This window comes from Hyla sarda, chromosome 8, assembly GCF_029499605.1.
Source record: "Hyla sarda isolate aHylSar1 chromosome 8, aHylSar1.hap1, whole genome shotgun sequence".
In the NCBI taxonomy this organism is placed as follows: domain Eukaryota; kingdom Metazoa; phylum Chordata; class Amphibia; order Anura; family Hylidae; genus Hyla; species Hyla sarda.
Genome location: NC_079196.1, coordinates 169,136,285 through 169,197,232, shown reverse-complemented (window position 1 = coordinate 169,197,232; position 60,948 = coordinate 169,136,285). Strand labels below are relative to the sequence as shown.

The 60,948-nt window shown below is 43.8% G+C and overlaps 1 protein-coding gene across 1 annotated transcript; it reads right to left on the bottom strand.

Annotated features, from left to right (window-relative positions):
• Nucleotides 1-225: 225 nt before the first annotated feature.
• LOC130285308 (ectonucleotide pyrophosphatase/phosphodiesterase family member 7-like) lies at nt 226-45,101 on the bottom strand. The gene is made up of 7 exons (XM_056536664.1): nt 44,979-45,101; nt 44,407-44,599; nt 41,012-41,157; nt 30,751-31,377; nt 18,937-19,198; nt 12,672-12,777; nt 226-349 (listed from the first exon to the last, which is right to left on the bottom strand). The coding sequence occupies exons 1-7, from the start codon at nt 45,099-45,101 to the stop codon at nt 274-276; spliced, it is 1,533 nt and encodes a 510-aa protein (XP_056392639.1). The 3' UTR covers nt 226-273.
• Nucleotides 45,102-60,948: the final 15,847 nt, after the last annotated feature.

Below are 60,948 nucleotides of genomic sequence, written 5' to 3'. Positions count from 1 at the left end.
AGCACTGTGGTCAGACTGAAAAGAACTTCACAACTTCCTCTGTAGTATACAGCAGCTGAAATAGAAATAATTTACAATTCTGTTTAACTTTTTGGCACCAGTTGATTTAAAAAAAAAAAATGTCCACTGGAGTACCCCTTTAAGTATGCTGTAGACTAGGTAAAAGGATGTAGAGTATATGGAAATGGGGGTATACAGAATACATGTGTTAAATATAGGTATCTCATGCAACTGATCTTGCATTTCATAAAAGAATTAAGAATTCCCAATAATCTACAGTGAAGTCTGTGGTTCTTTGTCTTCTTTAATGTCATCTTCATGTCTTTTCTCTTTTCTTTCTTTCTTTTCTCTGCAACAAGAAAAAAAGGGGAACAAAATGAACTAACTGTTCTTACAAATCATGGTTCTGTCTTATCTTTCCTCGTCAGAGTAGCACAGATCCTAAGGACATGTTCACATGGCTAAGATCTGTGCTGATTTGTATATGGAATCCGTACATTCATCCAAACTAGTGTATTTCCTCAAAACAATTAATCTGCCATTAAAGGGGTACTCCAGTGGAAATGAATTTGTTTTAATCAACTGGTGCCAGAATATTATACAGATCTGTAAATTACTTCTATCAAAAAAAAAATCTTAATCCTTCCAGTACTTATCAGCTGCTGTATACTACAGAGGATGTTCTATTATTTTTTTTAATTTATTTTCTGTCTGACCACAGTGCTCTCTGCTGACACCTCTCTCCATTGCAGGAACTGTCCAGAGTAGGAGAAAATCCCCATAGCAAACCTATCTTGCTCTGGACAGTTCCTGACATGGACAGAGGTGTCAGCAAAGAGCACTGTGGTCAGACAGAAACGAAATTCAAAAAGAAAAGAACGTCCTAAGGAGCATACAGCAACTGATAAGTACTGGAAGGATTAAGATTTTTAAATTGAAGTAATTTACAAATCTGGTAAACTTTCTGTCAAATTTTCAAAAGAGTACCCCTTTAACCCCATAGGGACCATTTTCACCTTAAGGCCCTTTTTTGCAATTCTGACCACTGTCACTTTATGCATTAATAACTCTGAGATGCTTTTACCTTTTATTCTGATTCCGATATAGTTTTTTCGGGACACATTCTACTTTAACATAGTGGTACATTTTCGTTGTTACTTGCATCCTTTCTTGGTGAAAAATCCCCAAATTTTATGAAAAATTAGCATTTTTCTAACTTTAAAACTTTCTGCTTGTAAGGGAAATGAACATTCCAAATTATATATATATATATATATATATATATATATATATATATATATATATTCACAAATACAATATGTCTACTTTATGTTGGCATCATAAAGTTGACATGTTTTTACTATTTGAAGACATTAGAGGGCTTCAAATTATAGCAGCAATTTTCAAAATTTTCTGGGAAAATTCAAAATCTGAAATTTTCAGGGACAAGTTAAATTTGAAGTGGATTTGAGGGGCCTTTCTGTGAGAAATACCCCATAAATGACCCCATTATAGAAACTGCACCCCTCAAAGTATTCAAAATGACATTCAGAAAGTTTCTTAACCCTTAAGGTGTTTCACAGGAATAGCAGCAAAGTGAAGTAGAATATTCTAAATCTTAATTTTTTTACACTTGCATGTTCTTGTTGAGCCATTTTTTTTTTATTTTTACAAGGGGTAAAAGGAGATAAATCCCCCCAAAATTTGTAACCCAATTTTTCTTGAGTAAGGAAATACCTCATATGTGGATGTAAAGTGCTCTGTTAGTGCACTAGAGGGCTCAGAAGGAAAGGAGCGACAATGGGATTTTGGAGAGTGAATTTTGCTGAAATGGTTTTTTGGGGACATGTTGAATTTAGGAAGCCCCCATGGTGCCAGAACAGCAAAACAAAAACAACAAAAAAAACATGGCATGCTATTTTGGAAACTACATCCCTCAAGGAATATAACAAGGGCTACAGTGAGCCTTAACACCCCACAGGTGTTTGATGACTTTTCGTTAAAGTCAGATGTGTAAATTATTTTTTTTTTCACAAAAATGCAGTTTTTTTCTCAAATGTAAAATTTTTACAACTACCCGTTGTAAATTTGAGAAAAAAATAGGAGAAAATGCACCCCAAAATGTGTAACCCCATCTCTTCTGAGTATGGAAATACCCCATATGTGGATGTAAAGTGCTCTGCGGGCAAACTACAATGCTCAGAAGAGAAGGAGCACCACTGAGCTTTTGGAGAGAGAATTTGTTTGGAATGAAAGTCGGGGGCCATGTATGTTTACAAAGCCCCTCATGGTGCCACAACAGTGGACCCCCCAACATGTGACCCCATTTTGGAAACGATACCCCTCACAGAATTTAATAAGGGGTGCAGTGAGCATTTACACCCCACTGGCATTTGACAGATCTTTGGAACAGTAGGCTCTGCAAATGAAAAATTTAATTTTTCATTTTCATGGACCACTGTTCCAAAAATCTGTCAGACACCTGTGGGGCGTAAATGCTCACAAAATTTGTAACCTCTTATTTTATTATGTGAGGTGTGTAGTTTCCAAAATGGGGTCACATGTAGGGGGGTCCGTTGTTCTGGCACCAGGGGGCTTTGTAAACACACGTGGCTTTCAATTCCAGACATATTTTCTCTCCAAAAGCCCAATGGCGCTCCTTCTCTTCTGAGCATTGCAGTGCGCCTGCAGAGCACTTTACATCCACATATGGGGTATGTTCTTACTCTTACTTACGAGAAATGGGGGAACATATTTTGGTGGCTTTTTTCCTATTTTCCCTAGTGAAAATGAAAAATTTAGGGTAACACCAGCATTTTAGTAATTTTTTTTAATTTTTATTTTCCCATCCAAATTTAATGAAAATTTGTCAAACACCTGTGGGGTGTTAAGGCTCACTATACCCCTTGTTACGTTCCGTGAGGGGTGTAGTTTCCAAAATGGGATGATATGTGGGTATTTATTTTTTTTGCATTTATTTCAGAACTGCTGTAAGATCAGCCACCAATTTAGGCCTCAAGTGTTCATAGTGCACTCTCACTCATGAGCCCTGTTGTGCGCCTGCAGAGCATTTTACGCCCACATATGGGTATTTTTGTACTCAGAAGAAATTGTGTTACAACTTTTTGGGGTCTTTTTTCCTTTCAATTTTTTTTTTTTTTTTTACAATAACATGCTGGTGTAGACCACAACTTTACCAAAATTTGTTAGGCAATTTCTCCCGAGTACGGAAATACCCCATATGTGGCACTAAATGGTTGCCTTGAAATATGACAGGGGCTCCAAAATGAGAGAGCTCCATGCACAGTTGAAGCCTAAATTAGGGGATTTGCATGGGGACAGACCCAGATGCAAGAATTACACTTGCTCCTATACCAAAATTACCCTACGGCAATGTTTCCAAGACAGGATGCCTCAAGCAGTTGCAAAACTCCCAGCATGCCTGGACAGTCAATGGCTGTCCGGTAATACTGGGAGTTGTTGTTTTGCAACAGCTGGAGGCTCCGTTTTGGAAACGGGGCTGTACCATATGTTTTTCATTTTTATTGGGGGGGGGGGGGTAGGGGAAACTTTGTAGGGGTATGTGTATATGTAGTGTTTTATTTTGTGTAGTGTAGTGTTTTTTAGGGTACATTCACACAGAAAGTATGGAAAATATGCTGCATCTCAAACTAGCACCAAGAAACTCACTGTAAACCCCCGCCCGTGTGAATGTACTCTGTACATTCACATGGGGGGGGGGGGGGGGCAAACCTCCAGCTGTTGCAAAGCTACAACTCCCAGCATGCTCTTTGGCTGTCAGTGCATGCTGGGGGTTGTAGTTATGCAACCAGTGTGCCTTCAGCTGTTGCAAAAGCTGCAACTCTCAGCATGCACTGATAGCCAAAGGGCATGCTGGGACTTGTAGTTATGCAACAGCTGGAGGCATACTACTAAAACTCCCAGCATGCTCTTTGGCTGCCTGTGCATGCTGTGGTGTTGTAGTTATGCAACAGCTGGAGGCACACTGGTTTTCAAACACTGGGAGTTTGTTACTTAACTCAGTGTTTCGCAACCAGTGTGCCTCCAGCTGTTGCAAAACTACAACTCCCAGCATGTACAGTCTATCAGTGCATGCTGGAAGTTGTAGTTTGCAATAGCTGGAGGCACACTGGTTGCGAAACACTGAGTTAGGTAAGACACTCTGTGTTTCGGAACCAGTGTGCCTTCAGCATTCACTTACAGCCGAAGGGCATGCTGGGACTTGTAGTTATGCAACAGCTGGGAGGCACACTACTGCAACTCCCAGCATGCCCTTTAGTTGTCCATGCATGCTGGGGGTTGTAGTTATGCAACAGCTGGAGGCACACTGGTTTTCAAACACTGGGAGTTTGTTACTTAACTCAGTGTTTCACAACCAGTGGGCCCCCAGCTGTTGCATAACTACAACCCACAGCATGAACAAAATACCAAAGGGCATGCTGGGAGTTGTAGTTTTGCCTTCTGCTGTTGCATAATAACAACTCCCAGCATGCCCTTTTGTGCATGCTGGGAGTTGTTGCTAAGCAACAGCAGGAGGCCATCCTTACCTCCTGCTGCGGCGCTCTGAGGATCTGCCTGCCGCTGCTGACTCCGCTCCATGGGCCCCGATCCCACCACCAATGCCGGGGATCGGGGGTCCCAGCCTCAGCTGAGGACTACTGGCACCCCACTATTGCCCTCCAGAACAGGGGCGGAGAGGGTGTGTTAGGGACACCGCACAGCAGGAGTCCTGATTCGTCGGCCGTTAACTGGCGACGAATCAGGATGATCGTGAGGTGGCACCAGTGCCATTTCATTCCTGCTGCTAAAGGATGATAGTTGCCGCAAATCGCCGATCTGAATTGATGACATGGGGAGGGGGGGGGGGGGGATGGTTGGTCTCGGGAGCCCCCAGGCATTGTCACAGGATGTCTGCTGAATGATTTCACAGAATAATTTAAGCAGTTCCCTGTTCAGACTCATGTTGCCTGTCCTGCTTGTCTGTCTGAAGAATCTGTGCAGAGCCCTGTTCACACTTAAGCTGCCTGTATGTCTGAAGAATTAATGCAGAGCCCTGTTCAGACTCCTGCTGTGATTCTGCCTGTTGTGAGACCAGAGCAAAATAACCAAGCCCCTGCCCTCTCGTGTCATTCTCTCGTGTTGGTCCCAAGAAGAGGGGCCTAAGAAGAATAGGGGAATATTGTAACGCTGCTGGTTTGCAACAAACATGCTACGTGTCCTGGTTTTTACCAGCATCAGGCAACATTCTCTGTGCCACGTGTCTGTTGTATTTCCTGGTCTTCCTGCTATGGTGTGTTTCTTGTTGCAGCTTCTGCTATGGCCACTAGGGGCCGTGAACTAGCACTGACTTAGGCTGGGTTCACACCACGTTTTTGCAATACAGTTCCTGTATCAGGTTTTTGATAAAAACAACGGATTCCTCAAAACCAGACTAAACTGTATCAAAACGTGTGTATAAATTTTTATCCGTATACGGTTGAAAACCTTATACGGTTTGAAAAATGATGTTCAGTTGCATCCGTTTTTAAGAAAAAAAAAAAACGTATACATTTTTTACTTTTCACTCCATTATGAAAATTTTAAAATGTATAAGTTTTTTTTTTTTTTGTACGGTTCTGTACGGTTCCCATTGTTAAAAAGAAACGTGGTAGGCTACGGTTTTGGGTACGGAAAAAAAACTGACAAAACCGTACAGGATTCAAAACGGACACAACCTGATGCATCTTTTGGCATAGGGTTTTCAATGGAGAGTCAATTGCATACAGTTTTCAATACGGTTCCATACGGTTTTCAAATTGAAAATGTATTCAGGAACTGTATTGCCAAAATGTGGTGTGAACCCAGCATAAGCTTTATAGAGCTAACATGCACACTTTATTGGATTCTCCTCCAATCCCAGTCATGCACTGCATATATAAGTCTGCCACATCTGCTGTTCCAGGCCTCAGTAAGGTTGCAGTTTAGTTGTGTTTCCTGTATTGCTAAGGTCCCTAAACCCTGTCTGCTGTACCTGAGTTCCTGATCCTGGCTGTCTATTGTACCTGTGTTCCAGTATGCTGTGTCAAGTGTTACGGTCTGCTGTGTCCAGTGTTACGGTCTGCTGTGTCTAGTGTTACGGTCTGCTGTTCCTTTATGAGCGATTCAGCTTCTGCTATATACACTCGTTCAGCTCTGCCTCATCTGACGCAGTCTATGGTGTCAGTGTGCCCCATTCTGCCTGCCTGGCCAGCTGCCACTTGTGGCATAGTGGCTACACACTCGCGGGACGTCTCACTAAATAATTTGTCCCTAATTCTCTGTAGTTTTGTGTTACAGCCTTAATTATAAAGGTCCATTAAGTACAAGTGCAATTAGGTGCAAAAGGCTTTTGGGGGCTAATTCTGTTACAAAAAAATTATGTTTTTGAAACACATGTTTAAGGCCCAGAAAATTGATGGTTTACAAATTGCACATGAGCATTTGGTTTAGCAAGTGGATGGAAAGACTGGATAAAACTGTTTAAAAAATTTTCTTTTGAATGTTAACTTTTGAATCCATTTTTGGCTTTAACTAAAAAAAAATTGCAGTGGCTGTCACGATGCCGGCTGGCAGGTAGTGGATCCTCTGTGCCAGAGAGGGATTGGCGTGGACCGTGCTAGTGGACCGGTTCTAAGCCACTACTGGTTTTCACCAGAGCCCGCCGCAAAGCGGGATGGTCTTGCTGCGGCGGTAGTGACCAGGTCGTATCCACTAGCAACGGCTCACCTCTCTGGCTGCTGAAGATAGGCGCGGTACAAGGGAGTAGGCAAAAGCAAGGTCGGACGTAGCAGAAGGTCGGGGCAGGCAGCAAGGATCGTAGTCAGGGGCAACGGCAGAAGGTCTGGAAACACAGGCAAGGAACACACAAGGAACGCTTTCACTGGCACTAAGGCAACAAGATCCGGCCAGGGAGTGCAGGGGAAGTGAGGTGATATAGGGAAGTGCACAGGTGAACACACTAATTGGAACCACTGCGCCAATCAGCGGCGCAGTGGCCCTTTAAATCGCAGAGACCCGGCGCGCGCGCGCCCTAGGGAGCGGGGCCGCGCGCGCCGGGACAGAACAGACGGAGAGCGAGTCAGGTAGGGGAGCCGGGGTGCGCATCGCGAGCGGGCGCTACCCGCATCGCGAATCGCATCCCGGCTGGCAGCGGAATCGCAGCGCCCCGGGTCAGAGGACGAGACCGGAGCGCTGCCGCGGGGAGAGTGAAGCGAGCGCTCCGGGGAGGAGCGGGGACCCGGAGCGCTCGGCGTAACAGTACCCCCCCCCTTGGGTCTCCCCCTCTTCTTAGAGCCTGAGAACCTGAGGAGCAGACTTTTGTCTAGGATGTTGTCCTCAGGTTCCCAGGATCTCTCCTCAGGACCACAACCCTCCCAGTCCACTAAAAAAAAAATTCCCTCTGACCTTTTTGGCAGCTAAAATTTCTTTGACCGAGAAGATGTCCGAGGAGCCGGAAACAGGAGTGGGAGGAACAGATTTGGGAGAAAAACGGTTGAGGATGAGTGGTTTGAGAAGAGAGACGTGAAAGGCATTAGGGATACGAAGAGAGGGAGGAAGAAGAAGTTTATAAGAGACAGGATTAATTTGACACAAAATTTTGAAAGGACCAAGATAGCGTGGTCCCAACTTGTAGCTAGGGACACGGAAGCGGACATATTTAGCGGAGAGCCATACCTTGTCTCCAGGGGAAAAAACGGGGGGAGCTCTTCTTTTCTTATCCGCGAACTTCTTCATGCGTGATGAAGCCTGTAAGAGAGAATTTTGGGTCTCTCTCCATATGATGGAAAGGTCACGAGAAATTTCATCCACAGCGGGCAGACCAGAGGGCAAGGGAGTAGGGAGGGGGGGAAGAGGGTGACGGCCGTACACCACGAAAAATGGGGATTTGGAGGAAGACTCAGAGACCCTGAAGTTATACGAGAATTCGGCCCATGGGAGGAGATCTGCCCAGTCATCCTGGCGGGAGGAAACAAAATGTCGCAAATAATCACCCAAGATCTGGTTAATCCTTTCTACTTGTCCATTGGACTGGGGATGATATGCAGAAGAAAAATTTAATTTAATCTTGAGTTGTTTACAGAGAGCCCTCCAGAATTTAGACACGAATTGGACGCCTCTATCCGAGACAATCTGCGTAGGCAACCCGTGAAGACGAAAAATGTGTACAAAAAATTGTTTAGCCAACTGAGGCGCAGAAGGAAGACCAGGAAGAGGGATGAAATGTGCCATTTTGGAGAATCGATCAACGACCACCCAAATAACAGTGTTGCCACGGGAAGGGGGTAAATCAGTAATAAAATCCATACCAATCAGAGACCAAGGCTGTTCGGGGACAGGCAGAGGATGAAGAAAACCAGCGGGCTTCTGGCGAGGAGTCTTATCCCGGGCACAGATAGTGCAGGCTCGCACAAAGTCCACAACATCCGTCTCCAGAGTCGGCCACCAATAGAAGCGGGAGATGAGTTGCACAGATTTCTTGATACCCGCATGACCTGCGAGATGGGAGGAGTGACCCCATTTGAGGATTCCGAGGCGTTGGCGAGGAGAAACAAAGGTCTTTCCTGGAGGAGTCTGCCTGATGGAGGCAGGAGAAGTGGAGATCAGGCAGTCAGGTGGAATGATGTGTTGCGGAGAGAGTTCAACTTCTGAGGCATCCGAGGAACGAGAGAGAGCATCGGCCCTAATGTTCTTATCGGCAGGACGAAAGTGAATCTCAAAATTAAATCGGGCAAAGAACAGAGACCACCGGGCCTGGCGAGGATTCAGCCGTTGGGCAGACTGGAGGTAGGAGAGGTTCTTGTGGTCGGTGTAGATAATAACAGGAGAACTTGATCCCTCCAGCAGATGCCTCCATTCCTCAAGTGCTAATTTAATGGCTAGAAGCTCTCGATCCCCGATGGAGTAGTTCCTCTCCGCTGGAGAGAAGGTCCTAGAGAAAAAACCACAAGTGACAGCATGCCCGGAAGAATTTTTTTGTAGAAGAACAGCTCCAGCTCCCACTGAGGAGGCATCAACCTCCAATAGGAAGGGTTTGGAAGGGTCAGGTCTGGAGAGGACGGGAGCCGAAGAAAAGGCAGACTTGAGTCGTTTAAAGGCGTCTTCTGCTTGAGGAGGCCAGGACTTGGGATCAGCATTTTTTTTGGTTAAAGCCACGATAGGAGCCACAATGGTAGAAAAATGTGGAATAAATTGCCTGTAATAATTGGCGAACCCCAAAAAGCGTTGGATAGCACGGAGTCCGGAGGGGCGTGGCCAATCTAAGACGGCAGAGAGTTTGTCTGGATCCATCTGTAGTCCCTGGCCAGAGACCAAATATCCTAGAAAAGGAAGAGATTGGCATTCAAACAGACATTTCTCAATTTTGGCATAGAGTTGGTTGTCACGAAGTCTCTGAAGAACCATACGGACATGCTGGCGGTGTTCTTCTAGATTGGCAGAAAAAATTAGGATATCGTCCAGATATACAACAACACAGGAGTATAACAGATCACGAAAAATTTCATTGACAAAGTCTTGGAAAACGGCAGGGGCGTTGCACAGTCCAAAGGGCATGACCAGATACTCAAAGTGTCCATCTCTGGTGTTAAATGCCGTTTTCCACTCGTCCCCCTCTCTGATGCGGATGAGGTTATAGGCGCCTCTTAAGTCCAATTTAGTGAAGATGTGGGCACCTTGGAGGCGATCAAAGAGTTCAGAGATGAGGGGTAAGGGGTAGCGGTTCTTAACCGTGATTTTATTAAGACCGCGGTAGTCAATGCAAGGACGTAGGGAGCCATCTTTTTTGGACACAAAGAAAAATCCGGCTCCGGCAGGAGAGGAGGATTTACGGATAAAGCCCTTTTTTAGATTCTCCTGGACGTATTCGGACATGGCAAGAGTCTCTGGGGCAGAGAGAGGATAAATTCTGCCCCGGGGTGGAGTAGTGCCCGGGAGGAGGTCGATAGGGCAATCATAAGGCCTGTGAGGAGGTAGAGTCTCAGCTTGTTTTTTGCAGAAAACATCCGCGAAGTCCATATAGGCCTTAGGGAGACCGGTTACTGGAGGAACCACAGAGTTACGGCAAGGGTTACTGGGAACCGGTTTTAGACAGTTCTTGGAACAAGAGGACCCCCAACTCTTGATCTCCCCAGTGGACCAATCCAGGGTAGGGGAATGAAGTTGAAGCCAGGGAAGTCCAAGGAGAATTTCCGAGGTGCAATTGGGGAGGACCAAAAGTTCAATCCTCTCATGATGAGATCCGATGCTCATAAGAAGGGGCTCCGTGCGGAAACGTATGGTACAGTCCAATCTTTCATTATTTACACAATTGATGTAGAGGGGTCTGGCGAGACTGGTCACCGGGATGTTGAACTTGTTGACGAGAGAGGCCAAAATAAAATTTCCTGCAGATCCAGAGTCCAAGAAGGCCACTGTAGAGAAGGAGAAGGCAGAGGCAGACATCCGCACAGGCACAGTAAGACGTGGAGAAGCAGAGTAGACATCAAGGACTGTCTCACCTTTGTGCGGAGTCAGCGTACGTCTTTCCAGGCGGGGAGGACGGATAGGACAATCTCTCAGGAAGTGTTCGGTACTAGCACAGTACAGGCAGAGGTTCTCCATACGGCGTCGTGTCCTCTCTTGAGGTGTCAGGCGAGACCGGTCGACCTGCATAGCCTCCACGGCGGGAGGCACAGGAACAGATTGCAGGGGACCAGAGGAGAGAGGAGCCGAGGAGAAGAAACGCCTCGTGCGAACAGAGTCCATATCTTGGCGGAGTTCCTGACGCCTTTCGGAAAAACGCATGTCAATGCGAGTGGCTAGGTGAATAAGTTCATGTAGATTAGCAGGAATTTCTCGTGCGGCCAGAACATCTTTAATGTTGCTGGATAGGCCTTTTTTGAAGGTCGCGCAGAGGGCCTCATTATTCCAGGACAATTCTGAAGCAAGAGTACGGAATTGTACGGCATACTCGCCAACGGAAGAATTACCCTGGACCAGGTTCAACAGGGCAGTCTCAACAGAAGAGGCTCGGGCAGGTTCCTCAAAGACACTTCGGATTTCCGAGAAGAAGGAGTGTACAGAGGCAGTGACGGGGTCATTGCGGTCCCAGAGCGGTGTGGCCCATGACAGGGCTTTTCCGGACAGAAGGCTGACTACGAAAGCCACCTTAGACCTTTCAGTGGGAAACAGGTCCGACATCATCTCCAGATGCAGGGAACATTGGGAAAGAAAGCCACGGCAAAACTTAGAGTCCCCATCAAATTTATCCGGCAAGGATAAGCGTATCCCAGGAGCGGCCACTCGCTGCGGAGGAGGTGCAGGAGCTGGCGGAGGAGATGACTGCTGAAGCTGTGGTAGTAACTGTTGTAGCATAACGGTCAGTTGAGACAGCTGTTGGCCTTGTTGCGCTATCTGTTGTGACTGCTGGGCGACCACCGTGGTGAGGTCAGCGACAACTGGCAGAGGAACTTCAGCGGGATCCATGGCCGGATCTACTGTCACGATGCCGGCTGGCAGGTAGTGGATCCTCTGTGCCAGAGAGGGATTGGCGTGGACCGTGCTAGTGGACCGGTTCTAAGCCACTACTGGTTTTCACCAGAGCCCGCCGCAAAGCGGGATGGTCTTGCTGCGGCGGTAGTGACCAGGTCGTATCCACTAGCAACGGCTCACCTCTCTGGCTGCTGAAGATAGGCGCGGTACAAGGGAGTAGGCAAAAGCAAGGTCGGACGTAGCAGAAGGTCGGGGCAGGCAGCAAGGATCGTAGTCAGGGGCAACGGCAGAAGGTCTGGAAACACAGGCAAGGAACACACAAGGAACGCTTTCACTGGCACTAAGGCAACAAGATCCGGCCAGGGAGTGCAGGGGAAGTGAGGTGATATAGGGAAGTGCACAGGTGAACACACTAATTGGAACCACTGCGCCAATCAGCGGCGCAGTGGCCCTTTAAATCGCAGAGACCCGGCGCGCGCGCGCCCTAGGGAGCGGGGCCGCGCGCGCCGGGACAGAACAGACGGAGAGCGAGTCAGGTAGGGGAGCCGGGGTGCGCATCGCGAGCGGGCGCTACCCGCATCGCGAATCGCATCCCGGCTGGCAGCGGAATCGCAGCGCCCCGGGTCAGAGGACGAGACCGGAGCGCTGCCGCGGGGAGAGTGAAGCGAGCGCTCCGGGGAGGAGCGGGGACCCGGAGCGCTCGGCGTAACAGTGGCTTTTTAAAAAAAATTTTTATGAATAATGCTGTGGGGGAAACCTTCCATAAGGCATTGACATGACCCCTTAATATTTTATTAAAAAAAAGACAGGAATAGGTCCCACATAAGTAATTCTTTTTTTGAAAGTTTTAATCCTTCTTAAAGGGGTTATCCAGGTTTAGAAAACCAGAGCTGATTTCTTTAAAAGACAGCACCTCAACTGTCCTTAGGTTGTATGTAGTATTGCAGCTCTATTCTGTTGATGTGAATGGAGCCAAGTTGTAATACCACTTAAATCCTGAGGACAGGCGTGGTACTGTTTTTTAAAAGTAATTGGCTCTGTTTTGCTGTTCCTGGTTATCCCCTTTAACTCTTTATGATCCCTACCACCTTAAAAATGCTAAATTGGGAATCTGAGACCATGAGCACAGCCTATATAATGTTAATACTGTATTCAGCATTTACCCTTTCTTCCTCTTCACAGCTGTGTATGGCACATATAATAGGAAAATCAGCACAAGCACTCCACATACTGAAGAAAGTACGATCACTGCCACAGACATTGCATCAGCTATAAAATTTGAAAAAAGAGCAAAAGTGATGTTACAGCATTTCTGTTAAGTCAGTAACAATGGGTAAAGGTAAAACAGTGACAGCAAAAGAAAGAAATAAGTTGTCAATTAAAAACTACACAACATAAAAATAAAAATGAGTAAAACTGTAATGCAATAAAAGTTAGAGTACCTGTCATCAACAAAAACTTTTAATATGTTCATAATCATTAATGAAGACATATTGTAATATATCTTCATTAAAAAATATTAATATTTATACCAGTTTTTTCATTTTATACTTTTGGCCACTAGGGGTCTCTCTTCTATGCCTGGTCTGCAGGCAGCTTCCTATGCTTTTCATAGTAAGTGTACAGCTTTTAGGACTAATGCTGAAAGGGCACTGGCCCTTCCACCGGAAGTTCAGTACTCTCAGCTCACTGTGAGCTACAAGCCTGCACATGCCTCTGAAATAACAGAGGCCAGTCACCTCCCCCTCCCCCTGCTCTGTGTTCTCCCTGCCCCTCACCACATGTTATCTTATACATTGTATTATCTCACTGCACTCTCAGCTGTTGGCTGTCTGGGCATGCTGGGAGTTGTAGTTTTGCAACAGCTGGAGGTACCCTGGTTGGAAAACACTGCTGCAGAGGGAAAGCAGCATACAGGAACACTGGCAGAAGCAGAGTCCCGGCCAGGCTCCATGTGACATCATGCCTGCCGGGACCCGCCTCCTTCCACCCCTCAGAAAGACAGTGCTCCTGAGCTAATGAAGAGGGATAAAAAAAAGGTATTTCCACAGCATTTTAAACCTCAATAAAAACAGGGATAGGCATAGTTAGAGTAAGGGACAGATGGGAAGGGGATCAGGGAAAGTTTAGTTGATGACAGGTACTCTTTAACAAAAAAACACCAGCCTACACAATGGTAATTGAAGGATTGGTTTGTAAAATTGACAAACATATTAATAGGCCAAATTAGTGTACTCAAGACCTTCTCATAAAGAGAACTTTTCTTGTTCAAATGTGTTTCAGGCCCTAAGGCTAGGATTCCACTTGTTTTTTTTTTTTTCCTGCGCTTTTTTCACAGAAAAAATGCCAGGAAAAACGCCAGTGCAATTACCTGCATCTGAAATTTGGTGTTTTTGCATTTGAGTGGAAATAGCATTTTTGGCCCCTTTTTTCAAAATTTGATGGGTATCAAAAAATGCAGTAGGGATGGGAAAAAATTTATTTAAAATACATTTTTAATAAAGTGTGTGTTTTATTTTTTTCCTCTATTTTTAACATTTTTTAGGTAGTACTACTACTCCCAGCATGCGATCATCCATAATATAGCAGAGATGCCGAGCAGCTCTATACAGCGCTTGCATCTCTGCACTATACTCCGGCTGGCCAGTGATGTGAATAGAACATCACTTATTCATATTTTCCGCCCAGAGTGGGGATTGACCGGATGGTTGCAGCCAATCACAGCTCTCAGCGGGAAATATGAGTGATGTTCTATTCATATCACTGGGTGGCCGGAGTATAGTGTAGAGATGCAGAGCGCAAGAGAAAGCCGCTCTGCATCTTTGCAATAGTTAGGATGATCGCATCGAGTGTCAGGGGGGACACCCACTGTGATCTGTCCTTAACTGCAGGTACTACTACTCCCAACATGGAGCACACTCTGCTCCATGCTTGGAGCTGTAGTACCTGCAGTTAAGGAAAGATCACAGTGGATGTCACTCCTGACACCCGCTGTGATTCTCCTGTATAATGAATAGATGCAGGCAGCCGCACTTCTATGGTGACCTGGACTGCTGTATGTATACACCTATTCACATTTCCCGCAGAGAGTTGTGATTGGTTGGAACCATCTGGCCAATCACAGCTCTCTGTGGGAAATATGAATAGCCGTATACATACTCCCATGGTGGAACAGTGTGTTCCAAGCTGGGAGTAGTAGTACTACCTAAAAAAATTTAAAAATAAAGAATAAAAAGTGAATAACCCACACACACTACATTTTTATTATTGTCGCCTACATTTTTAGTGCCCTGCCCGCCCACATAAATTGATCCCTGTTTAAAAATGTTGTTATAAAAAAGAAAACTTTTGTTAAATACAAGTTTTTCCATCACTACTGTATCTTTTTTATTAATTATTTTTTTAATGGTACCCTACGAAATTTTATTTAAAAAGGTATCTCCAAAAAAGAATAAAAACCGCCTGCAAAAATGCCAAAGTTAAAACCCACATGGCGTTTTTCTTGCCATTTTTTTTACTCCCATAGACTTATATGGGAGAAAAACTCCATGGTCTCAACATGCTGCGATTTTGCAAAGCTGAAAAAGTGTGGAAAAAACGCCAAAAGGATAAAAAAAACGCCAAACTGAAAAACGCAAAGTGGAAAAATAATTTAGCATTTTTTCATTGATTTGCAGCTAACAGCTGGCCGCAGCGTTTTTTGGCCGAAAAAACGCCATGCTGCAGAATTGGCGTTTTTCTTCCTCACTTACCAAAAGCAATATATATATATATATATATATATATATATATATATATATATATATATATATATATATATATATATATATATATATAAATATATACATACATACTTTACTAATAATAATAAATAAAGTTACTAGCGCTTCTTAGGAGTGGGTAACTGTTGGCTACGTATAAATCACCTATGTTTGAAGGTGTGTATACATATAAAAAAAAACACATCTGCATGTGGAACAGCCCAAGGAAAAAGTTAAAAAAAATCAAGGTTTTCTTATGGGTAAGTGTGTGTTGCTGCCTGCCCGGTATAACTATGGGCCCCTAGCTTCCCACATCTAAATTAATAAAAATAGATAAATAAATATACTGGTGCAACTAGGTGTAAATGGAATTTATTAATAGATGATATAAAAATATGTAAAAATATTGCACAAAGTCCGGATGGAGAAGCGTGTAACTTGAACTTCTTTATTATCCTGGCGAATGGTGTATATATAATACTAGAAAAAAAGAAAGATATATATGTATGTATATAAATACAGAACACAGTGGGTAAAGTGAGTAAACAGTGAATATACTTTACCCACCTATTTATGTGTCACCTGATAGTGTTGGGGATTTGCTCTACCTTATTGGTGTATGAAGCTTGTGTGTAGTCCTTTATGCAGGGTATGCAGCTGTTTTCACTATCGAATGAATAAACAATAGTTAGTGATGTAATAAATCAATGATGCTCCAGTATAAATATATATGAACTCTCACCCTATATTTCTGTATTTGCGATAGTAATTCAGATTCTGGCGGGACCGCTGGTATAGCAGATGTTTCGATCCTTGTGCACTAATTTCCTATTGTGTAACAAGCATAGGGGTCTTTTAGATGCTTATTTTTCGGTGAGAGTTGTTATGATTCGGCAGGCTGGATTTGGATCCTCTGTCAGCGAGGGATTGGCGTGGACCGTGTCTGTGGACCGGTTCTAAGTTGCTACTGGTTTTCACCAGAGCCCGCCGCAAAGCGGGATGGTCTTGCTGCGGCGGTAGCAACCAGGTCGTATCCACTGGCAACGGCTCAACCTCGCTGACTGCTGAGAAGGCGTGGGGCAGAAGGACTAGACAGAGGCAAGGTCAGACGTAGCAGAAGGTCGGGGCAGGCGGCAAGGTTCGTAGTCAATGTGGATAGCAGAAGATCTGGAACACAGGCTTTAGACAACACTAAACGCTTTCACTGGCACAAGGCAACAAGATCCGGCAAGGGAGTGCAGGGGAAGTGAGGTAATATAGCCAGGGAGCAGGTGGAAGCTAATTAGGCTGATTGGGCCAGGCACCAATCATTGGTGCACTGGCCCTTTAAATCTTAGAGAGTTGGCGGGCGCGCGCCCTAAGGAGCGGAGCCGCGCGCGCCAGGACGTGACAGCCGGGGACCGGGACAGGTGAGTGACTTGGGATGCGATTCGCGAGCGGGCGCGTCCCGCTATGCGAATCGCATCCCCGCTGGCAATGTCAGTGCAGCGCTCCCGGTCAGCGGGTCTGACCGGGGCGCTGCAGAGAGAGAGACGCTGCGAGCGCTCCGGGGAGGAGCAGGGACCCGGAGCGCTCGGCGTAACAAGAGTGAGTCTTGTAACATCCAATTTTACTGCAGAAAATACCTGTTATATGAAGTTATTCAGCATGCACGGAGGGCTGAGTTGCGGGTCCTAATGGGACTTGCGGAGATGATTACTGTAGTTGTGGAGCCAGACGGGAGACTGCCCCAGCCGGTGGTATCTCTACCGTACACGGTTCCTCTGCGTTGTCTGTTTTGGCGGATGGATTGCCGTGAGGGACGTCACTATGGGGATGTAAGTGTTCCAAACAACTTCCGACACGTTACGGAGGTAAACTCGGCCTCCTTTGTCTGGGATCCTAGGGCCTGGGCAGTCTCCCGTCCGGCTCCACAACTACAGTGATCATCTCCGCAAGTCCTGTTAAGACCCGCACCTCAGCCCTCCATGCATGCTGAATAACTTCATATCACAGGTATTTTCTGCAGTAAAATTGGATGTTACAAGACTCCCTCTCACCTACAAATAAGCATCTAAACTAAATGCTTTTTACCACTATGCTTGTTACACAATAGGAAATTAGTGCACAAGGATCGAAACATCTGCTATACCAGCAATCCTGCCAGAATCTGAATTACTATCGCAGATACAGAAATATAGGGTGAGAGTTCATATATATTTATACTGGAGCATCATTGATTTATTACATCACTAACTATTGTTTATTCATTCAATAGTGAAAACAGCTGCATACCCTGCATAAAGGACTACACACAAGCTTCATACACAAATAAGAAAGAGCAAACATAAATAGGTGGGTAAAGTATATTCACTGTTTACTCACTTTACCCACTGTGTTCTGTATTTATATACATACATATATATCTTTCTTTTTTCTGGAATTATATACCGTATTTTTCGCCCTATAGGACGCACCGGCGTATAAGACGCACCCAATTTATAGGTGCAAAATCTAAAAAAATAAAGATTTTGAACCCAATAGTGGTCTTCAACCTGCGGACCTCCAGATGTTGCAAAAACTACAACTCCCAGCATGCTTGGACAGCCGTTGGCTGTCCGGGCATGCTGGGAGTTATAGTTTTGCAACATCTGGAGGTCCGCAGATTGAAGACCACTGCATAGGAGGTAATACTCACGTGTCCCGCCGCTCCGGACCTGTCACCGCTGCCCTGGATGTCGCTCCATCGCTGTCGCCGTGTCCCCGTGGCTCCGGAACGTCTCTGCTGCCGGCCGGGTATCCTCGTTCTCCGTCGCCGCCATCACGTCGTTACACACGCCGACGCACGTACGCGACGACGTGGTGACGAGGAAGGAGCGCGCCGGCCATACAGGGGATCCCTGAACGGAGAAGACACTGAGGAGGCAGGTAAGGTCCCTCCTGGTGTCCTTTAAGCACTAACCCGGCGATTCAGTCGGGCTGTTCGGGACCACCGCGGTAAAATCGCGGCAGTCCCGAACAGCCCGACTGAACGGCTGGGTTAGTGTCACTTTCCCTTCAGACGCAGCGGTCAGCTTTGATCGCCGTGTCTGAAGGGTTAATACAGGGCATCACCGCGATCGGTGATGTCCTGTATTAACCGCGGGTCCCGGCGTTGATGGCCGCAGGGACCACCGCGATAGGGGTGTATTTGCCGTATAGGGGTGTATTCGCTCCGACTTTTTCCCCCCCAGTTTTGGGGAAGAAAAAGTGCGTCTTATACGGCGAAAAATACGGTATACACCATTCGCCAGGATAATAAAGAAGTTCAAGTTACACGCTTCTCCATCCGGACTTTGCACAATTCTTTTTCCTATTTTTATATATTTTTATATAATCTATTAATAAATTCCATTTACACCTAGTTGCGCCAGTATATTTATTTATCTATAAACTTTACTACTTCCCACAATAAAATATTTCCCCCCACAATCATGTTAAATGCAGCAGTGACTTTTGGCCATGGAATCTAAGGGCTCAAACAACTGAGGTTGGCGTTGTCTCCTATTCCAACAATTTTAGCAGAGGGTCAGCTGTAATTTACCCAATGTGGAGGGTAAAGGCTTTCCTCATTAGCAGGTACAAAAACAAGGCATCTCAGTTGCTGCCAAAAGGTTATCTAGACTGTTAATTAAAAAACGTTACTTACTATTTAGATTGTTGTCATTGGGCTCACCAGGCTCTTCTGCTATAGTTGAAATCATATCTTGAGTAACTGTAATAGAACCATTGTGTGGCTCTGGAATGACACCCAAGAGTTTGCACATTAGGGGGTATATTTGAATGCTATCGAACGGTTCTGCAGTGTAATTCTTTTTAAAATCTGGACCAAAGGCACGAAATATCATCTTCATGTCCATTTCATTGTTGTCAAATCCATGATCTCCCTTGTTAACATATAATATAAATCGCTGAAAAAGAGTAGAAGTGTGTTGTAAGCAAAAGACAGAATACACATTGCAATTGGGTAGAAGATGTTAAACAATCTGTATCTATGTGAACAAAATCTGAAGTATTGTCAACCTTACTAAACTAGCTGCTCGATTAAAGGGTTGTCTCATATAGCATCTTGTGAGAATAGACTTAAAGCGGTTGACCAGGAATAGAAAACCAGAGCTAATTTCTTCCAGGTGGCTTGTAATACCACACACAACCTGAAAACAGGGGTGGTGCTGTTTTTGGAATAAATTGACTCAGGTTTTCTATTCCTGGACAACCCCTTATAAGTAATTAAAGCATTTTCTTTTAAATCAACTGGTGCCAGAAAGTTAAACAGATTTGTAAATTACCTCCATTAAAAATTCTCAATCCTTCTAGTACTTATCAGCTGCTGTATGCTCCACAGGAAGTTCTTTTCTTTTTGAATTTACTTTCTGCCTGACCACAAGTGCTCTCTGCTGACACCTATGTCAGGAACTGTCCAGAGCAAGAGAGGTTTGCTATGTTTGCAGTTCCTAAAATTGACAGAGGTGTCAGCAGAGAGCACTTGTGGTCAAGCAGAAAGAAAATTCAAAAAGAAAAGAACTTCCCGTGTATTATACAGCAGCTGATAAATACTGGAAGGATTGGAATTTTTTAATAGAAGAAATTTACAAATCTGTTTAACTTTCTGGCACCTATTGATTTAAAAGAAAATGATTTCCAGTGGAGTACCCCTTTAAAGTTAATTCATCTTGAGAAGATAAATGTAAGATGATATATGATCAACATGTTTAAGTACATGGACTGTACAAAAAATATACAGAAACCCTTTTAAAAGACAAAGGGCGCCTCCTCTGCCTAAAGAAAAACATACTTTAAATCTCCAAGGGCAACAAGCCTTCTTACCCTGTTTCCCCGAAAATACACCCTACCCCGAAAATAAGCCCTTGCTGGATTATCTGGGTGGGCTGCAATATAAGCCCTACCCCGAAAATAAGACATAGGGCCAGGGGTACTCAACTGATGGACTGCAGTCCAGATCCAGACCACAGCCACCAGTAATGTAGCCAGTAATGTAGCAATGTGGAGAATGGTGTTCTGCAGGAGTGTGGAGGATGGGGGGCTGCGGGAGTGTGCAGGATGGGGGCTGTGGAAGGATGGGGGGCTGTATAGCAGTGTGGAGGATGGGGGGCTGTGGGAGGATGGGGGGCTGTATAGCAGTGTGGAGGATGGGGGGCTATAGCAGTGTGGAAGATCCCCCATCTTCCACACTGCTATAGCCCCCCCATCCCCCACACTGCTACAGCCCCCCATCCTCCCGCAGCCCCCCATCCTCCACACTCCCACAGCCCCCCATCCTCCACACTCCCACAGCCCCCCATCCTCCACACTCCCACAGCCTCCATCTTCCACACTCCTGCAGCCCCCCATGAATAAATAAGCCCTACCCTGAAAATAAGCCCTAATGTGTTTTTTTGTGACTAAAATTAATATAAGACCCAGTCTTATTTTCGGAGAAACACGGTAATCATAAGGATTCATAATCTGTGGGACAGTCTGCCTTGGGATCAGTCTTAGACAAATTATAACAATAATAACATTAATGCTTATGTAGAGGTATAGAAGTCTTGTCTATGGTTACCAATACTCCTCCCATCCATCTACCCTTACCCCTTCCCTTCACCCATCTTCTCCATTCATGGCCCACATCACAAATTCTGTTTAGCACTTGAGAACAAATCTTTCTGGTCCACTGCATGAGGAACGCCAATGGAGCCTGATGAACCCTATTGATTTTAAAGTGTACCTGTCATTTCAGGTGACTTTTCTGGATAAGCTGATCTGTGTTGGTGTGTACAAAAACAGCCCTATTTCCGGTCATGATATAACCTGTATATGATATATTTCAGCAAGTTTCTGCTCTATAGGCTTAATCTATAATTTGTAGTTCTGCCAGAGCAGGTAAAACTCCCTCCTCCCTCTTTATAGTCTCCCTCTTCTTCCTGGCCACTGTCGGGCCTCATGACCCCTACAAAAAAATTATCCTCTTCCTCATTTGAGATCCAGCATGTGATCTAAACATGTAGCAGCAGTTACATACAGAAGAGGAAGAGCACTGGGAAGAAGAAACAGTTCACCTCTGGACTAAGGAACGCCCTGAGTGCACCATGACCTTAATTTACATATTGGGATTTGTAAGGATCGGAAATGGTGGGACCTAGGAGGATAATGTAAAGGCTGTTTTGATCAGTGTCATCTGCTGGGTAGTGTGGGTGATACTGCTGGCACTCTCATTAAAATTAGCTTTTGCTATTGCACTCCTTATGGTAAATAAAAAAAATCTTTCTAATGTGCTTTGTTTAAAATAAATGAAATTTTCTATGTTTTATTTGTGTTTAAAAAAAGCGGCCACTAGATGTCTCCCTACTTGTCCAGCGCACATTTTCCCCCATCTTTTGCATAGACTTTGGACTCCTGCTGGCATGACAAAAGTCCAAAAGCAGGAAATGCTGAAGGGTGTGTGTGTGTGCAGCCTTATCCAATCAGAGCTCATCTCACACACTGAACTGCTGTGGGCTGTGTGTAGCAGAGTGAGGGAGGAAGTTCTCCTGTGTCTGTCTTCAGATGATGTCACAGCCTGCTGGGGAACGCCCCTTCCAAGTCTGTGAATCTGACCGAGACTTAGCAGAAAATATAGAGCAATATGCAAAATGTGCAATATGCAAACTGAACATCAGTGCTTACACAGGACGGACAGGAACATGCCGCGGCGGGGGCTACCCCCGCCGCGGCATGTTCCTGTCCGTCCTATGTAAGCATTGATGTTCGTTTTGTATATTTTGAAATAAAGAAGATTGAAGACCTGACGTTGGTGAGTGCCCTGGCATTAATTTCTTATTGAATATTATACATTTTTCTATAATGCCTTTTTGATCAGTCACATTTAGATTAGAAAGACAACAACCTTAAACGGGTACTCCACTGGAAAAAAATTTTTTTAAATCAACTGGTGCCAGAAAGTTAAACAGATTTGTAAATTACTCCTATTAAAAAATCTTAATCCTTCCAGTACTTATCAGCTACTGTATGATCCACAGGAAGTTCTTTTCTTTTTTAATTTCCTTTCTGCCTGACCACAGTGCTCTCTGCTGACACCTCTGTCCAATTTAGGAACTGTCCAGAGTAGGAGCAAATCCCCATAGCAAACCTATCCTGCTCTGGACAGTTCCTGACATGGACAGAGGTGTCAGCAGAGAGCACTGGGGTCAGGCAGAAAGGAAATTCAAAAAGAAAATAACTTCCTATGGATCATAACAGCAGCTGATAAGTACTGGAAGGATTAAGATTTTTTAATAGAAGTAATTTACAAATCTGTTTAACTTTTTGGCACCAGTTTATTTAAAAAAAATTGTTTTCCAGTGGAGTACCCCTTTAATCTTATAGTATTGGAACAAACATTGAACAGTAAGGGAGCCTTGGTACAATAACTTATACTGGGGAAAAAAAAAAGATTACTCAAGCTGTCCCCCTTAAATAACCAGAATTAAGGGAATATATTCACTGCCAAATGGAAGTGTTATATGATGCTGCATTCCCTCTATCTAATAATCATATATTTCCACATATAATCAACAGTAGCAGGAAGTGAATGAAAATGGTTCTTTCTTAGTTCAATACAATTTGAAAGCCAAATGGTTTGCTTAAATGTAGTAAATTTTTAAAAACTGGATGAAGGGATCTTATTTTATTCCATCCTGCCAGAAAAGACAGTCAAGAAGCAAAGAAATGTACTGTATTTTTCGCCATATAAGACGCACTTTTTCTTCCCCAAAACTGGGGGGCAAAAGTTGGTGCGACTTATACGAAGAATACACCCCTATCGTGGCGGTCCCTGCGGCCATCAACGGCCGGGACCCGCGGCTAATACAGGACATCACCGATCGTTGATGCACTGTATTAACCCTTCAGACGCGGCGATCAAAGCTGACCGCCGTGTCTGAAGGGAAAGTGACACTTACCCGGCTGCTCAGTCGGGCTGTTTGGGACCGCCGGGGTTAAATCGCGGCGTCCCAAACAGCTTACAGGACCTTACCTGTCTCCTCGATGTCTGCTCCGTACCGGGATCCCCTGCATGGCCGGCACTCTACTTCGATGTCATCACGTCGTCGTGCACGCAGTCCCGTCATGCAATAGGTGCGTGATGACGGCGATGGAGAGCGTGGATCCCGGGGAAGAACACGTCCGGAGAGTCGGGGACGCGGCGATAGCAATGGAGCGACATCCAGGGCAGCGGTGACGGGTCCGGAGTGGCGGGGACACGCGAGTACTACCTCCTATCCAGTGGTCTTCAACCTGCGGACCTTCAGATGTTGCAAAACTACAACTCCCAGCATGCCCGGACAGCCAACGGCTGTCCGGACATGCTGGGAGTTGTAGTTTTGCAACATCTGGAGGTCCGCAGGTTGAAGACCACTGTTGGGTTAAGAATCTTTATTTTTTTAGATTTTGCACCTATAAATTGGGTGTGTCTTATACGCCGGTGCGTCCTATAGGGCGAAAAATACGGTAAATAAAAATTTGGATGAGCAAGCCTTCCCAGCATTTGGTTTGGATATATATTTCTGTTTAATTGTTGACCTTTTCATATTAATTTTAAATTATTTTTTAATATTAATATTGTTTGTTTCCTAAATGCAAAATAAAGCAACTTTCTTCATGTGTAAGTGCGAAAATACCCTTAGTGGTTAAAGCGCAACTGTTGTCAATTTTTAACCAACTCCAGACTACTATCATTTTGTTACTGATGAGCATAAAGTAAACGTGGCCATACCTTTATTGGTGATATTTACTATTTTCTAAGTTAAAGTGGTACTCCGGTGGAAAACTTTTTCTTTTTTAAATCAACTGGTGCCAGAAAGTTAAACAGATTTGTGACTTTCTTCTATTAAAAAATCTTAATCCTTCCAGTACTTCTTAGCTGCTGAATACTACAGAGGAAATTATTTTCTTTTTGGAACTCAGAGCTCTCTGCTGACATCACGAGCACAGTGCTCTCTGCTGACATCTCTGTCCATTTTAGGAACTGTCCAGAGCAGCATATGTTTGCTATGGGGAATTTCTCCTACTCTGGACAGTTCTTAAAATGGACAGAGATGTCAGCAGAGAGCACTGTGCTCGTGATTCAGCAGAGAGCGCTGTGTTCCAAAAATAAATGAATTTCCTCTGTAGTATTCAGCAGCTAATAAGTACTGGAAGGATTAAGATTTTTTAATAGAAGTTATTTACAAATATGTTTAACTTTCTGGCACCAGTTGATTTAAAAAAAAAAAAAAAAGTTTTCCACCGGAGTACCCCTTTAAATAATAATTTTATGCAGCAGTCAGGCACAGTTGGATAGGTGTCTGGATAGGTGGCTTGGGGTCTGCAAAGCCCCGCTGCCGACATGCCTATTCTCGCTTTCAGCTCTGGGACTGCTGTGTAGTCAGGGCCGGCGTTAGGGGGGGCATCCTAGGCAGTTGCCTAGGGCCCCCATCCAAAAAGGGGCCCCTGAAAAGCTTTAGGGCATTTCTAACAATACTGCATTTTGCGCAAAATCACGGTAATATGCCGTTATTGCCGCAATTTTACCGCGATTTCACGCAAAATGCAGTATTCAGGGCTTAAGGCACTACCACTCCTCCCCCTGTCTTCAGCATTCTGGAGGAGCATTGCTTGCGCTCCACTAATCAGACGTCACCACGCTCAGGCAGCGCTCCTCTAGTAAACCCCCCTCACATCCTCATCATATTTAGTGGAGGAATGAACACTGCTTGCGCTCCACTGCTCGGGGCCCCTGGCGATCGCTGCCAGCACTTTTTTTTTTATTCTACTATGTGCGGCCCTGCAGGGCTGAGGAGGCCAGGGGCTGCTGGGAGCCCCTACTGACGTGACCCTGGGGCAGAAGCAAGGCAGCCTCAGCCAACCCGATCTCCAGCAATCATCTCCTGGGGGTAAGGAGAGGCTTTGGGTTGGGGAAATGTGTTGTATATGTGTGTATATCATTTTTTATGTGTACATGTATTATGTGTGCATGATAGATGTATGTGTATGTATGATGTGTGTATGTGTGTTAGAGGTCTATGTATATATGTATGATGTGTGTATGTATGAGGTTTGTTACAGTGTGTCACCCTAGTAGTAAGGTGATTACATGAGGAAGAGGTTTGTTACAGTGTGTCACCCCAGTAGTAAGGTGATTACATGAGGAGGAGGTTTGTTACAGTGTGTCACCCTAGTAGTAAGGTGATTACATGAGGAGGAGGTTTGTTACAGTGTGTCACCCCAGTAGTACGGTGATTACATGAGGAGGAGATTTGTTACAGTGTGTCACACTAGTAGTAAGGTGATTACACGAGGAGGAGGTTTGTTCCAGTGTGTCGCCCCAGTAGTAAGGAGATGACATGATGAGAAGGTTTGTTACAGTGTGTCACCCCAGTAGTAAGGTGGGAGTCAAGGGGCATAAAAATTAGCTTTTGCCTATGGTGGCAAAAAGGGGGGGGCAGGGGCAAAAAAAAGTGCTTGCTCTGGGTCCAATAAAGATGGCCCTTGCAGTATTGGTAGTGTGAGTATCAGTGGCGGATCCGGGGATGGGGGGGGGGGGGGGTAGTTTGGGTGGATTAATTTCCCCCATCACTATTCAGGACATCCCTGTGTCCCGAAAGATCTTTTCGGGACACAAAGTTGCCCGCATTAACTCTCTGCGGCACTCCATTAACTTTAAAAACACAGGGGTGCATGCCAGAGAGAGAGCACGCCGGGACGTCACTGACATCCTGTGCATGCGCCCATAGGAACGGAGGCGCAGAGCATCGAGCAGGAGGACGCCTGCTGGCCAGCATGGTAAGTCACCAGCGGCACGTCATCTTCAGTGCTCAGACCACTGCTCCTCTGGTCCCGGGACCTACTGCTATGGCCTATAAGCCAGGAGGAGCGGTGGTCGGAGCACTGAAGCAGGGCAATACATAGACATACAGCCTCCAGCCATACACTGTATATGGTTGTAGGCTGTATGTCTGTGGGGGAACATACTGCCAACCTAATGTGGGGGAACTATAATGCCAACCTAATGTGGGGGGACTATACTGCCAACCTAATGTGGGGGAACTATACTGCCAACCTAATGTGAGGGAACATACTGCCAACCTAATGTGGAGGAACTATACTGCCAACCTAATGTGGGGGAACATACTGCCAACCTAATGAAAGGAAACTATACTGCCAATCTAATGTTGGGGAACTATACTGCCAACCTAATGTGGGGAGAACTATACTGCGAACCAAATGTGGGGGGAACTATACTGCCAACCTAATGTGGCCGCCACTGCCCCATTGCCTCCCCCATCCCCGGTTTTATAATTACCTGTTCCCGGGGTCGGGTCCGCGCTGCTTCTGGCCCCGGCGCCTCTTGCGTCGTTGCTATGCACTGCGCAATGACGAGTGACGTCACGTTGAAGACGTCACTCGTCATTGTGCCTTGCAGTGCATAGCAACGACACAGGAGTAGTGTTGCTCACGAATATTCGCAATTCGAATATTATTCGCGAATATCGGATATTCGCGAATTCGCGAATTTCGCGAATATAGCGCTATATATTCGTAATTACCAATATTCGTTTTTTTTTTTTGTTTTTTTTCTTCACAGTACACATCACAGTGATCATCCCTCTCTGCTTCCAGCTTGTGTGGTGTAAAGAAGGCTGTAATACTACTGTGTGAGACTGGCACGCGAAAATTCGCATATGCGAAAATTAGCATATACAAAGTTTCGCATATGTGAATTTTCGCGTATGCTAATTTTGTATATGCTAATATTCACATATGTTAATTTTCGCATACGCGAATGTTCGCATATGCGAAAATAAAACAATATAACGAATATGCGAATATTCGCGAATATATGACGAATATTCCTCCATATATTCGCGAATATTCGCGAATTCGAATATGGCCTATGCCGCTCAACACTACACAGGAGAAGCCGGAGCCAGAAGCAGCGCGGATCCGACCCCGGGAACAGGTAATTATAAAACCGGGGATGGGGGAGGTAATGGGGCAGCGGCGCCGATAGCCAGGGGGAGAGAAGCGGTGGCAGCAGGGCTCTAGACCCCAGGAAAGGCAGGGGGAGAGAAGCGGGCAGCGACGGCCTCTCTCCCCCTGCCTTTCCAGGGGGCTTCTGTGGGGTCAGAAACAGTGTATCGGGGTATACACATGCACACACACGCACCCTCATTTTACCAAGTATATTTGGGTAAAAATCTCTTTTTACCCAAATATCCTTGGTAAAATGAGGGTGCGTGTTATAGGCCGGTGCGTGGTATACCCCGATAAATATGGTAAGTCATTCCTTCGTGTGTTCCATTCCTTTGGAATACACTTCTGGCTTTGGCTCAAAAACTGCAGTGGCAGTATTTAAAAAAAAAAAAAAAAACACAAGAAAATATCTGTGTGGAAACCTAGCCTTGTCAGTATTAACCCCTTAACGACGCAGGACGTATATTTACGTCCTGCGCCGGCTCCCGCGATATGAAGCGGGATCGCGCCGCGATCCCGCATCATATCGCGTGGGTCCCGGCGCTAATCAACGGCCGGGACCCGCGGCTAATACCACACATCGCCGATCGCGGCGATGTGCGGTATTAACCCTTTAGAAGCGGCGGTCAAAGCTGACCGCCGCTTCTAAAGTGAAAGTGAAATTGACCCGGCTGCTCAGTCGGGCTGTTCGGGACCGCCGCGGTGAAATCGCGGCGTCCCGAACAGCTGATCGGACACCGGGAGGGCTCTTACCTGCCTCCCCGGTGTCCGATCGACGAATGACTGCTCCGTGCCTGAGATCCAGGCAGGAGCAGTCAAGCGCCGATAATGCTGATCACAGGCGTGTTAATACACGCCAGTGATCAGCATTAGAGATCAGTGTGTGCAGTGTTATAGGTCCCTATGGGACCTATAACACTGCAAAAAAAAAGTAAAAAAAAAAGTGTTAATAAAGGTCATTTAACCCCTTCCCTAATAAAAGTTTGAATCACCCCCCTTTTCCCATAAAAAAAATAAAACAGTGTAAAAAAAATAAAAAATAAACATATGTGGTATCGCCGCGTGCGTAAATGTCCGAACTATAAAAATATATCATTAATTAAGCCGTACGGTCAATGGCGTACGCGCAAAAAAATTCCAAAGTCCAAAAAAGCGTATTTTGGTCACTTTTTATATCATTAAAAAATGAATAAAAAGTGATCAAAAAGTCCGATCAAAACAAAAATCATACCGATAAAAACTTCAGATCACGGCGCAAAAAATGAGTCCTCATACCGCCCTGTACGTGGAAAAATAAAAAAGTTATAGGGGTCAGAAGATGACATTTTTAAACGTATAAATTTTCCTGCATGTAGTTATGATTTTTTCCAGAAGTGCGACAAAATCAAACCTATATAAGTAGGGTATCATTTTAACCGTATGGACCTACAGAATAATGATAAGGTGTAATTTTTACCGAAATATGCACTGCGTAGAAACGAAAGCCCCCAAAAGTTACAAAATGGCGTTTTTTTTTCGATTTTGTCGCACAATGATTTTTTTTTCCGTTTCGCCGTGCATTTTTGGGTAAAATGACTAATGTCACTGCAAAGTAGAATTGGTGACGCAAAAAATAAGCCATAATATGGATTTTTAGGTGGAAAATTGAAAGGGTTATGATTTTTAAAAGGTAAGGAGGAAAAAACGAAAGTGCAAAAACGGAAAAACCCTGAGTCCTTAAGGGGTTAAATCCTTTAGTATCTATGTAATGTCTTTTTGTATTTAGCTAACAGTTCTATAGGTAAAGCAATCAAAAAGGTTATAATGGGAACCCCTGCTGCCCCTACCAAAATAATGGTGTTGATAAACCTTTGTCTGACACTTTTGCACAGGGGTTGATATATATAACAAGTGGATCCATGCCCTAAATTTTTATCAAAATCACATCTCTCCAAAATCTAGTTATAGTCTATGCGATCAAAAGCTTTAGAATGAGGATAATATGGGATGATTTCCAGAATCAAGGTTTGATATATAAGTCTGCATGTTAGTACTGTATAACTTTGTTGCATTAACCCAAGAAAACTGAAAAAAGTTGAAATAACCGATGTTCTTTAAGTTTGAAAGTAACTTACAATTTAGTGATGACTTTAAACTTCCTGAATATAATTGGCTCAAATGTTGATAGAACAGATTATAAAATGTTATGATATGATATGCAAAAATAATTGCGACATTTACCAAATAGCAATGAATTGTAATGTAAGTATTTAGGGAGTTAATTTGCTTTCCATAATATCGGAGTGGTGCTGTCTACTGAACTAGAACTTTACATATCATGTCTAATGGAAGAAGTTTATTAACTTGAATAACTTGTCTTCTGCTGACAACAAACAGTTTTTGTCTTTTCTGTGGCACTTTATTAAACCTTCCATCTGCTTGCTATAAAAATAGTTTTTTTTTTCTTTTCTTTCCTGAATTGCAATGTATCATAGATATTCATATACACTTCACACTGCAAAATGATACTATGGGAATGATATAGCATTTCATCTGAAGAAAGAAAAAAGCATCGTACTCACCGTATCTTTTGCATATTTACTGAAGATCACTTCATATCCAGATCAACAAAATAAGGTGTCAGACGCCAAGGGCGGGGTGGTGCGGGTGCAGGGGCATGCCTGAGGCTCAGTCATGCCCCTGCACCTGCACAATCTCTCCCTTGGCGTCCGACACTTTATTTTGTTGATCTAAATATGAAGTGATCTTCAGTAAAAATGCAAAAGATACGGTGAGTGCGATGCTTTTTTCTTACTTCAGATGAAATGCTTTATGACCCTTGTCATGATGAATATGCACCCTGTTAATTATATCACTTGTCAGGCAGAGTAAGTGGCAAGGACCAAGCTGGAAATATTACATCCACCTGTAATGCCGTGAGCTACCTATACTGGTGCAAAAATCCCCACCAGGATCACATGGAATTGGAATTTGGTGAATTTTGGTGAACCTATATCTACTACATCTGTCAACAGTTTAGGGCCCGTAAAAAAGGTAACATTGCTTAATATAGGAAAGGGAGAGGAGTGTAAAAGTACCTGGACTGATGGCCATGCAGGTTGCATAATTAAGAAATCTTTTATGCCCATGATGGCACTATCACCAGTGCCCAAGAGGTGGTCCCTTCATGTGCAGTGCTCTCTGCAGTGAATGCTTCTCTGCCCCCACCTCTCAGCTCTAAGGGCAGGGGGGCATTCAGTGCAAAGAGCTCTTAGCACTGTATATGAAGGGTCCACCTCCTGGGCACTTGTAATAGAGGCACCGGGAAGAGTTAAAACTAAGATTTATCAGTCTTCAAACCTGCATGACCCCAGGTACGTTTACACTTCTCTTCCCATCCTCTGACAGACTACCTTAAAAACCAAGCAATACAGCCATGAGAGCACCAGATAAACATGTATATGGGAGAAGTAACTGCTTCTATAATACCTACCCCATTTACACTGTAGCCCAGATCTCCGTAAAGCAAAAGGGGCAAAATCCTTTCATGTTTAGAATAGTGGAGATGTTCAGGAAATTCCTGCTTTCTATACACCTTTAAATTAGGGTGAGCCGTAATAAGAGCCTGATATACTTCTTCTTCCTTGCCTTCTTTTGGTACAATCATTCCAAAACCACCATAGTCCAGGATGTCAAACTTAACCGTGTCTTTAAAGGAAATGAAATCTGACAGTCTAATTTCATTTACAGCAGGTGCTTTCTTGACTGTGGTCATGCCGTGGTCAGATGTAATGATCACATTTAATTTATCTTTGAGCTTGTTTTTTTCAATTGCTTCTAAGAGATATGCAATAGTTCTGTCTATTTGTTTAATAATTGTTTTTCTCTGTTCAGTTTCTGGACCATATAAGTGTCCGGTTTTATCTGGTTCTCCATAGTAGAGTGTAACAAAGTCCAAACCATCTTCATTGAACCATTTCATAACAATATCTATGTTATCTCTCCACTCATTCTCGTCACTGTCAGGATGGTCGGATAACTCTGCCAGCGCTTTATTAACTGTTTTACCACTGTAGTTAGCATTTCCTCCTGGATAGTGAAGGGAACCAGCCTTTAAGCCCTGGAAAGACAAAAACATTCAATGCAGCCAAGAACTCATCTTACCCTCAACCTTTTTGTCACCTTATTTTTCACCTTTATTTTCAGTCTGTTTAAAGTATCACAAAGTATCATAAAGTTTTGATCGGTCAGGGTCTGGGTGTCCAAACCCCCAACCATTATTAGTCTGACAAAATGACTTTTCCACTGCTCTCCAGCATTTTTCTTTGACATTGAAGGAAACTTTGAGGCATCATTTGACATAGGGGAATGACGCAAATACATTTCTTACTATTCATTCCAGTTATATTCAAACCCCACCTCAAATCTGCTTGTACTACATTAAAGGTTCAAGCAAGTGTAATATGGCCTAGATGAGAAAATAACCACCAAATAGAATTCTTGTTTGAATGTTCATTTAGTTTGATCACCAGGTTTAGAGAAAATTTCAATTATGACCGCCATTTGTGGTAATGACAGAATTTGATCCTTTTAAAGGGGTACTCCTCCCCTAGACATCTTATCCCCTATCCGTCATGCTGCTCCAGCCCCTGTATCGTTCGTCATTATGCACAGAGCGAACTCGCTCTGTGCAGTAATGATGGCGGGGTGCCGCAGCGGCGATGCCCGGTGTCCCCAGCAGCGGGACCGCGGCGATCTAACATCTTATCCCCTATCCTTTGGATAGGGGATAAGATGCCAGGGGTAGAGTACCCCTTTAAGGGAAGAATGTATTATTGAGTCTATTGCCATATTCTGCATCAGTTGGGGAGAAACAAAGGGCCCTATTACACAAAGCAATTATCAGTCAAACAAGCCAATATTGTCCAATAATGCTTCTTTGTTGGCTGAGTGTGCACTTTTGCTTTGCAAAAAAAACATTGTTTGTTTCATCTTCCCGTGTAATAGGGGGTATGTGGCCAACGAATGGTGCCAGCAAAGGGTCACATGGACAATCCAGATCATCCAGATCATCCACATCATCTTCCCTTCCTGGTTTGATCTGAATGTATAAATTAATTTTCTTTAACCGTTCTACTGTGTGTAACTAATCAACTACAGTCATAAACTGTTATGGGTCTGTACTATGTATATACAGTGATCCCTTAACTCACAATATTTTCAACATACAATGGTCTTTTCTGGACCATCGTAACTTTAAACTAAACTTAACATGCAATTCTACAGACAGTCCAGATCTAGGAAATGTGTCAATATCTGGAAAAATTAACCAATCAGAATGGGCATTTCACTACAAAACACCTGTATTACTGAATAGCATGCACTGGCTGTCTGTCTTTACCTGTGCCAGGGTTAGGGTGCGTGCACACCACGTTTTTGCTATACAGTTCCCGTGTCAGGTTTTGATTCCTCAAAACCTGACTAAACTGTATCAAAATGTGTGTACAAATTTTAACCCGTATACGGTTTGAAAATTGATGTCCGGTTGCATAAATTTTTAAAGAAAAAAACGTATATGTTTTTTACTTTTAAATAACAAGTTTCACTTGTTTGATGAAAATTCCAAGAAAAAAAACTGTGCAAAGTCAAAAACCGTATGTGAAAACCGTATGGAACCTCACGCATATATGGTTTTGTACGGTTCCCATTGACTCCCATGTTAAAAAAAAACTAAAAATATATACGGTTTAATACAGTTTTTCACCGGACCAAAAACCATGGTGGACTACGGTTTTGGGTAGGGTAAAAAAACGGACAAAACTGTATAAGATGCAAAACGGACTAAACTGGATGATACCTTTCACATATGGTTTACAAAGTTAAGTCAATGCATACGGTTTTCTATACTGTTCCGTACAGTTTTTAACTTGAAACTGTATATGGAAACTGTATAGCAAAAACGTGGTGTGCATGCACCCTTAACTACTCCTATGGTCATCAGGTGGAGCGGCTCTGTTTTACTTTTTTGGGACACTGTGTGTACTGTACAGGACCCTGAAGAAGCTCCTGTCCTCTACATAGACAGTGATTTACAGCTTCAAACAGGTCTTTCTTACTTTTATATGTAAGGACTTGCTTTATCTGTATAAGATATTTACTTATTTTTATTTAATCCTCTACTATTTTTGGATGACATTGATGATGATTCAATCTGCTTTATTTCACATAGGTGTTTCTTACCTAGTAGCATTGGTTATGGTAGACAATACAGTACATTGTATAGGATCCATGCACACAGTATGGCATTATTAATATTGCATATTACAACACCAGTGTGAACCTTGTGATGAAAACATAGGGGGACATGTATCATTATTTGTATATGGTAGAAGCAGTTTACCCCTTTTGCCGAATTCTAAATTATGCACAGATTCGCTAAATTTACCAATCAAGCGCAATGAGTTTCATTAAATTGCGGGCAAATATAGTAATCTCCTCATACCTCCACTCTTTGAAAAATGAAATTGATGACTTAGAGCATCTTGCTACGTGCAGTCCAAGATGGCTTATATTTGCGTAAAAAAAATGGTCATTGCGCAAGATTTCTGCGGGTAAATGAAATGTACGCAGTTAATAAATTTGTGCGTACTAAGTATGTCACTCCAAGCTACACATCTGGACGAAATGCTCCACCAGAATGTATGCAAAAAAAGACGCAAAAAAACAGCTTTGCGCAAAAATTTTAACACAAAACAGGGGTAAAATCTTTGATACATGTCCCCCATAGAGCTTACAGGGGAAATAAGATAGTTATTATAAAATACATAAATACTGTGGATGTACAGTATTTGTGGGTAATGTATGATACCACTTATACTGCACAATATTTTTTATGCTGTTTTAAATAAATGACCCTATAGGTAAATCAAAGCCAACTCATCAAAATGACTATTTCACTGCTCTCATAACTTACCCACAGTCACATATATATTGAGCTGTGCGACACAGCAATTCAGCACAAATAAGGTAATAAATAGGGCTTACTGTGTGAAAGCGTGCATTCTTAAATGATTAGTATGGGTGAAAACATAGGTCATCGGGTAATATCTGTCACGCCACTGATAAAATTTAAAGCTATGTTCAACAGTTATTTAAGATTATGCAATACCTATCTAAAGTCACCGAACAAGGAACATAATATTCAGTACAAATATTAATGTTAAAAATACACTTAAAAGAATCAGCTGCAAACAGAAAAATGGCACAAAGCATTGGTGTTTAGAAAAAATCACAAAATTCCCATATGCATATCTATCTATGCTCAAATAAGGTATATATTATATATACTTCAGCATAAAAGTATATAAATGAAATACAGGGAATATACATAGATAATCATGAGCAGTAAAGTATAGCAAAATGCAGCGCTGGAAGGAAAAAAAAACCCTGAAGACGCACATATGTAAAGGAGGCCTTACATCTTACCATCTGATAGCATGCTATACTCACATATCAGAATCAGTGTGTCAACCTGTCCGATGCTAAAGGACATCTGCAGCAAAATACAACTTATCCCCTATCCACAGGATGCCGCAGCTGACATGCCCCCTCCATGTATCTCTATGGGAGAGGGGGGTAGGCAGCGTTTGTGCTTCCTCTCCCATAGAACTGTATGGGGAGGGGGGCGTGGAGGGGCCATACCGCTGACCTCAGAAAGGTCGACGCTACACACATTAGCCACTCACAAAGAGTGGCAATGCGGGGGCCTGTGCAGGAGATCTCGGGGGTCCCAGCGGTCAGACCCCCACGATCAGACACTTATTCCTTATGCTGTGGATAGGGGATAAGTTGTCTTTTGCTGCATTTGTTCTTTAAGATGTAACAGTGACTTGTGGTTCTTTAATGGTAGTGGGATGTTTTTCTTTAGATTAAAGGGGTACTCCACCCCTAGACATCTTATCCCCTATCCAAAGGGATCCCCGCTGCGGCACTGCGCTATCATTACAGCAAAGAACGAGTTCGCTCAACACGTAATAACGGGCAGTACAGGGGCCGGAGCATTGTTGCGTCACGGCCCCGCCCCTTGTGATGTCACGTCCCGCCCCTTTCAATACAAGTCTATGGGAGGGGGCGTGGTGGTCGTCACGCCCCCTCCCATAGACTTGCATTAAGGGGACGGGCCGTGAAGTCACGAGGGGAGGAGCCATGACATCACGCTGCTCCGTCCCCCGTATCGCCCGTCATTACACACAGAGTGAACTCACTCTGTGCTGTAATGATAGCGGGGTGCCGCAGCGGCAATCCCGGGGGTCCCCAGCAGCGGGACCGCGGCGATCTGACATCTTATCCCTTATCCTTTGGATAGGGGATAAGATGTCTAGGGGCGGAGTACCCCTTTAAGCTCTTTACATTCCCTGTTTGTCCTTTTTTGTCCGGTTTTCACACCTATCTACTGACATCACTGCTTATGATTATCTATGTATATTTAATTTATATACTTTTCTGCTGAAGTATTTATAATATATACCTTATGTGAGAACAGATAGATATGCATATGGGAATGTGATTTTTTTCTCAACACCAATGCTTTGTGCCATTTTTTTCAGTTTGCTGCTGATTCTTTTAAGTGCATTTTTAACATTAATATTAGTACTCAATAAAGTTTTTTCTTATAAATACTATGTTTGTTGTTTGGTGACTTTAGATAGTTATTTCATATATTTATTGTGTCACTGAATCCTTTTCTTTGCATTTGGCTAATTCACAATTTTACACTATGCATTTCATGCTTACAAATATCTGATTCATAGGAAAGTGTTAATACAGTGTAAATGGAGAGATATTTGGTTAAAGTCACATATTATTGAATGGCTAAAGTCAGATGGTGTACTTATATCTGATATAGTTAGCCTTATAACTAAAAGTATCATCACTTGAGACTTCTCGATTATGGGACAAATGTCCATACAATTCGGGTGCTCTTACACAGTCTATTCTGGCCATGAGTAGCACCTGCAGCATAGACAATAGCACCACCAGGGCTGCTGCAAGGATTTTTGTCGCTTTAGGCAAACCCTAACTTTGCCGCCTTCTTGACTTTGCCTATTGGCTGCCAAAAACACTATATTACACGTGGCCTTGCAAATGCGCCACAACAGTGCAAAGATATAGGCCGATTTTGGCCTCAATACATTAAAGCCCAATAGACTTTAATGGGATTCCGCACTCCCATTCACACTTCTGAATTTCCGCATGAAGATTCCGCATGGATTCCGCACCAATTCCACACAAAATCCGCACAAGCCAGAAACCACCCAAATGAATGCGGAAGTGGAACTGGTGCGGATGTGCGGAAATGTTGTCGTGTGAATAGACCCTAAATGGTTCAAAACACAAGACAGCCGTGCACATTACTAACATAGAGACTCAAAGCTGAACCTACATTTTCCCGAATAAAAGCCCCTCTCACTGCACCCTATAAATGCCAACTGTAAGTTGTTACCTGAACTGGTGATGGTGATTTGTCTCCTGTCCAAGGTGTTTACCAGCAGGTCTGGACTGGTGCACTCCTCGTAGATCAGCAGGTCTGGTCAGTTTTCACCAGGCAAAGGGAGCACTCTACAGGTAACAAGTCCTGGGAAGAAAACTCACCCAAGATTTCCAGCAATGCCCTTATCCATGCTTAAGCACACCAACTATGGACACCTTAGGCTCAGCTTCAACCACATTCTAAAATTTACAGATCAGGGAGTCCACTCTCTGGCATTTTTTATAAATGAGGGTAATGCTGGACAGAGGCTACTCTACTCTACCTATAGTGGTACAATTCAAGGGCGCATGCTGGGGGAAACTCTCCATGTGTAGCTATAACTAAAGCATATAAGGGGACATGACGTCACCCCTTACGTGTGCTTTTCAACCTGTGTCTTTCTGGCTGTTCTAAAACTACAACTCCACATGCAGACAGATTCCGCTGTCAGGGCATGATGGGAGTTGTAGTTTTTCAGAAACTGCAGACCAGATGGGGACACTGTATTAGAGGATCCTCCAGGCTGCCCGAGCATGATGGGAGTTGTTGTTTTGCATCAGCTGGAGTGCCACAGGTTTAAAAACATTGTTTTAAAAAACAGATGAGTGTTGTGTCTAAATAGTGCGCCACCATGACTCTACAGTTTAAGGTGGGTAAAGCAGAAGACCAGATGTGACCCCAGAAGCTGCAGGTTACCCGCCATACATACATTCGGTAGCAGGCGGGGGATACGAGATGCTGTAGCCCTCACCCCCCTTGTGTAGTCCGGTCACTACCTGCACATTAGTGCCGCACAAACAGGGAGAAGACTCTAAGGATCCTCCTGTGGCCTAATTCTCCTATCCACATAGTACATAGTGTACAACTAAGTCTCTCTGGAATTGGCCTGTGATATAGGTGCATATTATCAGTAATGATAGAAAGAGGTCTATATCAATCCGGAATTTTTGTATATATAGTACAAATCTGGCCCAGTGAGGATTCCAGCCGTAAATCCGCCCCTCACACAGCCCCCCCAGCCGTGTTCTCAGAGCCCCACAGACACTCATCGTCTTGTACTTGCCCCTGGTCTCTGCTCAGATGGACGCCACTTAGTTTCAGCCTCTCAATCCTCCTCTCAGCTACTGCCAGTTCCACAGAAACAAGATGGCAGCTGATTCCCTTCCTGCAGCCCATACCACAAGGGCCGGTTGTGCTATGGGAACAGCGTTCCTGCTGTGAAAAAAGACCTGTGATTACACATCCATATGAAAATGGCCAAACTCCATTTACTGCACCCCGGCCTACACCAATTATTGTCAGGGTACTTCAACAATGGTACAGCAACAGTCCCCTTCAACATGCAGTCCCATGTAAACACCATCTCCACTCTCTTCAACTGAACTTACAATCCAAGGTAAATAACATGACTCTCTCCCTTCAGATCCCTTCAACATCACTCCCCTACCACCTACATACAGTCCCATGTAAATGACATGATTCCCTTCCTTCACTCTTACAACATACAGTCCCATGTATGTAAATAACATAATTTACATAACACATACAGTCCCATGTAAATAAAACCACTTCTCTGCCACCTACATACAGTCCCATATAACATCACTACCCTACCACCTACATACAGTTCCATGTAAAAAACATACCCCTCTCCCTTTCACCCCCTTTAGCATACAGTCCCATGTAAATTATATCACTACAATAACACCTACATACAGTCCCATGTAAATAATATTACTCTCCATTACACTGTAACAACCCCCAGCAGCCACTTACCACTTCTTCTTGTATACTTCAGCACTATACAGGCTCCACCCCTTTGACAATTAGGTACCGTCCCTTAAGGTGATGCCACCCACCAGGAGCAGCTGTGAGACCAGTATATGTGCAGGCTCTTTTTCTGCAGGGGAAGCCCGGGAGATTTGGGTGACATTCTCACTGACAATCAGCCCAGCCAGGCAGGCGGGGTGTAAGGGAATAAGGTCTATGTGTACGGTGTCCGTTTTAGGACATCGTCAGTCGTCAGCCGTAACTCTGTCCTCCGTCAGGTGACACAGTGTCCCGCCTCCTACCTTGGACCAATCGCCATCAGTCGTCAGCCGCAACTCCATCCTCCGTCAGGGGAAACAGCGTCCCGCCTCCTCCCTCACACCAATCGCTGTCATCCTTCAGCCACAACTCCCTCCTCCCTCATCCAAAACTCCCTCATCCAAAACGCTGTCATGCCTCAAACGATTCTCCCTCAGACACAACTTCCTGCCGCATAGCAGAGCCGACGCTGCACAGCATGTATAGCTGCACAGCATGTATAGCGGAGTCAAAACTGTGAAACTTGCACGTGTATACTACTGACACTACATGTGCTACAGAGTCTGTATAGTAGAGTCGACAGCAGAACCCGTATAGTAGAGAGCCGACGAGTTTTTCGTCTGAGGGATGACGGAGTTTCGGATGAGAGACTTTAAGATGACGAAGGAGGGAGGTGCGACTGACGCCTGACGGAGATTGGCCAGAGGGAGGATGGGGGATGCCGTTTCACCTGACAGAGGACGGAGTTGTGGCTAATGACTGACGATGTCCTAAAATGGTCACCGTATGTGTGGTATTATGATATGGTGGAGGGGACTCGGCCCGGTGGTTTCTGCTATATAAGGAGGGAGGGGGCATCAGGGTGCTGCTGTTGCTGCTGTTCTGCCCCCTTCTAGGAGCGCTAGTGTGGCACTCCAATCTATAGTTTAGCACTAAGTTGTCCCCATCACTGGGGATGCAAGAGGATGCTGCTGCGTGGTGAGACAGATTGATGATGCAGAGAAGGAACGTGGAATGGAGCAGTGGGTTGGCTCGAGCTCTTTTCATTCTTTATGGAGATGCAAAAGATAGCAGTGTATAGAGCTCGGCTATCTTTCTTGGCTCCATAGAGAATGAATGGTGTGCACACTAACTTATTGCTCCATTCAGTGAGACAATTCAGGTCCCTGTTCCTGAGATCATAAGGGGGTGCCAGAGGTTGCCCACCCTGCAAATATACTTTTAGTCCCTATCCTGTGGACAGTGGGTACATTTTAGTGGCTGGATAACCCATTTAAAGGAATAGCAAATCTAGTTGTTGTCCAGCAGTAAGCACTAAACCATAAGTGATATCCACAGCTGGAATAGACTGTGTACAAGCACCTGTAATGAATATTAAAGTCAATTTATTGTATACTATGTGATTACAATTAAAAGGGTAGTCCGGGAAACAGAACTTATCAGACACTTATTACCTATCCACAGGCTAGAGGATAAGTGTCTGAACGTGGAGGGTCCCAGAGGTCAGACACCCCCATGATCAGAAAGTGTCTGATCGCATGGGGGTCCAAACACTGGGACCCCTTGCAATCTCCTATACAGGGCCCTGTCTACTTACCCATCCTTAGTGCGCACCAGCCTCCACCTTCTTGGATGAACGTAAGTGGCGGCCCACTTAGCCAGTCATTGGTCCCAGCGATGTCCTGCCGCAGGCGGTGATTGACTAAACAGCCCATCGGGAAGGTGGGGGCCGGATTGCGCAGATGAAGGGTAAGTAGTTAAGGCCCTCCACTCGAGATAGTGTATCCTGTCCCCCCCTTCTCCCGATCAGACACTTATTCCCTATCCACAGTGTCTGTTCCCGAGTTCAATTCCCTGGGCTACCCCTTTATTGACACCTTGTCATCTAATGTAGTTAACCCCACTTTAAAACACCTTCATTTATATATGACCATTATAATTTATGTTACAAGTTTATTACATAATTAAAATATAGCATAAAAGATATGAAAGTACTAATAGGTAATACAATTAATAATAATAATAATAATAATAATAAGGGTTATAAAAATAGAATTAGTAAAAATAAAAAGAAGAAACATCAATTGTAGCCAATTATATTGCAATTCCTAAAGAGCAAGTCCAAGTGTAGGAGGGGATGGCATCATGTCTCAAACCTCTGGGGCCCAGGTATTAGAGAAATGAAGGCATGTTAGGTATGTAGTAAAATAACACATGTACTTCCTCTAGTATCATGAATGTAATGGGTATCATACGGCAGCAAAAATCAGATAGAAACATATGACCTCAGAGTGCTTCCATGCCCAGTGCTCTGCTGTGCATGACACCTTTTGTTGATTCTGATCATATAAATTTAGTTAAAAAAAATGATATGATATTATATTACTAGCATATAACTTGTATTGCTTGGTGTCACCTGATTCTGTGCAGTGATCCATAGCGGAAGCGCTCCATTGTCCCACCATTCTGACATATTTTGTGTTTTTTTGAAAGACATCTTCTGCAGCGTCTCCGTATTAAACATCAAATTGTGGATAACGCCATGATCTTCAACCCATCGTCCTGTAAGAATCATCAAATTCCAGTCATATGATGTAACAAAAGGCAACGTATGAAAGATGTAAAAAATAAAAATAAAAAAAAAGGCAGACAACACGAGAAGTTGGTGAAGCAGTTTTTTCATGGAGCAAATTGAAATAGTATTATATATTTAAAGGAGTACTCTAGCGAAAATTAAGTTATCCACATTCACAGAATAGGGGATAAGTAGCCCCAGAGGTCGGGCCCCCCACAATCTCCAGGAAGGGACCCTGGCTCTCTCAGTGAGGAGCGCATTTAGTCTACCAGTAAACATCACACGCTCCGTTCATTTCTATGGGAGTGCCGCTGAGTCCCGAGGGCTGTGCTCGGGTCATTTCAGTACTCCCACAGTGCCAGCCCCAGTGGTTGGACCCTCCGCAATCAGCTACTTATCCCCTATCTTGTGGATAGGGGATAAGTACATTTTCGCTGGAGGTCTCCTTTACTGGTACTCAGCTGGAAAACTTATTTTTATTTTTTTAATCAACTGGTACCAGAAAGTTAAACAGATTTGTAAATTACTTCTATTAAAAAATCTTAATCCTTCCAGTACTTGTCAGATGCTGTATGATCCACAGGAAGTTCTTTTATTTTTGAATTTCCTTTCTGCCTGAATACAGTGCTCTCTGCTGACACCTCTGTCCATTTTAGGAACTGTAGGAACAAATCCCCATAGAAAACCTATCCTGCTCTGGACAGTTCCTAAAATGGACAGAAGAAAAAAAAAAAGAAATGTGGATGTGGATCATAACAGCAGCTGATAAGTACTGGAAGGATTAATAGAAGTAGTTTACAAATCTGTTTAACTTTCTGACACCAGTTGATTTAAAAAATAAAATAAAATACGTTTTCCAGTGAAATATCCCTTTAATGCGGTGAAATTGCATTGGGATATAATGGAATGGAAATGGGTCATTGGCTTTGGGGGAATTACCAATTATCAATCTCACAAATAACAAATTCAGCAAAAGAAATTATCTGCAGTGAGATCAGAGGATAAAATGTGGTGGCAGCTGAATGTATAAACTACTATAAAGTATAAACTATGAAAGACTATGGGATAGATATGGGGTTAGTGTTAAGCAGAAAATATGGTCTGATTGTTTTTTTGCACATGAAACCCAACAGCTTGAGATGTTTTCTACAGTAATTCAACATTTGTTATTTATTTGGGATAGATCCAAAATATGTCATCTTTTAGGACCTGGAAGCAGGATGAAATAGCTCTGTAAAATTTAAAATTTTCTTTTGTTTAGCGTGCCTTTAAATTAGGATAACATTTCTGCATTACAGGGCAGCTTCTATTAAGCAAATGCCTGAGGAAGTTACAAACTCAGAAACACTTGTAGGATCAAGAGCAATATGTGACTGGTGCTACTATCGGTTCAACCCACCATTCAGTTTTTTTTTTTTTTTACAGGACTTGGTGGGGTCTGACTGCTGGAGACCACCACAATCTCCTGTACAATCTCCTGTACGCATGAAGTGATGGCCGACATGCCCCCTCCATTTATCTCTATGGGAAAGCCTTTCGTGCGAGGGTCGACACGCCCCATTCCCGGAGAGAGCTGGGGCCCTGTAATGGAGATCACAGGGGCCCCAGTGGTCAGACCCCCCTCGCGATCCAAAACTTATCCCCTATCCGCAGAATAGGGGGATACATTTTTGGGGATGATATATCTCCTATAAGGCACCATACTTATCCGATAAACCATTTAAGCAAATCAGCCTTATGCCGGTTTCACATATGCATAATATGGCTGCATTTATAAACATACTTTAGTGGACAAAGAGCAATCAGGGCTCTTAGAAAAAAATAATAAACACTCTTTTGGGCTATTGGTAAAGTACAAGTTCAGACAGAACTAGTTCTATCAGAACCAGAGCCTTTTGAAAGAGTTCGGCAAACCGGCAAAACCAAACTTTCGAAACGTTTGCTCACCTCTAAGGGTGTATGCACACCACGTTTTTTGCATTACAGTTCCCGTATCAGGTTTTTGGATGAAAAACGGATTCCTCAAAACCTGACTAAACTGTATCAAAACGTGTGTACAAATTTTAACCCATATACGGTTGAAAATCGTATACGGCTTGAAAAATGATGTCCGGTTGCATCCGTTTAAAAAAATAAATAAAAACTTACATTTTTAGCTTTGCACTACATTTCGAATAAAGTTTCACTTGTTTGATTAAAATTCCAAGAAAAAACTGTGCAAAGTCAAAAACCGTATGGTGAAAACCAGATGGAACCGTACTCCCATGTTAAAAAAAGTACGTAAAATACGGTTTAATACAGTTTTTTACCCGGACTAAGAAACGTGGTAGACTACAGTTTAGGGTACGGGTAAAAAAAATCTGACACAACCTTATAAGATGCAAAGCGGACTAAACCGGATGATGTGCTTGACATATGGTTTACGATGTTAAGTAAATGCATACGGTTTTCTATACAGTTCCATACGGTTTTTAACTTGAAACCGTATACGGGAACTGTATAGCAAAAACGTGGTGTGCATGCACCCTAATAAGGAGGAAATATAACCATCATACTGACTTTGTTCTGTAAACTGACCAATATTACCAATAATACCAGTATACAAAAAAGGTATATTATCACCATACTGTTACTGAGCAAATCCAGTATACCAATATCAATATTACCAATAATACCAGTATAAAATGAGGGAATATTATCACCATACATATTACCATCATACTGTTACTGACCAAATCCTGTATACTGAGACCAATATTACCAGTAACACCAGTATATCATGAGGAATATTATCACTATACATATTATCATCATACTGCTACTGACTAAATCTTGTATACTGAAACCACATACAGTTAGACCGTTGAGTAGGAAGGCACCACCTGTATGTAGGTTCTTCTATAATTAGTAGTTGTCCACTGTATGGAGGTTCCCCTGTAGATAGTAAAAGATAGTAGACTTTTGGATTCTCAGGAGTCGGAATGCTGAGACACCACCAATTAGTACAATAAAGGGGCAGAAGCACCACTTCAAGCAATGAGTGGGTGTCTCAGCACCTAGACCCCCCACCAAGCCAAACATATGACACTTCTCTATAGCATGTCAGAAGTTTGTTTTAAAATTTAGGTATCCCTTTAAAGATCTGGGTATGGTGCTGTTTAGCCTATTACCACTTGTTAAACATTTTGTGAAGCTCAACAATAGTAGAAATATCTATGTTAACTTTCATAACTTACCAGTGATTGTGGTGAAGTGAGAAGGAGACGTCATTGTCACAAAAGGTGGGGTGATATATTTTGCCTTCACACCAGTCTCCGCCAAGTAGTCCAGGAGTGGAGTATCAACATCTTGATCATAATTCCATCGAAATCCATCAAACGAAATCACAAGAAGCTTGTTATGTGCTTTTTTTCCATTCTTAAAGACTGGCTTACAGAAAATGATGGTCGCAAATATAAGAAATAATATTACAGACCTATAAGTGTACATGGTGATGTATAGACAGAAAGCTATTGCTGGGATGTGCTAACTGTCACTGAGAAATCTGTATTTCTTATCAATCACTTATCAGGCCAAAGCTCACTTAACTTATTACCATGGGAAAATGTGCCCAAGCATTTACCTTCAAGGCCTTTTTTTGTATTGCTTATCTAGTCAGAAATGTAACATCAACAACAACCTAATCATACCAGTAATATTTACTGCAGTTATCAAAGAGTTATCAAAATACAAATAACCACGATTGTTGACCAGCCTCAAGCAATAAGACAATGAAGGCAGTAGCATATTTACAATCATATGTACTTACTAGGGATGAGCAAATCGAATCTGACGAATCCGAATTTGTTACGAATTTCAGGAAAAATTTGATTCGCAACAAATACAAATGTTGCCGCCATTCGATCTCGCAAATCGTTTCATTAAACTCCATTTAGTGTGGTTCAGGCTTCAGAGGCCGGATATATAAGGACATGTGAGGACATGGGGCAAGGAATCCTGGGAAGGTTGGAACAAGGGTCGGCGGGATGACCCTGAATCACATGCAGCATGCAGCCTATCAGCAGCCAGCCACCCCTGTGATGTCACAGCCCTATATAATCAGCAGCCATTTTGTGGCCAGTCAAATCAGCATTCTATTACAGAGAGAAAGGGACAGAGAGCAGTGTGTGTTACACAGAAAAGCATTTTACAGCAGCGATTCACCTTCAAGTCACATCAGCGTTCTATTGCAGAGAGAGGGACAGAGAGCAGTGTGTTGCACAGAAAAGCTTTTTTACAGCAGCGATTCCCATCAAACCCACATCCAGTCTAGAAGCACTGATAGGGAAGGGAGTGAGATTGAGAGAGAGAGAGTGCAATTTTGGGTGCAGTACTGGTGTGTACAACAACTGAAAAGCTAAAAGTAGCCAGCCTTTATTAATTGTAACCTGTGCGTACATCTAAGTGGTGTACCATTTTGTTCCTGTTAAAGTCTTAAGGGCCTAGATACTGTGAAGGAAAAAGCCAGGAAAAAGTACATACCTGCTGATATTGTAGACAAAAACTTTTTTAAGCGTACTGAAGAGCATTGTCCTCCCCCTCATAAGTGCATACCACATGGGTACATCTAAGTGGTGTACCATTTTGTTGCTGTTAAAGTCTTAAGGGCCTAGATACTGGGAAAGGCCAGCCAAGAGTACACACCTGCTGGTGTTGTAGACAAATACTGTTTTAAGCATATTGTAGCACATTGTACTCCCCTCATAAGTGCATACCACATACGTACATATAAGTGGTTTACAATTTTGTTTCTGTTAACCCCTTAAGGACCGGGGTTTTTTCCGTTTTTGCATTTTTGTTTTTTGCTCATTGCCTTTAAAAAATCATAACTCTTTCAATTTTGCACATAAAAATCCATATGATGGCTTTTTTTTTGCGCCACCAATTCTACTTTGTAATGACGTCAGTCATTTTTCCCAAAAATCTACGGTGAAACGAAAAAAAAATCATTGTGCGACAAAATTGAAAAAAAAACGCCATTTTGTAAATTTTGGGGGCTTCCGTTTCTACGTAGTACATTTTTCGGTAAATATGACACCTTATCTTTATTCTGTAGGTCCATACGATTAAAATGATACCCTACTTATATAGGTTTGATTTTGTCGGACTTCTGGAAAAAATCATAACTACATGCAGGAAAATTAATACGTTTAAAATTGTCATCTTCTGACCCCTATAACTTTTTTATTTTTCCGTGTATGGGGCGGTATGAGGGCTCATTTTTTGCCCCGTGATATGAAGTTTTTAACGGTACCATTTTGCATTGATAGGACTTATTGATCGCACTATTTTGGACTTTGGAATTTTTTTGCGCGCACGCCATTGACCGAGCAGTTTAATTAATGATATATTTTTATAATTCGGACATTTCCGCACGCGGTGATACCATATATGTTTATTTTTATTTTTATTTACACTGTGTTTTTTTTTTATTGGAAAAAGGGGGTGATTCAAACTTTTAATAGGGGAGGAGTTAAATGATATTCATTCACTTTTTTTTTTCACTTTTTTTTTGCAGTGTTATAGGTCCCATAGGGACCTATAACACTGCACACACTGATCTTCATCATTGATCACTGGTTTCTCATAGGAAACCAGTTATCGACGATTCTGCCGCATGACTGCTCATGCCTGGATCTCAGGCACTGAGCAGTCATTCGGCGATCGGACAGCGAGCAGGCAGGTAGGGGCCCTCCCGCTGTCCTGTAAGCTGTTCGGGATGCCGCGATTTCGCCGCAGCTATCTCGAACAGCCCACTGAGCTAACCGGCAACTTTTGCTATTAGAGGCGGGTCCCGACTTCACTATGACGCCGGGCCCGCCGTGATATGATGTGGGGTTACTGTGTAACCCTGCGTTATATCAGGAGAGCAGGACCAAGGACGTACCGGTACGTCCTTGGTCCTTAAGGGGTTAAAGTCTTAAGGGTCTAGATACTGTCAAAGGCCAGCCAAAAGTACACAACTGCTGGTCTTGTAAACAAATACTGTTTTAAGCGTAGTGGGGCGTATTGTACTCCCCTCATATACACACTAAGTATGTCAGGGCCAGGATGTGCACAGAGGAGTGGCAGAGGCCTAAATCTATCAGGCATAGGTCGCAGAAGACTACGGCCGAGTGGCAGCAGGAGTCGCAGCAAGAGGCCTGAGCTCCCGGTATCAGCTAGCTGTCATGTCTCGACCAGCAACCCATCTGCCGTCATCGATTGGTTAACACAGTCATCCACATCATCACAAGTGACATCTGACACCACGATTCAACAGTTGGTGGGTTCCTCAGACACAACCCTCAGTTGGCATGGCCCGGGAACAGTCCCTGTCCTCCCATTACCTCTGTCCTATGCTGTTCCCTCCCCCACAGAAGTATCTTATGCTGTGGGCTCAGCTGTGGGCTCAGCTCCACTATTTAGTGAGGACGATCTACTAGAGGACAGTCAGCAGCTACTGCGCAGCCAAACGTGCCCGGGGTAGACCACTTGCTTTGCAGCAGCATACCTTCCCAGGAGGTAGTGGAACAGGGGTTCCTGAAGTCGGCGGCAGTAGCAGTCAATCAGTGCAGACTGTTGGTCGGAAAATCGGCTACTCTGCAGTGTGGCAGTTTTTCATCAAGCATCCAGAGGATGTTAATCTGGTACCATGCAAGATGTGTCAGCAGAAGGTTAAGCATGGCCAGGATTCCAATATTGGCGCCACGACTCTTCGTCATCATATACAGCGTCACAATAAAGCGGCCTGGGAAAACCGTGGCTCCAATGTGGTGGTCCAGCCTGCTGCATCACCCAGAAGCATGCCGCTCCCTGTTTCAGCCAGCCAAGGCTCCACCACCTCAGCCGAAGGGAGCTGTGTGTCATAACCATCTTTTGTCGCTCCAGATGCTTCTGCTCCTCTTACTTCGAGTCAGTCATTCCGCCAGCAATCCATCGGCGAAGCCATGTCCAAGAGACAACAGTATGCGCCCACTCATCCAACAGTGCCGAAGCTGAATGTGCTCCTTTCCAAGTTGCTTGTGCTGCAGTCCCTCCCTTTTCAAGTGGTGGACTCTGCACCTTTAAGAGAACTGATGGCTTGTGCCGAACCGATGTGGCGAGTCCCAAGCCGTCATTTCTTTGTGAAGAAGGCAGTACCAGCCTTGCACAATTTTGTGGAAGAGAAGGTGGGCCAGTCCTTGAGCCTGTCGGCGTGTACCAAAGTGCACAGCAGCGCCGACGTCTGGAGCTGTAACTACAGTCAGGGACAATACATGTCCTTTATGGCCCACTGGGTGAATGTGGTTCCTGCACAGCCACAACACAAACTTGGACAGGTCACACTGCTTCCGCCTCCATGCTCTCAAGCCGTTGGTCCTGTTACAGTGTGCAACTCCGCCTTCTCATCCTCCACCATGTCCTCAGCCTCCACTGCACGGACAAGTCTTAGTGCCCCTCCAGTATACCAAGTGTGCAGGGCATGGCGGTGTCACACTGGTCTTTACATGGAGTCACACAGGGGAGGAACTGCTAAAAGTCATTCATCAAGAAATCAAATCATGGCTTACTCCACGAAAACTGGAAATGGGAACCATAGTGACCCACAACGGGAAGAACATCTTGTCTGCGCTGCGACAAGGAAGCCTGAGACATGCGCCCTGCATGGCACACGTGTTCAATCTGGTTGTCAAGCGGTTCCTGAAGTGTTCCCCCGCATCTCCAAGAGATCCTAACAATGGGAAGGAAACTTTGCATGCACTTCAGCCACTCATACACCGTAAAGCACACTTGAGCTGCATCGTCAGAATGTTATCCCCCAACATAGTCTGATTTGTAACGTTGCCACACATTGGAATTCCATCCTCCATATTTTGTACCGACTATACGAACAGAGAAAACCCATCACCGATTTCTTGATGATCCAAGCGGATAGGGGAACTTCCCTTACTATGTAACTATGTAACTTTAATGTCAACCAGCGGCAGCTCATACGTGACAACCTGCCGTTTGCTCTGGCCCTTTGAGGAAGCCACTTTATTAGTCAGACACCAGGATTACGGGATGAACAAAGTTATTCCACTGCTTCATCTACTACAACATGTGTTGGAAGCGATGGCTGGTCAGGGGACTGGAGACGTGGTGCCTACATCTCACGGCCACATGAGCCCTGTGGGGGCTGAACTGGAGGAGGGGGAGGGGCACAGTGGAGTACAGTTTAGGAGAGGAGAAGCAGAAGCAGCTAGAGGAGGTAGAAGGTTATAAGGAAGGCAACACAGAGGACCCAGACACACCGTGGCAGTATGTAGTGGTGAAGGAGGCAGGGAGTCCTTCCAAGTCACTTGCACAAATGGCACGATGCATGCTCACTTGCTTGCGTAGTGACCACCAAATTGTCACCATTTGGCAGCGGGATGATTTCTGTCTCTCCACCTTATTGGACCCTCGTTACCGCCACAAAATAGGGGCTTTTTTTTACACCCAATGAGAGGGAGGACAAACTGACCTACTACAGAGACATCCTACATAGTCAGTTGGCCAATGCCTATCTGTGTCAGCGTCCATCCTCTCGCAGGTCTGACTCGGGGGGCCCTCTGCGCTCACCTTCCCCTGCCATGGCTGTTGGAGAGGGGTGGGGTGGCGGCAGCAGTACCAGCTCCATCAGCAGCAGTCTGAGTCTAAAGTTGCTGACGAGCAGCTTTCTTCACCCACATAGTGAAGCAACTCATCAGCAGCAGGTAGACCTGGAACAGGACCTGAACCAGCAGGTGGTGGCATACCTTGACATGTCCATGCCAACACACCTTGAAGATCCGCTGGATTTCTGAGCAGCCAAACTTGATTTTTGGCCGCAATTAACAGAGTTTGCCCTGGAAAAGCTGTCCTGCCCAGCCAGTAGTGTGCCATCAGAGCGGGTGTTTAGTGCGGCGGGGGCCATAGTCACCCCAAGGAGAACTCGTCTGTCCATGAAAAATGTGGGGAGACTGACCTTTGTGAAGATTAAAAAGGCATGGATCAGCCAGGATTTCCAGCCACCAATGCCTGATGCATCAAAGTAGATTGACCATGGTGCCACACCAACACTTCACAAATATGGATAGTGCAAAACATATTTAAGGTGCTGCTCCCCAGTTACAGACATTCCTCCACATCAGACCACAAGTAAGTATTGAGAATATGCATTAGCTACAACTTAACTTTCTTTTAGGATAAAATATATGTACCTAAAAAACCCCATGAGCCACCTACACCACCAAGTATTGATGTGATGCAAAGACCTCTAAAAGGTGGAAGGGAGCAACATATGGTCCATTGTAACCGATGGGGGGTAAAAACTTCCCCTGTAAGGCCCTACTCTCGCATTATTAATTCCCTTCTGGGCAAGTGTTACTCTCCCTAAAAAGGATGGCTCCACAAAGGAACCTCTCCCTATTTCCACCTACAAACACTGCCATTTCACATGGTTTTTAGGTGGAAATAGGGAGAGTTTCCAGTGTGGGGACGCCCTTTTTAGAGCGAGGAACACTTGCCAAGAAGGGAATTAATAGGGCGAAAGTAGGGCCTTACAGGGGAATTTTTCAACCCCACCTGCTACAATGGACAATACATTGTTCCCTTCCACCTTTTCTAGGAAAGTTTTACACAGGAACCTCTCCCTATTTCTACCTAAAAACCCTGGGAAATGGCAGTGTTTGCAGGTGGAAATAGGGAGAGGTTCCTGTGTGTGACTGTCCTTTGTAGGACGAGTAACACTTGCCAAGAAGGGAATTAATAATGCGACAGTAGGGCCTTACAGGGGAAGTTTTTACCCCCACCGGTTACCATGAACCATACGTTGTTCCATTCCACCTTTTAGAGGTCTTTGCATCACATCAATACTTGGTGGTGTAGGTGGCACATGGTGTTTTTTGCACACCTTTCCTTTTATTTGATTTTAAAAAGTGTAAATTTGGTACATATATTTTATCCTAAGAATAATATTAAAAGTTAAGTTTTACGTAATGCATATCCTTAACACTTACTTGTGCACACTTACACTTTTACAAAAGAGACCGTTTTCTTCTGCTTACCTGCCTCAGCTACTATTCTGATCCTGCCACACGCCTAAGGCCCCACATCTCATGCCAAGTTCTCCTTTTTTCACCCACCTTCATCACCAGGTACTGGTATTGCCAACCACCGCCCCATTATGTCACTGGGTCACTTTCAAGACTCCGGATGCAGCTGATGCCACCTCCAGGTTGTCTCATACTGCCACCATATGTTTTCCTCATGCTGATGCCAGCTCCAGGCTGTCTCATTCTGCCACCATATGTTCTTCAAATGCTGCTGCCACCTCCAGGCTGTCTCATTCTGCAACTATATGGTCTCCTCATGCTTCCGCCACCTACAGGCTGTGTCATTCAGCCACTATATGGTCTCCTCATGCTGCCGCCAACTCCAGGCTGTGTCACTTTACCGCCGTGTTATGTTCTCATGCTGCTGGCACATTAAATAACATTTTTTAGGTTCATCTATTTGAAATCTTCAATTTAGATGTTAAAAAATATCTTTAATCTTTTTAATTGTGAGGCCCTATGGTCTCGTCAGGCTGTTGCCACCTCCAGGCTGGGTCATTCAGCCACTATATGGTCTCCTCATGCTGCCGCCAACTCCAGGCTGTGTCATTCAGCCACTATACGGTGTCCTCATGCTGCCGCCAACTCCAAGCTGTGTCATTCAGTCACTATATGGTCTTCTCATGCTGCCACCAACTCCGGGCTGTGTCATTCAGCCACTATATGGTCTTCTCTTGCTGCCGTCAACTCCAGGCTGTGTCATTCAGCCACTATATGGTCTCCTCATGCTTACGCTACCTCCACACTGTTTCATTCAGACACTACATGGTCTCCTCATGGTGCCGCCACCTCCATGCTGTGTCATTCAGTCACTATATGGTCTCCTCATGCTGCCTCCAACTCCACGCTGTGTCATTCAGCCACTATATGGTCTGCTCTTGCTGCCGCCAACTCCAGGCTGTGTTATTCAGCCACTACATGTTCTCCTCATGCTTCTGCTACCTCCAGGCTGTGTCACTGTACCGCCATGTGGTCTCTTCCTGCTGCTAGCACATTAAATAAAACTTTTTCGGTTCATCTATTTGAAATCTTCAATTTAAATATTAAAAAATGTCTAAATTGTTTTCAATTTTGAGGCTTTATGGTCTTGTCAGGCTGTTGCCACCTCCAGGCTGGGTCATTCAGCCACTATATGGTCTGCTCATGCTGTCACCATTTCCACGATGTGTCATTCAGCCACTATATGGTCTGCTCATGCTGCCACCATCTCCACGATGTGTCATTCAGGCACTATATGGTCTCCTCATGCTGCCGCCATCTCCACGCTGTGTCATTCAGGCACTATATGGTCTCCTCATACTGATGCCAACTCCAGGCTCTGTCATTGTGCCGCTCTGTGACAATGATTCTAATTGTGACGCCTCTAATCTGCATGTCATACTGAATAACAGTATTATTTCACTAACACAGCACACACCCTATGCGTGTTACAGCAAGGCAAAGTGTTCTACACCCCTATTGAGGCTCTCTGTAGGCCAGAAATAGCTGTCTTTAATACAGCTTTTCCGCAACTAAATTCAGACCAACGTAATTTTTTGGGAAAATTCAGCAAATTTGCTCATCTCTAGTACTTGCACAAATTATTCTAATTGTCTAAATTAGCAGTACACGAAAATACATGGGAATTGTTACAGATATTGTTAGAGTGTAGTAACATCTTGCCATCACAGAAGCTTGGATTTCCCTTTGTCTGCTTGGAGACACTCTGTTCAAACTCTCATTTTTATAAAACCAGTAATTAAAAAACAAGAATGTCCCTTACCCCCTCCTTCCATTTCCATTCTTATATTTTCCTTGTTTTTTGGTCTTTATCTGCTTTCTGACCCTTCTCATTTGTGCACTCCTCTGTTTGGGACCTCTGTATACTATGGCCCTGATTTACTACTGTAATCATGTTTTGTTTGGTTGTTAGCCAGATTTCGGTGCATTGCGCCAGAAATTCTGTCTGTGCCAGAATTTGCCCCAAAATTGAAAAAAACTCAACCAGCTCTCCATTTTACGTAGAAAACCTGAAAAGGGGCATGGTCATTGGGGAAGGGGGCGTGGTCACTGCAAAGGTGGGTATATCCCTGACATTGTCACAAAACCCCAACATATTTACTAAGTTTCGTCTCCAGGATTTCTCCTATCTTTTATATGCTCTGGGGATCCCTCCATTGTTTTATCATGCCGGGTTTGCTTCATCTAACATATTTTTTGCTTGTTTGTATTTTAGATACCTTATCAAGATTTTTCTGTACTGTGCTTGTGTCATTTTTAATTCTTTTTGACTTTGTTTATGGCCTGTTTACCACTGTTTTTTGCCCTTTTATTTCATTTTTTTTTTAACTTAAAATAAAACATTCAGGGTCTATTCACACGTACAGTATCCTGGACATATTTGATGCACAGGATTTGAAGCTGCAGATTTTATGCTGAAGCTTTCAATGTAAACTAAATGACTGGACACAGCTTCAAATCTGCAGATTCAAATCCTGTGCATCAAATAGGTGCAGGAAACTATACATGTGAATAGACCCTTAATAAATAAATATAAAAATAAAAAATACAAAGCCAAACCATATAATACAGATTATAGTTTTTATCATTTAGCCTGTATGTAAAACAGTGGCCACCCATGTCTTCTTAAGTCCAATCCTGCTCATGCCTGAAGAAAAAAAAAACTATTGTCTCCTTCATTTACATATAATTCCCTACATGTTGCTGTGTTTCTACATGATAAAAGTAAACACTAATTGCATCATTACTTTTATGATTTTATATGTTAGAGGGAAGCAGCAGGGAGAAGGCACATACCATATTGTTTCAGCCTTACATTTGGGATAGCCTATCCACTTAAAGGGGTGCTCCGGGGAAGTTAAGAAAAATAAAAATGCCCCAAAGCTACCACAATACCTGTTCTGTGTCCCCTGTAGTTATCCATGTGGTTTTGGAATCTCTTGTGGCCCCTGTAGTCTTCTTAATATTCTTTTTTTTTTTCTTGCTGACAAGGCTACAACTCCCAGACATCAGTGCAGCTCTGTGTAATGGCTACCAGCCAATTGCTTTCATTATCTGTGTGCATGCTGTGTTGTTGTAAAAAGTCAGCCTCACACACTACACATCTTTTCTTTTAAACTTTCCTGCCCCCAGCAATAAATCATGGCAGCAGTCAGTGATGAGATCTACAGCAGGCAAAGAGCAGCGTTATGTGCTGAGTTGTGACTGAGAATCATCACTGGACGTTTCTCACTGGCAAGCTCATCACACAGGGAGTCAGTGCAGGGGACCAGAGAAGATAGGCCGCTGCATCTATACATTATACAAGAGGAACGCAACTGGCGATCTGTCAATAAGTACAGGTAACTACTACTCCCATCATGGAACAGTGTTTTCCATGCTGGGAGTAGTAGTACTACCTAAAAAATGCAAAAAAAAAAGTGAAAAACACACACACACACTACATTTTTATTATTGTCGGCTACATTTTTAGCGCTTTACCCGCTCACATAAATTGATCCCTGTTTAAAAATTAATAAACATTTCGTAATAAAAAAGATACATTTCGTTAGGTACAATTTTTTCCATCACTACTGTATCTTTTTTATAACATTTTTTATGGTACCCTACGAATTTTTTATAAAAAAGGTATCTCCATCAATTTTTTTGGATCGTTAAGTCCAAAAAAGAATAAAAACCACCTGCAAAAACACAAAATTTAAAACCAACATGGTGTTTTTCTTGGCGTTTTTGCTCTCTATAGACTTCTATGGGATGAAAACACCATGATTTCAGGGCAAAGAAATGCCAAACTAGGTTTTGGCAGGTGTTTTGAAAATCCAGCCTCTGAGCCCGGAATTGCTGAAAAACGCCAAAAGGATTAAAAAAACGCCAAAAGGATTAAAAAAACGCCAAACTGAAAACGCCAATCTGGCATTTTGCAGTTTACCATTGACTTGCAGCTAACATCTGGACGTGGCTTTCATTCACTGAAAAAATGCTGTGCGGGAAAATTGGCGTTTTTGATGGTGTTCTTGCAAAAAAAACCTCAGTGGAGTTCCAACCTAAGCGGCGAATACGCCGTACACTAACACGGTGAAGGAGCCGCGAAGGGGTGTCACGAATATTGATTAGCCGGGTGGAGTGGCCACCCGGCGAAGATGACATCAGCATGCTCCAAGCTCGGATCGAAGCTCCGCCCGTGCCCCAAGGCCCTCATTAGCATAAACAGAAAAAAGCGATTTGCGGTGGAACGGCTGGGCGAATGGGGACAATCACAAGCTGACCCCACGTCTAATACCGTGGCTAATACCGGACATCACCGATCCCGGTGATGCCAAGCATTAACCCTTTAGATGCCACAAACAAAGTTAATTGCAGTGTCTAAAATAGAAAAAATCTATTCCAACAGCTCAGCGGTTTCACCACGATGTCCCGATCAGCTTAGAAGACAGAGGGTGGGCCCTTACCTGCCTCCTCGCCATCCAATCATTGGTCTGAAGCTCCAGTCAGCCTCAGCAGGCTGGAGCAGCAGAGAAACGATAACACTGATCAATGCTATGCTATCATATAGCATTGAACAGTGTATGCAATCAGAATATTGCATGTAATAGTCCCCTATGGGGACTATAAAATTGTGCAAAAAAAAGTTTAAAAAAAAGTAAAAAATTTTTTATAATTCCCCTTTCCTAATAAAAGTTTGAATCACCCCCCATTTCCCATTTAAAAAATGTTTTATACAAATATAAACATATGTGGTATCGCCATGTGTGTAAATGTCCAAACTATAAGAATAAAACATTAATCAAACCACACGGTCAATGGCCTACACATAAAAAAATACCAAAGTCAAAAAGTTCCACGAAAACAAAAATGGTACCGATAAACATTTCAGATCACGGCACAAAAAATAAGCCCTCATATAGCCCCGTCCCCGTATGCAGAAAAAAAAAATAAAAAATTATAGGGGTCAGAAGATGACAATTTTAAACATACAAATTTTTGTGCATGTAGGTATAATTTTTTTAAAGTAGTAAAATAAAATAAAACCTATAAAAATAAAGTGTGCTGCGTAGAATCGGAAGCCCCCAAAATTGCAAATGGTGAATTTTTTTTTAATTTTGCCCCACAAATATTTTTTTTTCGGATTTCGCCATAGATTTTGTGGTGAAATGGTTAATGTAATTACGATGTAAAATTGGTGGGGCAAAAAACAAGCCCTCATATGGGTCTGTAGGTGGAAAATTGGAAGTGTTATGATTTGTAGAAGGTGAGGAGGAAAAAACTAAAGTGCAAAAAAACTAAAAAATTTTAATAAAAAAAAAAACGGCGTCCTTAAAGAGTTAAGTGTCAACACACTTTTACTCTTTGAAATTCTATGGAAATCTCAGTAGGTCCACATGATAATATGGAATGCAATGTAGGTGTTTGTAAGCCAATAAAGATGAACTTTGTATTCTAAATCATGGAATTATCAGGAGGAATACATATCTGGTCTTTATCAGAAAAATAGAATGACAGTCTGTTAGTTGTACATGTGATTATTATCTAGGAAGCAAGCGATAAACCATCTTGGCAGCATAGTCCTGCATTCACTATAGCCAAAGGACATGATTATCTGCAGTTCAAAGGTCACTGTTCTTTACAATTTCTGCCATAATCATGTAAAATAAAGCATTGCCAGCAGGCTATCCTATAGAATACTTTCAAATGTCATTTGGTCTTTTTTTTTCCAAAACAACCTAATTGTAATATAGTTCCTACTTATTGAGTTTTATTATTTATTTAACTCTTGCCAACAAATGGAACAAAACAGATTCAGTTGTAGTAAAAAAAAAACGTAGATAGGTGGATAACTTTGAAGAAAAAAAGTTAAAAGTATGCCTTAAATGTTGGCAGAACAATAAATGTTATTGAGCTGTTTCTGATCTATTTAGTTAAAAATATTCTGAAAAAGTCACCTGACTGCCGGCTTTTATGCTATATGTCTGTTTACTTTACCATAAGGCAGTGTTTTTCAACCACTGTGCCACGGCACACTAGTGTGCCGTGACATAGTGTGAGGTGTGCTGTGGGAAAAACACCCACCGGGTGACTTTGCCGCGGGACATCTCTGTGTCCCGAAAGTTGCTTTCGGGACACAGGGATGCCTCTAAGTCCCTGCGGCCCCGCGTTTACTTTAAAAATGCGGGGACCGCCGTGAGGTAGCGCACGCAGGGACGTCACTGACGTCCCATGCGTGCACCCATAGCAACAATCGCAGAGGACCGGAGCAGCGAGGAGGACGCGCGCTGTCAACTTGGTAAGTGTTACCAGCGGCGCGTCTCCTTTGGTGTTCCGTGCACCGCTCCTCCGGTCCCGGGACCTACTTCTATAGCCGGACCGGAGGAGCGGTGCTCGGAACACCGCAGTGGGGCAGTACACAGGCATACAGCCTTCAGTAATACACTGTATGGCTGAAGGCTGTATGTCTGTGGGGGAACTGCACCTAATGTGGGGGGACTATACTGGGCCTAATGTGGGGGGACTATACTGGGCCTAATGTGGGGGACTATACTGGGCCTAATGTGGGGGGACTATACTGGGCCTAATGTGGGGGGACTATACTGGGCCTAATGTGGGGGGACTATACTGGGCCTAATGTGGGGGGACTATACTGCACCTAATGTGGGGGGACTATACTGGGCCTAATGTGGGGGGACTATACTGGGCCTAATGTGGGGGGACTATACTGGGCCTAATGTGGGGGGGACTATACTGGGCCTAATGTGGGGGGACTATACTGGGCCTAATGTGGGGGGACTATACTGCACCTAATGTGGGGGGACTATACTGGGCCTATTGTGGGGGGGACTATACTGCACCTAATGTGGGGGGACTATACTGGGCCTAATGTGGGGGGACTATACTGGGCCTAATGTGGGGGGACTATACTGGGCCTAATGTGGGGGGACTATGCTGGGCCTAATGTGGGGGGACTATACTGGGCCTAATGTGGGGGGACTATACTGGGCCTAATGTGGGGGGACTATACTGGGCCTAATGTGGGGGGACTATACTGGGCCTAATGTGGGGGGGACTATACTGGGCCTAATGTGGGGGGGACTATACTGGGCCTAATGTGGGGGGGACTATACTGGGCCTAATGTGGGGGGACTATACTGGGCCTAATGTGGGGGGACTATACTGGGCCTAATGTGGGGGGACTATACTGGGCCTAATGTGGGGGGGACTATACTGGGCCTAATGTGGGGGGACTATACTGGGCCTAATGTGGGGGGACTATACTGGGCCTAATGTGGGGGGACTATACTGGGCCTAATGTGGGGGGACTATATGGGGCCTAATGTGGGGGGACTATACGGGGCCTAATGTGGGAGGACTATGCGGGGCCTAATGTGGGGGGGCTATGCGGGGCCTAATGTGGGGGGACTATGCGGGGCCTAATGTGGGGGCCTAATGTTGGGGGACTATGCGGGGCCTAATGTGGGGGGGACTATGCGGGGCCTAATGTGGGGGGACTATGCGGGGCCTAAAGTGGGGGGACTATACTGCCAACCTAATGTGGGGAGACTATACTGCCAACCTAATGTGGGGAGACTATACTGCCAACCTAATGTGGGGAGACTATACTGCCAACCTAATGTGGGGAGACTATACTGCCAACCTAATGTGGGGGGACTATACTGCCAACCTAATGTGGGGAGACTATACTGCCAACCTAATGTGGGGGGACTATACTGCCAACCTAATGTGGGGGGACTATACTGCCAACCTAATGTGGGGGGACTATACTGCCAACCTAATGTGGGGGGACTATACTGCCAACCTAATGTGGGGGGACTATACTGCCAACCTAATGTGGGGTAACATGCTGCCTACCTAATGTGGGGGGACTATACTGCCAACCTAATGTGGTAGGACTATACTGCCAAACTAATGTGGGGGGACTATACAGCCAACCTAATGTGGGGGAACTATACTGGACCTGATGTGGGGGAACTGCAACCTAATGTGGGGGAAAATAAGATATATGCAAAATAAGATATATGCAGTGTGCATAGGAATTTGTTCATATATATATATATATATATATATATATATATATATATATATATATATTATTATTATTTTTTTTAACTATAGTCCGGTCCTCCAAGGAGACAAGTGCAGTAAGTACTGAGTTACAGTGAGACAGATAAATAGATATAGTGCAGTGCGTTTTTTCCCTTTTTTTTCTTTGCTCGTCAACCTCGGTAGCGGTGCCCCGCGAAAAAAAAAAAATTCCGAGGTGTGCCCCGACCCGAAAAAGGTTGGGAAACACTGCCATAAGGCATCTTAGTTCTGCCTGATTTAATGACAGATCTATTTTTACTACATTTACACTACTGCTTATTCCAGTATCCACAGGGCATCCTTACTGGACCTTCTCTTCTTTCTGTGGACAACTGTATCTCCAAACTATTCCTATGGTTCCATCTATACTAGACATTATCGTGAGTACCAAAACAGAGCTAGTTTAGGGCAAACTATAGCGGTGGGATACAGGGACATATATGTGAATTAAACTCCTTTAATTTGTGCTTTAAGCTCAAGATTCAAATAGCATTTTCCACCCATTTATTTTAACAAAATGTGTTTTTATATAACACCTTTTTAGGTCAAAATGCAACATGTTACTTTGAAGAAGCACTTCTTTTTTTTTGCCAATATTATACACACTCACTATCACTAGTCATATAGAGTCATTTGATGTATTCCAGCACAGCAGTATCTCTGCATTTCACTGCTCTAACTTGGTCATGTGATCACCGATCTGACTCAAGAAACAGTTACTCTGCTTAATGCAAGTCACAGGATGTCAGACCTGGTTTCTGACTCCTTGTGGACTACAGGATGACATCATGACCTATCAGATCCCCTCCTACTAAATCTTAGAACCATCCTAACCCCTCCCACCTCCTTCTGCTGTCTCTGGAGATTAGGATATATATTAGTTATACACCTCCCCAGAGCCTGTGTTCACACATTGTGTTTCTTACAGTTTTTTTTTCCTGTTTTTTGGCTGTGTTTTTCCCCAAATCATGGCAAAAAGGCAGATATTGTACTGCAATTTTGCAAAATATGGTAAAATATGTAAAACAGCTAACATGCAGCTGGTTGTTGTTTTAGTCCAACAAATCCAAAGTAATCCTTTGCATTCACGTATCTGAAAAATTCACGTTTTACAGCAGCTAAAACTCAGTAAAAATGCATTTTTACTGCATTTTAATTATTAGCCAGATACCCAGCCTAAATAACGCCAATCTATTACCGCCTAGGCCCAGGAGCATCATTTTTTAAGGTCTGGGCTGTTGGTAACTCCTGCTAGCCCTGTGGTGGTGAGTATCAAGGTAATAATTGGGGGTTAGTGCTAGCCGCATAGCCTCAGGTTAGTAATGGACTCTCTTTATCAAAACACAACACACATTAAAAATATTTTTATCCACTGCCCTTGCTAACATTTTTTTGAAAAAAACAAACCGTGAGATCGTGAGTGACGTGAGATCGAAGAATAATGAATATTCATAAAATTGCACATTTTATTGAACAATGTTTACGAAATCTGATTCCCTGGGTGGCTGCACTTCTGATATATTACATGTGCTTCATTGTGGTTGTGTCTGATACACAACCCAAGAA

What these genes read in the sequence shown, in the direction of transcription:
- LOC130285308 (XM_056536664.1), bottom strand. Translation starts at nt 45,101, where the DNA reads ATGGAGTTTAATGAAACGATTTGCGAGATCGAATGGCGGCAACATTTG. An exon ending in GGATCACTGCACAGAATCAG is followed by an intron (nt 31,378 to 41,011) that starts GTGACACCAAGC and finishes TTGTCTTTCCAG; the next exon opens with GGCTTAAAGGCTGGTTCCCT. An exon ending in GCTGTGAAGAGGAAGAAAGG is followed by an intron (nt 350 to 12,671) that starts GTAAATGCTGAA and finishes TTCTTGTTGCAG; the next exon opens with AGAAAAGAAAGAAAGAAAAG.